This window comes from Delphinus delphis, chromosome 10 (assembly GCF_949987515.2).
Source record: "Delphinus delphis chromosome 10, mDelDel1.2, whole genome shotgun sequence".
In the NCBI taxonomy this organism is placed as follows: Eukaryota; Metazoa; Chordata; class Mammalia; order Artiodactyla; family Delphinidae; genus Delphinus; species Delphinus delphis.
In genome coordinates this window covers 85676108-85747570 of record NC_082692.2, presented here as the reverse complement: position 1 = coordinate 85747570, position 71463 = coordinate 85676108, and positions in this window count along the sequence as shown.

Below are 71463 nucleotides of genomic sequence, written 5' to 3'. Positions count from 1 at the left end.
AATTCACTATCAATTCATTGACAATTTATTGAGCACCTACTACGTTCCATAGGGTGATGCTCCAGTGTGGAGCAAGACAGAATTCCTGACCTCAGGGGTTTAGAATTTAGTGTGGGTGGCAGACAGGACGCTAAGCAAAGGTTCTTTGGGGTGACGAGTGCGATCCAATCCAGGGATGTAGAACCCACTGATACAGGGGGGTAACTGTATTTACCATTTTATATAAGGGACTTGAGCATCCGCGGATTTTGGTATCCATGGGGTCCTGGAACCAATCTTTCCGCTCATAGGGAGGGACGGCTGTAATTCCACCTTGCAGGAGTCTAGCAAGCGATGGCAGTGGGGAGGTAATTGGGTCAGATTACAAACGGTATGATACACTACTCCAAGGGGGTTGGACACTGTTCAAAGATCAGTGGGAAACCTTTGAAGAATTATAAGCCAGAGAGTGGCTATCTCACATTCGTCTCTTAGAAAGATTACGTTGGCTACATCCTGAATAACAGAGTGGGGAAACCTGGAGATGGAGCGATCGGTTAAGGGGCTGTTGCCAAAATCCAGGCGAGAACGTATAGTGGCTTAAAATAAGGAAATGGCAGTGGGGATGGAGGGAAATGCATGGAGGTCAAGGTCAGGATCAAGGCGAGTGGCCGTGGGGACTGCTTCTTCGGGGCAGGAGGGATCCAGGAGGACCCCAGCTTCACGGCTTGAGCAATCGCAGGGGCTGGTGGGGCTGGCAGGGAGCGCGACACTGGGTGGGGAACTCTTTGGGAAGAGGAAAGGTTGGATGATGAGTTTGGGATCCTTGCGAATCTCAGCAGTGGTGGTTTGCACGAGGCAGTTTCATGAATCGGAAGGTGAGGGGGAGGTTTGGGCTGCAAATCTAGACCTGGGAGGTAAAGGCAGACAAACAGGACTGGAAGCAAAGGAGCAGCTGCAGTAGCTCACAGAGCCTGTGTCATTCAAGGAAAGAAGGCAGCGAACATTTGACACTGGGTTGGGTGTTTGGATCAAGAGCCAGGAGATTCCTGGGTTCTTGTCCGGCACTCGCTGGCTGTGTGAGTCTGGATGGGTCACTTCTCTCTGGGCGTCAGACTTGCCGTCTATAAAGCACGGCACTTGGATAAGATCAGTGACCTTCCACTGTCCCTCCGAGCCCTCGGAGTTTCAGGAAGCCTTTCTGTGGCCACGGCAGTGGCTGAGGAGGTGTTGGTTGGCTGTGGCTTGGGACTGTCACCTTCTCTTCAGGCACAGGAGTTCCGCCGTGATTTCTTTTGTAATTTGGCCCTCTAAGTTTGGATTTGAAGAAAGGGCTCCATGACTCAAGAGAGGTTGATGGGGAGATGACCTCTCATGTTCCATCTGGCAGAGGGTAGAGTCACACCCAGTTGGGAGTTTCCCTGATGCTAGAAAGAGTGACGTCTCCATGAGTTGGAGGGAATTAACAACAACAAACCTCCCGACACCGTTCAGTACAGGCTACAGATCCAGGGGAAACGGATGATCCCTGAACCCAAGATGTCCCCGTGGACTCGTCTGGAGGGTTAGCAGCAGCAGCAAGCACTCCAGGGATAACAAATGAGATTCTGCTCTAGTGATACTTGCGGTTGATGAGAAGGTTGCCTGGACCTGCACTGAGAAGGCTTCTGAGGCTGCGTCTCAGTGAGGAGAAAGTGCTGTGATTGATTGGCAATGTCTGCCCCGGGCAGCAGATGAGTGTAGTGGTGTGTGTGTCATGTATCTGCTAGCTTTGATCTAATCTTTGCTCTTGACCAGGACATGAACTCTTTCATCCCTTTCCTAGTCCCTGGCTGTTCTATTGTGCTTTCCCTTCCTTCTCCTTCTCTTGCCATTGAGTATTTCAAAGGTTCATCCTGGCCCACTTCCCAGTGGACCAGTCACTTCAGGAAACGAATGGACTGCTCTTTGGAGGAAGCCAGATCACTCAATGAGTTCCCATTTCTGCAGAATTAGATGGTTAGTCATGCTGACCAGGGGCACAAGGTGGGCTCATGGCCAGAGAAGTACAATGCTTCTTTGCTGAGACCCAGGGCGTGGGCCTTCCTTCTGCAGATATTCAAGGCCATGTTCAGGAGGCTCTTGACACCACCCTTGATCCTGCTTGCTGTGTTGTGATGGGGACCTGCCAGCACTCATGGTGGGGGTGAAGGCAGGAGTGAAAAATGGGCCCTCTATTCCACCTCAGGAAATTGAAAACCTGCCGTTATCTTTAACGTTTTAAAAAAGTAATCTTGATTACATGAGGAAACCATGCTTATTGCAGAAAGGTTGAAAAACGTGAATCAGCAGAACTACCTGTCATCCTAATACCTAGAGAAAAGCACTATTTCAGCAAGTTGGTGTTTGTCTTTCCAGACATGGGCAGCATGGACACTAGTCCATCAGAGTAGATGATGGCTTTAGCCTTGGGGTGGGCGGGGTGGGACCCCTGCTGGGCCAGGCATTAACCCTCGAGCTGCTGGATTACAGGACGGTCTAGGGCCCTGGGTCTGGGGCCAGGACAGGTGGGGTGGCATGTGATGCGTGGAGTTAAGGCAGCAACTTTTATCAACCAGACTGGAAATAGTTTAATTTTTGAACAACTTGAGCTGGTCCTTTCCGGATAATGATCGGTGGTGCCCATCCTCGCTCCTCTGAGGGTGTGACTGGGCACACTGGCCTGGGCTTGGGAGGGTGATTGGTGGGCGGAGTCAGGAGGCCACTTCCCAGCCCGTGTTTCTATTTGCTTTTGGAGCGTTGTTGATCCTAGAGGTTGAGCTGGGCCACACATACCCCCTTATCTTTTTAAATTAATAATATTTCCCCCAACAGGAACCAAGCACTTCCCTAGAAGAGAAGAATCTAGGATTCCGGCCTTCACCTTGGGATTCAAAGGTAAAACCTCCTTACCTTCTGGGCTCGGCTGGCTTTCATCAAGGCTAGATAGTCAGAGAGGACCACAGGATTCTAGATTCTAGATTTCCTTATAAGGGAAGGGAGAGCCTGGATAGAGCCAAGACTTAGCACTCAGGCCCAGGGAGCTGGAGGCGAGGGTTCTTCCGAGCATGGTTTGAGGCGAGTACTAGAGCCCACCCTAGCTGAGTGGGGACCCCACGGGGCAGGGGAGTACGTGCCACTTAGAGGCTCTCACTCTCTGAAGCTCGGGCAGCACTGTTGTAGGGCCCATCTCAACTGCGGGAGCCATCACACCCTGATCTGAGGGGCCAATGAGGTCTCCCCAGATGTGAGATCCCAGCATGATCAGCTCAGGGAGGGGTAGACCAAGGCACGGAACCAGCAGCAGCTGCAGGGTGCAGTCCTAAAGACTGGATTCCCCACCTCCACCAGGTGGCAAAGATGCTCAGGACTCATTTGCCAAGTAGTTTAACTTAGTGGTTAGGAGTGCAGATTCTGGAGCGAGACTGCTTGGGTTTAAATCCCATCTCTACTACTTATTAGCTGTGTGACTTTGGGCAAGTGGCTTAACCTCTCTGTTCCTCAGTTTTTTCACCTGTGAAGTGGGAGATACATAGTACCTATCTTAATAGAGTTATTGTGGGGATCAAATTAATTAATATATGTAACTTTGTACATAACTGGTTGTTACAATTAATTGTTGACTCACACATACATCCCTGGGTGGTTTTGAAAATGCAACATTTGGGAAGGGAAACCCTGGGAAAAGCTGGAAATTCTTATTGATTTGGAAAGCAGGGCTTTGAGCTATTGTGTTTTAGGCAAGTGGTTCTGAAACTTGGAAGTGCGTCAGAATCATCTGGAAGGCTTGCTAAACCAGATTGCTGGACCCTATGGCCAGTAGATCTGGGCAGGGGCTGAGAATCTGCATTTCTCACAAGCTCATAGGTGATGCCCAGGCTGGAGGTCCACAGGCGGTACCTGGAGCAGCACTAGTTTTGCAGTTGTTATAAGTGCCCTGCATTTGTTTTCCCAGGTGTGAAACCCATCGCAAGCCAATTATATTATACCTCTCTTTCTACTAAAGTGAGATCTTACCTGACATTTGGTAACCAGACTGTAAACTTGACAGGGGCAGAGGCCATGACCTTACTCCCCAGTGTATACGTAACATCTGACATGTAGGAAGTGCCCAATAAATAGCTGTTGAAGGGAGGAAAGAAACACACTGTCTGCGCTCAACAATATTCTTGTGTACATTTTTCCTGTTAATAAATATTCTTCCCCAGCATTGTTTGGTTGGTTGCATAGTTTGCCCTTGTATGGATGTAAGTGGGAGAACAGCTTGACTTTGCTGGAACAAAAAGGGGAGATGGAGTTTAAGAGGCAGAGTGCCTCAGCGCCTAGAACCCGGGTCAGGACCCGGAGACCTACGTAAAGATCTTGCCCTTTGTCTCTTCTCTGTACCTCCCTGTGGTCATTTGGTTCCTTTCCTTTGTCTTTTGCTGCACCTTTGTCCACATGACATCCAAGATGGCTGCCTACACCTTCCAGTTCTCTTGTTACAGCTCCTGCCATGTGGCGAGTCAGTGTGTCTGTCTGCTGTTACTCCTCTCCTAGTAACCCCAGAGGGGACTCTGATCGGCTCTTCTGAGGTCAGGTCCTTATTCCTTATCCAATCAGGTAGAAGGGCCGCATGGTTCCAGTATGGCCGCCAGGTGCCACTGTGGTGAGGGGTACAGTGGAATGGGTCATGGTCATCCTCACGTGATCCATGCCAATTGCCTGCCGTTTGTCTCTCCATCTCTCCGCTTAAACCTGATTTCAGTTTCAATCTGGTGACCAGGATTTGGTTTCTGTGGACTTTTCTGGGCTCAGAGCAGGGATCTGACTGACTTAACCCCATCTCTCCTCCATTAGTGATGATGGCCCATGGCAGTGTCCTAGGTTTGTCTGATGTCTTTGAACATTTAATCCGTGCAACGTGTTTTTGAGGGAGGCAGGAGGTTTCACCCAATGAGGCCTGTTTAGCACCACCAAGTCTGTTCATGATCTGAAATGCAGCTGAAAAAATAAATATAATTTAAAAGATTGGGGCTTCCCTGGTGGCGCAGTGGTTGAGAATCTGCCTGCCAGTGCAGGGGACACGGGTTCAAGCCCTGGTCTCGGAGGATCCCACATGCTGCGGAGCACCTGGGCCCGTGAGCCACAACTACTGAGCCTGCGCGTCTGGAGCCTGTGCTCCGCAACAGGAGAGGCCTCGATAGCGAGAGGCCCGCGCACCGCGATGAAGAGTGGCCCCCGCTCGCCGCAACTAGAGAAAGCCCTCGCACAGAAACGAAGACCCAACACAGCCAAAAATAAAATAAATAAATTTATTAAAAGAAAAAAGATAGCTCAGGCCAGCTCTCCCCGAGACTGTTTTACATGGGCGCATAATGAATGCCAAGCTTAGCGCAGCAGTGCCAAAAAGCAAAATAAATTCTTGGAGTTGGTCTGTTTCCTGCCTGCAATACATTTGCTTGTTCCAAACAAATGTATTTGTCAATACAACACAATTAGGAAGGCTGAGCCAATCAGACCGTCAAATATCCAGAGAAGCAGATCGTGGCTTCCATAAGCCCTGCTAGACGGAGCCAAGGTCTGAGCGCATTATGACCAACTCAGTTGTGGCCCGGGCAAGCCTTGCATTCTTCGCCAGGACAAGCTTTCTCATCTGTCCTGGTTACTGAGAGAATTCAACCTCTTTTTTCTTCTTTCTCAATGTTACTCATAACCCTTGAGGCAGCACCCACCTCCCGCCGCCCCCCCACCCCCCGCCCCAATCTTTTAAGTTAATTTGCTTCCTTTTCTTTTTTTGCCAACAGCTAGAAACAACTGCTGACATATACAGTTTTTAGAAGGAAGGCCTGCCAGAATGGGACTAATAATGAGTTTTGATAATAATATCATTTATGTCATAGATGCCAGGCTTTGGGCATTCGTGGTTTCTCCTCGCAACAACCCTGGCATAGGCATTACTAGTGCCATTTTGTAGATGAGGAAACTGAGGCTCAGGGAGGCCAAATGGCTTGCCGGAGACCACACAGCTAGTGAGTAGCTGAGCTGAGAGATTCAAGCTCTAGTCTTGCTGATGCTAGAGCTTGTGTCAGGACTATTGATGTTAAGAGACATAGAACCCAACTCAACTTGTTTTGACACAATAAGAGGATTGAATGGCCTTTGTGAATTTAGAGCCCAGATGTGGGTTTCAGGCAAGGCTTAATCCAGCCGTTTTGCCCAAGGACCTGGTTTCTCTCTGCTCTGCCTGCCTTCATTCTTAGGCTCCATGCCACTGGGTTTACAGTCCACTGCTCTGGATTCTCCCCTCGTGGAAGGAAACAGCTGCAGCAGCTACGTCCTTTGAATCCTCAGCCTGGGGAAGAAAGAACTTCCCCTCTGGGAGCTCCCGTGGAAGATAGACGAACTTCTACTCTCAAACTCTTGGTGTCCCATTTGCTTGGAATGAGCCAGGTGCCCATCCCTGAACCATCTCGCCTGGCTGAGGGATGCGACGTGCTGATTGCCACAGGCTGGAGCGGGGGTGATGTCAATCTCACGCAGGCCACGTGGCTGAGCAGGGCAAGGGGTAACATCCAGGGTGCTGTCTTCAGACAGGGGAAATAGCCTAAGTAGTTAACCAACCAGCCTGGCACAGGCACTCACCAATCACAACCAGTGTGACCACAGAGACCTGTTAACCATTTGCTACTGAAAGCAAGCTACTGGTTTAGCAGCACTGGCATAATTTGGGAGGCTGTTGGAAATGTAGAATCTTGGGACCTTCCCCTGATGGATGGAATCGGAATATGCATTTTTACAACATCTTTAAACCTTTAACAAGGTTTGGCAAGTTGGGGAACCTGATTTAAGAGAATGGTATAGCAGGTAGGCTAGGGTTTCTGCTCCATCACTTAGCTGTCACTTTGCTGGGTCGCTTCAAGCATGGGGTAATGCCACCACCCTCAGAAAATTGTTGAGAGGAATAAAGGAAATAACTTCCGTAGCGTGTCTGGCATGTGGTGGGTGCTTCATGAGCATTGATCCCCTCTCCCCACCCATAATGTTTATAAGTGAGGAAACTGAGTCGGGTCCCCATATGCCCAGGACACAGAACTGGACCTCGGGAGCCCTCAGCGCTAGTCTGGGGGTTTGCTGTCCTCAGTGCACCAGAGATTCTAAGCCTTGGCTACCCGTTGGAATCATCCAGGGAGTTTAAAAAATCTCAGTGCCCAGGTATCACCCCAAATCAACTCAGAATCTCTTGGGGGAGACCCAGGCATCAGTACTTTTAGATTCCCATGGGCCATTCCTCTGGGCAGCCAAGGTAGAGAACCAGTGCCTTCCACTTTCTTGCCTCCTAAATTAATTTGACTGTAAGAAGGCTCTGCTTTGAATGCTTCTGAGTGGCTGGCTGCAAACCCACTGCTGGTGAGGATTCCTGCCGTCCAACACTGAACATGTGCTCTGCTGGGCTCTAGGAGGGGATGCGGGGGAATGTGTGCTGCCTGGTTCCAGCTCACGTGCCTCAGACATTCAGCAGACATTCAGCTTTTGCACCTGGGAGCCAATGGGCTCGGACCCTTGGCCTTGACTCCAAGGATTCCGTGGGGCTGGTCGGAAGCAAAGACCATCTCTCTGCACCTGAGTGAGAAGGGAATGGACCAGATATTCTATATCTTTTGTGTGTTGTTGATCCCTTGGCATCTACGGAAACCCCTGGACCCTTCTCAGAAACGTGTTTTCATTTTATGCGATAGGACTAAGGAAAGCAATTGTTTGGAAATACAATTTTCAAGGTATTAAGAAGAAAAAAAGTTATGATTAAAATATATGTGCTTTATTAACGTATTAAATAACAAAGATCTAGCAGTGAGTTTAGTAACTGTTGGAAGTTCAGAGTAGTGGTGAGCTACATAATATTTTAAGATGTCTGCAACAACTGTCCTGTGATATAAAAGTACCTGTGGGGCTTCCCTGGTGGCGCAGCGGTTGAGAGTCTGCCTGCTGATACAGGGGACACGGGTTCGTGCCCCGGTCCGGGAAGATCCCACATGCCGCGGAGCGGCTGGGCCCCTGAGCCATGGCCGCTGAGCCTGCGCGTCCAGAGCCTGTGCTCCGCAAGGGGAGGCCACAACCGTGAGAGGCCCGCGTACCGCAAAAATAAATAAATAAATAAAAGTACCTGTGATTCATAGTGGTGACAAAGTTGTAGGCACTGCTAATCCTACGGTGGGTTCTTGCCTATATGTTACAGTAGAGGCAAGGGCAGAATTTTGGTTAGAGGTCAATGAAAATAATGGTCTAATTTTTTTCCACCTGAATCTGCTGGCCCTGTGAATTCTATCCATGGACTTTTGGAGTTCCATGACCCTAGGTTAAGGACCCTCAGAAAAGAGGAGAAGGCTGAAGGCAGATCTCTGGTTGCAGGAGTGCTGTGGAGAGGGGTTACCCCGCCGGTAACAGCATGATGTGTTTCCATCACAACGTCCAACCCGCTTTTCCGCTGGGTCCTGGATGCTGAGGTTCCAGTGGAAAAGGTGTGTGTCCTAGAGCTGGGGGTGTGTAGGGAAGGGATTCCCAACTTCGGAGTGGAGTGTGCCAGGGTTCTCATGCCGTGTCCCCTTTCCAGCTCTGTAGCCCTGATGCTGTACTTCTTTGACCTTGTTTTCTTAATCTAAAAAACAGGGGTCCTGATACTTCAGGGGTTTCTGTGATAATGAATGAAAAATGCCTGGCATAGTAACAGCGAACCTAATAATTAAGAGTGTGCTGGCTGTGTGACCTTGGACAGGTTCCTAACCTCTCTGGTCCTCGGTTTCCATATCTGTAATAGAGGCTGCTACTACTGCCTGCCTTACTATGAGGATGCAGTGCCTGGCACCTAGGGAACATTTAGTCACCTTAACCTTTATGGCCGTTAGACCGGGGCAGCACACATACAGCCCGCCATACACAGTGGCTGTGGAGCTGAGTGCCTCACACATCCCGTGCGATCCAAACAGAGTGGCTTTGGAGCCTGCTTCTTTGGCCAGACTTCTTGGCCTGCTTCCTTGGCTGGACCGTGCAGGATGCCAGTTGCAGGTGGCAGCCCTGGAGGATGCTCGGTGACTTTAACTCCTCAGGCACACCAGCCTGTCCCTGCCTGGCCTGTGGGCCTGGGGGGCGGGGTTAGGAGGGGAGGAATTGGGTGGGAACCTCAGGGGAGGGGTGAGGAGCCTCGGGTAGAAACGGCCTCCTTCCACTTCTCCTGGCAGCCAGTCCCCTCCGAGCCTCTCCCAGTGGCATGGCCCTGACTCAGCTGGGCCTTAGGGGCACCTGGAGGGCTGGCCATGCCCGACCTCGGCCGAAGGGACCGGGTTTCTTAGGAATGACCCTCTGTTGCAGGCTTTATCCTCCCAGCCTCCGTCCCTCCCAGTCTGGAGTCTCTCATTCTCACTCTGTTTCTTTCTGTCTGTTTCCGTGATGATGCTGTGCCCTGCTCCTACTTCCTCCCTCTTGGTCTCTCTGCCTGTCTCTGCCTCTCTCTCTCTCCCCTTCTCAACCTCCTTCCTTCTCTTTCTGTTGCTCCCTGTCTGACTCTTGCCATCTTTCCATCTCTTTCTATTCTTATCTCCGTTTGTCTGTCTGTCCCTCTGTCTCAGTGTCTGTCTCTCCCTCTGTCCATTTCCCGCTCCATCTTGCCCCACTCCATGCATTTCCCCCATGCATTTCCCCCATGCATTTCCGTCGCCTCACAAAACCCACAACCATCTGGTGCATTAATGCTGAGCGCCGCCCCCTGCTCCTTTTGATATAGGGACCTGGGTGACTGTGGAGGGCAAGTGCTTCCCGAAGTTTCCATCCCCCCGACTCCACCCCCCGACTCTAGAGGCAGAGTCTTGAGAGGCGTGAATGGGCTAGAACCCATGGAGCGCCTGGGGCTCGTGAGTGAGTGTGCGGTTAACCATAGCTCTTGGAGTTCCTTGAGGGCAAGACTGCATCCGGACTACCTTCGAATCACCAGTATCTAGCCCAGGACCTGCTACACGCTTGGTGTTCAGGACACATTTATTTACACGAATGAACGGTGAGAGCGTGAAAGAAAGCACCAAGTACTTTATTGGGTAAAATACACTCATGACTCTTTGTGGCTACTCGTACGTCTTTATAAATTTAGAAGCTGAAAGCTCCGGTTAATTCTTTAAACCTTATTTGCTGCTTTAATTCTAACCCTTCCATTCCGCCCCGCCCCCACCCTGCCCCTTCAACTTCATGTTCCAGAATATTCCAGAATGTGCCAAGCTGTTTTTGTACTTTCGGTTCTCCCTGCGCACTCCTGTTCATCCTTCACTTTTCCTCTTGGATGTCCCTTTCTTCAGGGAGCTTCCGCGACTGCCGGACTGGGGTGGGACTGCTGCTTGAGTTCTCCCGTGGTAATCTGTGTGCACTGCTGCTCAATTCTCCTCCCCTGATGTCCCCTCTTCCTGGGACTGGCAGCTGCTTGAGGGAAGGGAGCAGGCTTTCCTCACCCAGTCCTGGGCTTCACACCGGGCCCGGAGCGGGGGGTGGGGGGGATACCACGGGCATCATCCTGAGCGCGGGTGGTGATGCTGGGCTGCGCCCAGCCACACAGCTGTGGTCCGCGCCCTCTCTCTGGTTTTTAACTGTTGCAAGACAATCCTGTCCAGAACTGAAAAGACCACACAGAATGCAGGCAGGGAAGGCCAGTCTTGGAAGTCACTCTCAGGAACTCTGAGCTGGCTGCCACCTACGCAACAGTACCTGGCCTTCACCTTCCACGTTTGAAATGTTGGTTCTCAGCCAGGCTGAGCCCCAGGCAGAGAAATAACTACCTGTTCAGACCGGCGGTTCGCCCTCATTCCTCCCTCCCTCTCCCCCGCCACATTGTTTCAATAGGAGGAGGGGAAATGCATGAGTTATGAGTCCAGGGTGTCTCGTGTCACCAGCTGCTGCCCTTGAAATGTGCAATCACAGTTGCAGATGAAACTGTCCGCCCGGCCCCCAGCCATGTGCTCTGAGGGTTTTCATCACAGCGCCTCTGTGGGCTGCCTGGAGTGGGTGCCCTGCCTGGGAGGCCCTGCGTTCCTCCAGAGGCCTCGCTGGGCTTGGGGCAAGTATGCTGGCGGCTGCCCCACTTCGCAGGGGCTGGGAGGGCTTGTCAGCAACGCCCATCTTCATCAGCCCACCTCCTCTCCAGCCCCCAGCGGCCTGGGAGGAGGGGCTGAGATAAAGCCGCCAGCACGGGCAGGAGATTAAGAGCTGCTGTGTTGATCTCACACGGTCTCCTGCGGCAGGGGCGTTCGACAGCAGGCGGGGCTCCGGGGGAGCGGCCGCAGGGGCCACCTGACCCTCCAGCCCGTCAGGTCCCTGCCTGGGCTCACTGGGAGCAGCTGTGAAAAGAAGCAAAAGGCAAAAGGGATCCTGGTTGTGGCCTGGAAATCGCGCTTCATATGGAGGCTCGAGCGTGGATGGTTAACGTTCAGGAGGATTACATGTTTCTGTGATGACGTAAGAGCGGCCAGCAGTCACTGTGCACTTGCTTCGTTCCTGGCCCTCAACTGAGTACTTTTCACCTGTTGCCCTAATTATTCCTCACGGTAGGACTTGTATAGTCTGAGTTGAGACTAGTGTCAGCGACAAGGGACACTGCTGTTGAGAGGCAAGCCCATGAGAGACCAGCCTGACGTGGAACTGAGGGCAGCTTCTAGCTCTGCAGTCTCCCGGCTGGGTGTCCTTGGGTGGCCCTTGTCACCCCTCAGAACCTCAATTTCCTCATCTGTGACACTGGGATAATCACACCTACCTTGCAGGCTGCTGCCGGGATGAGAGGATATTACACGTAGAAGGTGCCTGCCCTGGGCTGAGTTGTATGCCCCCCAAAGGATGCGTTGAAGTGCCTCGGAATGTGACTGAATTTGCAAACAGGGTCTTTGCAGATATAATTAGCTGAGGTCCTATGGAGTAGGTGGGCCCTTAATCCAGTATAACGTGTTTTTATCAGAGGGGGAAGTTTGGACACAGAGACAGACATACAGAGCAAAGACAGAGAGAAGACAACCATGGGAAGACAGAGGTAGGATTATGCCGCCAGGAGCCAAGGAACACCAAGAACTGCGGGAGCTTCCAGAAGCTGCGAGAAACAAGGAAAGATTCTTCCCTAGAGCCCTCAGAGGGAGGCTGGCTCAGCTGACACCTTGGTTTCAGACTTCTAGCTTCCAGAATTATGAGAGAATAAATTGCCATTAGTTCAAGCCACCTGGGTTTTGGGGGTGGTGACAGAAACACATAACAGTGACTCCTTGGGACTTTGCTGGTGGTCCAGTGGTCAAGGTTCTGCGCTTGTAGTGCAGGGGCCGTGGGTTTTACCTCTGGTCGGGGAACTAAGATCCCACATGCCGGTGTGGCCAAAAGTAAATAAATAAATAAAGACTGGGACTGTCTTTTAAAAAAAAAAAAAATACAGCGGCTTCTCATAGCAGATGCCACCGGTGCCTGCCCAGCTTCCCCACGCTACCCTGGTGGTCACCTGCAGTTTGGTCACCCAGCGAGGCTCTCATCTCCAGCACTGGCGGCTCTCTGCCTGCAGGCTTTCTCTGAGCGCAGAAGCCATCCAGCGCAGCTGGGCACAGAGCAGGCTGCAAGTGCCCAGGAATGAATGCCCCTGGGAGCAGCCCGTAGCCAGTGGGGGCTGGGAGTTGGCGGATAAACACCCCGGCTTCCTCAACCCTGGGTGGGACAGTTCTGAGGCAAGTGCTACACAGTGTCACAGAGGCGACCAGTGGGATGGAGCTCCCACTGCCCACGGGGGTAACCCAGTAACGCACCCTTTACTTATCTTCCCATCTTCTCTCCCTTGCCTACTTTCCTTTTGGTGCTTCCTGGCATCAGCTCCTCAACAGACCACTTGTGTCCAAAGCCTCATCTCAGGCCTGCTCTGGGGAGACCCAAGATAAAGACAGTCCCGGAATGACACTCCAGTAGCAGCTGCTTTCTCCTCCTGGTCACAGGTGGAAGGTCAGATGTTGGCACCTTTGAGCTAAATGGACCAGTAGCTAGTCCTCAACCACATGGGAAACTTTGAAGACCATGACGGCCCACAAAGACAGGTCCAGTATCTCAGGAAGAAGATGATGACGTTGATGACCATGAAGAGGGAGAGAATAGTATTCATCAGAATTGCTGGGCGCAGGCCTGGGGAAGTGAGACAGTCTGGTGGGACTGCTCTCACAAAATAATAGGGAAGATGGAGCTGTCACTCCCTGGCTATTCCACCTGAGGTAGGGGTCCTGGCTTGGGAGGCTGGGCTCTTGGAAGGAGGCAGAGGCGATGAATAAGATGACGGGGGCCTGAGGTGTGGGCACCATGATCCCCCCAGGGACTCTTCAAGTCCTCCTGAAAATTAGTAAACCGCAAAATCCACGCAGGTAACAGAACTTCTTGTGTAAAGAGTGATGGGGCCAGGGTGCGTGGGTGTTCAGACTCTGTGAGCTGACACAGTAGGCTCAGGAGGGGAGAGGTAAGCTGGGCAATCGGCTGAAATTGTTGGGAGGTGAACCACACAGGCTGGGCTACGGGGATCTATGCCACGTTTACCCACATCCCAAGGGACAGAGTAGCGTGGAACAGACGTGGTCATTTGTGGCTGCCCGTCACCCAGGACCCCTCTCCCTACATTTTGGATCCTTTTCCCCGTTTTCAATCCTGCCTTAAGGAAGAAGACACAAATTGCTAGAGTCCCTTGCTTTCTGGGGTGTTATTTGCAAGGTCCTGCAAATTCAGTGCATCTGTGGGAGCCAAGTATTCAGAACTGGGTGCCAAAGGAAGCAGCCCGACGAAGGGAACCTGACTTCCGGCCAGCATGGTGGCCTGGGAAGTCTGCCCTCCAGGAACAGTGGAGGCAGGATATTGAATATACTTCCCTGTGCTCTACAGTAGGACCTTGTCGTTTATCCATTCTACATATAGTAGTTTGCACCTGCTAATCCCAAACTCTCATTCCTTCCCTCCCCTTCCCACCTTCCCCCTTGGCAACCAGAAGTCTGTTCTCTACATCTGTGAGTCTGTTTCTGTTTTGTAGATATGTCCATTTGGGTCATATTTTAGATTCCACATATAAGTGATATATGGTATTTGTCTTTCTGTTTCTGCCTTACTTTGCTTAGTTTGATAATCTCTAGGGCAATCTATGTTGCTGCAAATGGCATTATTTCTTTCCTTTTTATGGCTGAGTAATATTTCATTGTATACATGTACCAGGTCTTCTTTATCCATTCATCTGTCAATGGACATTTAGGTTGTTTCCATGTCTTGGCTATTGTAAATAGTGCTGCTGTGAACATAGGGGTGCATGTGTCTTTCGAATCGTAGATTTCTCTGGACATATGCCCAGGAGAGGGATTGCTGGATCATATGGCAAGTCCATACTGTTCTCCATAGTGGCTGCACTAATTTATGTTCCCACCAACAGCAACACTTGTATTTTTCACCTTCCCTTGGAACCATCAGACCTATGACATCCTTCATGGGCCATGATGGGTGGAGACCTCCTATCTTACTTTGGTACAAAAGCCCAGATGGAGCTTACACTCCCTCTTTTTGCCCCCCTTTGCACTGTGCCACTGCTAAATAAAAAGGAAGCCTTGGTCCTGGGTTTAGTGCATCAAATGAGGGAAGGAGGAGGGTTGGAAGTTAGGAGGGGGTTGTTCTTAGAGATTCTTCATGGTTCCTACATTTGGCTAAATAGAAATGATGTTCAACAAAGTCCTGCTGTCAAATACGAATCTCCCCTACCTGATACACCAAACGTGGGACACAATCAATACTCCGGGGGTCGCCATAGAGTGAGCTCAAAAGTCATTGCTTTTGAACTCTTTCTGAAGGTGACAGCACAGCAAACACACTGAAGATGCTGTCAACTTTTAGACACATCGGCAATTTAACGACACCATGCAGAAGGTAAACAGAAAGAAATAATAGCTAACCTATGTTGAGAGCTTACTATCTGCCAGGTGCTACACTCAAGCTCTCTTTCATTTATTATCGAATAGCTTCAATTTCCAGATGAGGCAACAGAGGGGGTGTGATTTGCCTGGGGCCGGAGGGTTGGGAAACGGCAGAGCCTGGAGTGTGACTCCAGGGCCTTGCTCTGAACTGTCTCACTGGAACATCTCCTAAGAAATACTACCTTATATCCTCCCATCGATTTTAAGTCACCTTTTGATTTCTGAAATGTTACAAAATGAAGAAGCATGTGTCTTAGAGGTGAGGAAATATGGAAGCTCTCAGCATGTAGAGGAGCCCAGGGAAGGTTTCCATAACTCACTACTGACTCCCCCTCCTTCCTCCTGGGAGGAAGAAGACGAGGCTGGGACAGCTCAGGGGCTGATGGCTCCGCGGAGCCAAATCCATCTCTGTCTCCCTGAGGCTACCCTCTTGATGAATGCCAGTGTTAGGGGTCTTGATGGGACTGGACGCTGCTGTTCAATGTGGAACTTTTCCTGGGGTGATACTGTCCCAGGTTCTGTGCTGCATCTAAAACTCCAGAAAGCCTCTTCGAGGGGTTGAATCACCCTCCCCTTCTCTTTTAATTATTCAGGACCTGACACGCTGACTGGGAATACATCACTCAGAGTACATGGCTGGTAAGATTAAATATTAGCGGAAACTCTTTTAATTAATTTTTAATGCATTCTTTAGAACAATTCTTCATACCTAACCACATTCTGAAACAGAGTACCTAAAAGGAAAATTAATGTTCAGGATCTCAGGGGCTTGTAGGTCCAGACAACCCCTATTTTGCTTACCTCTGAGCTACATATCAGGATGTTCCAGACATGACATCCTTGGCATAGAAGTGGAGTGACCGTACGTCCTGGTTTTATTGGGGCAGTCCTAGTTTACACCTGTTGCCCCTGGTGTGCTCACGAACAGTGACCCCTTTTACTCCCCAAAGTGTTCCAGTTTCGTTGCTAAATTATGTACTACCCTACTTCAAGGCCATCACTCCATCACTCTCCCTTCCCTTGCCAGTGACAGACATCACTAGTTGATGGCAGCACCCAGTCCTTGCTGATCCTCCAAGGCATTCTCAGTAACTAACTCTCCAGCAGCCTCTCCGGTGATTAAAGTTGGCATCAAGATGGATCCTATTTTTCCCTGCTGAGAAAGCAGTTTATATTAAGTCCCTACATTTTTATTTCATCTTTATCTTTAAGCCACTTTTCTATTCAGGCCCTTACTGTTTTTCAGTGGGAGCACTGTTGTTATTTCATGTGGGGGCAGTTAGATGTGGGTGACTACCTCAGGCATTATTGGCTATTTAATACAGTTAATATCCCTGGGCCCATGGGCATTAGATGCCAATAGTAAGATCTCCTCCACCCCCAGTCATTGTGACAACAAAAATATGGCCCCCACCCCGCCAATTTCCAGAACACCCCTAAGGGAGCACTACTGCCCTGAGTTGGAAATAAATGTAAGTATTGAGAAATTAACTAGTCCAAAGATGTTGCTTTGGTTACTTATTGCTGGGTAATAACCCCCTTTTCTTCCTCCTTTCCAAGGATTCAGTGATATAAAACAACAGCAGTAGTTAAAAAAAATTCTTTTTAATTTTTATACAACTTTTAAAAGTTACTTTCCATTTATAGTTATTACAAAATATTGGCTCTATTCCCCGTGTTGTACAATACAACCATGAACCTATCTTACACCCCATAGTTTGTATCTCCCACTCCCCCACCCCTATATTGCCCCCGCCCCACTAATAACCACTAGTTTGTTCTCTATATCTGTGAGTTTGCTTCTTTTTTGTTATATTCACTAGTTTGTTGTATTTTTCAGATTCCACGTATAAGTGATATCTCACAGTTTTTATCTTTCTCTGTCTGACTTATTTCACTTAGCATAATGCCCTCCAAGTTCATCCATGTTGCTGCAAATGGCAAAATTTGTGATTGAGTAGGATTTCATTGTATACTTGTATACCACAGCTTCTTTATCCATTCATCTGTTGATGGACGTTTAGGTTGTTTCCATGTCTTGGATGTTGTAAATAGTGGTGCTATGAACATTGGGTGCATGTATCTTTCTGAATTATTTCTTTTGATTTTTTTGGATATGTACCCAGAAGTGGAATTGCTGGGTCATATGGTATCTATTTTTAGTTTTTTGAGAAACCTCTGTAATGTTTTCTACAGTGGCTGCACCAATTTACATTCCCACCAACAGTGCAGAGGGTTCCATTTTCTCCACATCCTGGCCAATGTTTATTATTTGTGTTCTTTTTCATGATGGCCATTCTGAGTGGTGTATGGTGATATCTCATTGTGGTTTTGATTTGCATTTTTCTGATGATTAGTGATGTTGAGTATCTTATCATGTGTCTGTTGGCCATCTGCATTTCTTCTTTGAAAAACGTCTATTCAGTTCTTCTGCCCTTTTTTAAATCGGGTGGTTTGGTTTTTTTAATGTTGAGTTGTATGAGCTATTTATAGATGTTGGATTATTAACCCCTTGTTGGTCGTATCATTTGCAAATATTTTCTCCCATTCAGTAGGTTGTCCTTTCATTTTGTCCATGGTTTCCTCTGCTGTGCAAAAAAGCTTTTAAGTTTAATTAGGTCCAATTTGTTTTTTTGTTTTTTAACTTTTGTTTCCTTTACTTTAGGAGACAGATCCAAAAAAATATGGCTTTGATTTATGTCATAGAGTGTTCTGCCTGTGTTTTCCTCTAGGAGTTTTATATCTTTAGTATCTGGTCTTACGTTTAGGTCTTTAATCCACTTTGAGTTTATTTTTGTGTATGGTGTTAGGGAGTGTTCTAATTTCATTTGTTTACATGTAGCCGTCCAGTTTTCCCAGCACCACTTATTGAAGACTTTTTCTCCATTGTATATTCTTGCCTCCTTTGTCATAGATTGACCATAGGTGCATGGGTTTATTTCTGGGCTTTCTGTCCTCTTCCAGTGATCTGTGTGTTTGTTTTTGTGCTGATACCATGCTGTTTTAATGACTGCAGCTTTGTAGTATAGTAACAGTAGTTTTTTAAAAATTTGCTCACAGTTTTGCAATTTTGGCAGGGCTTGATGGGGCAGCTCAACTGAGCAAAAGGCTCTTCCAAGAAAGTTCACTCACACAGCAGACAGACTGTTTCTGGCTATCAGCTGCAAGCCCAGCTGGGGCTCCAGCTAGTTTCAGTTCTCCTTCCTGTGGGCCTCTCCACGAAGCTGCTTGGGCTTCCTCATAGCATGGAGACTGGGTTTCAAAGGGGAGGAAGTGGAAGCTGCTGGTTCTCTTAAAGGTTAGACCTGGAACTGGCATATTGTCACTTCTTCCATATTGTATTGATGAAAGCAGGCACAGGCCCAGCCCAGACTCAGGGGATGAAGAAAACTGACCCCATTTCTCAAGGGGGCAGTGACAAAGGACTTTAATTCACCACACGTTCCTTCACATTATCTTGATCACATTGTCACGATAGTCTTAAAAAGTAGATTAGGCAGATCCCATTGAATTTTCTCACTTTGCATGTGGTGGAACTGAGGTTCAGAGGCTTGGTGTGGCTTGCCCATGGCAGATAGGTAGTTCATAAGCCGTGGACTTGGAACAAAGGAAAGGTCAAGGAAAGTTCTGAAGCGTTCCTATGACTTCCTTGGAACCAGTATTGTGAGAAGCAAACCAGATGGACTCAGAGGGTGTTACTTGGGTGAGGACCCATTTCTTGGAAGGTCCACACTGACATGGATTTTGCCATGTGAGTCATGCAACCGGTGCCTGGGATCTTGCACAGCCCCAGAGCCTCTGTCACTTACCCTTGACGTACTTATTGAGCATCACCAGAGGCCAGATGCCATGCTAGACCTGGGCGATGGTGAGGTGAATGAGCTAGAAATGGTGTTGGTGTGTCCACAGTCTGCAGGGGACATGACGTGATTTAATTGCACATTCTGAGGGACAGCTACAGCTGTGAGGGGTGCTATGAAGGGAAGGTGCAGGGTGCTATGGGCATGCATAGGAGAGGCGCTGACGTGTCAGGACATCAGACAAGTGTCCCCAAGGAAGTGACACTTCAGCTAAGACCTGAAAGATGGGAAACAAAGAGGCAAAGAGAGAGGAGTGGGGAACGATATTCCAGGCACCGCCACCCCATATGCCATAATGGGGGTCTGCAAAAAAGTAAAGAAAACCCCGAGGTACAACCACAGAGAGTGGCGTGAGAGAGGGCCGTGGAGGAAGGAAGGGCCGGGAGGTGGCAGGACTTTGTGGGCCAATGAGAGATGCTCTTCTGCTTGTTATTCTCGTGTGTTATTCTGAGAACACTGGGGAAACATCTTGTTTTGGAGAGATTGTTCCAGCTGTAGCTTAGAGAATGGATTTGGGGGTCGGGAGTGTGTTTGGGGAGAGCAGGGCCTCAGCTCCTTCTGAGAAGGTGGCTGGAGACCACGTCAGACATGCCCACCGAGGTAGCCCTTCTGGTTCCTCTCCACGAGGACCACCCCCTGACGTCCACCTCTGCCCCCCCATTAGGGGTATATTAATAGAGAAGCTGGCTCTGCTCTGTGATGTGAGCAAGGGTTTCTCATCCACAGGGTCCAAGACACAGGGCCAGGGCCAGGGTGAGGTAAGTGAGATGCCCAGGAAGCAGAACTGAGTGAGGCATTCCTTCCTGTCTGGGCTGTGCACCCCTAACAGTGGGTGCCTGCTTACATTTTGTGCCCTAGATGCCCGCCTCCTTGCTTCCTGGCCAGGATGGTTTATCTCCAGCCTCACGGTGTGCGGCAGGAAGCAGGGAAGGGGAAGGCAGCGTGCCCCTTCCTTGCAAGAGCCTGACCTGTTGCGGACCTATCACTCCCCCACACATCCCTATGGCCAGAACGGGGTCACTGCCGCCACGGCTGGCAGGGAAGCTGTGCGTGTCACCTTGATCCTGGGCAGCCCGGTGTCGAGCGGATGTTCTGAGTTCTGTGACCGTAGCAGGGGAATCAGATAGCTCTGCAGCACGCTGTCAGGTTAGAGAGGCTTTACGGCGCGGTGGTTCGGGAAACGAGGTGAGCTTCAAGGTTGTCCAGGCTGGGTTCACTGCCCAGTGCTGCCAGCTCCTGGCTGAGTGGCCTCGGGCAAGTTACTGAAGTCCTAAGCCTCCTCTCTTCATCTGTGAAATGAGGCTTGGGATAGAATTTATGGCACAGGGTGCTAGAGAAACTGGATTCTGATTCCAGAAGCACAGACCGAGAGAGAGCCAGCGGATCATTGAGTCAGCTCCCCGACCTTCCAAGTGAGGACCCTGCGGCTGAGAGAGGGGCGGCCTTGCCACGACTGATTACCCAGTGAGTGGAGGTTGGGGGCTGGAACCCCAGCTCCAGGGGAGCCCCAGTTTCCTGACTGCCCATTCTCTTGGCCACTCCTGCATGGAGTGGCTCTGACCGACCCATCCCAAGGGACAGGGTGCCCTGGTGGAGCCACTGCTGTGCGACATGAGTGGACTTTCGTCCCCCTTAGAGCTGGGAGGCGACAGGCCGGGGAGAAGCCAGGAGGGACCCGGGAAGACTCCTAGGCTTCTGCTGAATTCACAAGGACCTCTTCCTCCCCTGCTCTCTGCATCTTCTTTCCCCTTTCTTACCCCCCCACCCCTCCGTTTGACCTCTTCCCTTCCTCCCTTTTTCCTTCTTTGCTTTCATCCCCCCTTCCTCTTCTCCCTGTGGCCCCCCCCTTTCCCATCTTCAGCATTCTCTGCTTCCCGCGGCCCTCCCCCCTCCGCCCAGCTGCCCTTTTGTCTCCCTCTGGCACGGGTGACATCTGAGGAATGGCCCCAGGTTGGTGGCTTAGGGGCCAAGGGCCCTCTGCTGTGCCACGGTCCCTCCCTGCTGCGTGTCCCAGGCCTGGCCAGCCGGTGAAGCCCGCTGCCTCCAGGCCGGCCCTGCAGCCCAGAGGACGGGTCCTGCTGCCACAGCCCGGGCTCGGGCCTCGGGTTTCTGGTGGGCCCTTCTCTGGGCAGCACCCTGCTTCTTAGCCTCATCACCCCCTCCATTCCCTCCCATTCGTCCTTCTCTCTCCGTCCTCTATGTCGCTGCTCCCAGCACCTCTGCTGAGAATTCCATGCAGGGAGACCCAGGATGCTGCAGAGCTGGGGAAGTTCATCCAGGCTCTATCCTGGATCCCTGTCACGGTCCTTGAGTGAATACAAGGCTTTTGCTTGGTATAGCAGCTCCGGGGAGTGAACCATGGTTTTAAAGAAATGAGCCCCATCCTTCTTATGGACATGGGTCCCCTCCTTCCTTCCCGCCTTCCCTCCTTCCTTCTTTCCTTTCTCTCACTTCTAACTCCCCCCGCCCCCATTCTCCTCCTCAGATCTGTGACCTTAGATACACTGTGTAACCTTTGTCACGTGCCAGGTTTCTGAACTCAGGGAGGCAGCACGGGCTATATGGGTGAAAAGCGCGTAGCATGTGCTGGGTACAATGGATAGAACTAGAGTTTGGAGATCACGATGTGAGAATGGCCGGGTGCTGAAGCAACAGGTTCATCTCCTCACGTTCTTACTTATGCACCATTTCACAGCAGCCCCGTTTGTCCCTTTCCCCACTCACTCCTCTTTCCTCTTGGACCCTGAGTTACCTGCTTAAATGGCCTTGGCTGGGTGCTCACGGGACAGCATTCTATTAAAAATCTCTTTGCATCACTGTAGTGCAGTGAGAAACATTTGTGGTAGATTTGTGGGGGGGGGGGGGCACCGATTTTGGAAGGAAAAAGAAACAAAGTCCTTTTATTCCCTGTTGAATGAGAAAATACTTCCAAGACTCAATGTCAAATCATTTCCTCACTTTTTCCCTCAGCACTTTGCCAGAGACCCTGACAATGAACTGCTCTCTCAGGGTCATTGTTGTGGCAGAGATGTTTCCTGTTTGACTTGTGTTTAAAGGGTGGATCCTGTCCCGAGAAAGAACAGAGATCTGCAGAGGGTTCGTGCTTTTCTGTCTTAGAGCATCTGCTTTCGGTGAAGAGAGCAGAGTCTTCATTCCATCAAGGGTCCCCCTTGGAGACGCAGAGGCAGAGAATGGAATTCCCTCTGGCCTGGTCCTTTGGGGAAAGTGAGAGGAGCTGTTTGCCTGGAGACTTGGCTGTTTCCATCTTGACCCTGCCTGCCTTCCAGGTGGGAGAGATGGGTGTCGTTTCTGCTTCTAAAGAACCAGGAAATGGGAGACTTGTGACTTGAAACCAGCTTGGGCTGCGTCCCCCTTGGCCAAGTTGCTTTCCCTCTCTAATTTCCACATCTGTAAGAAAAAGTTAAGAAAAAGCATCCCAAACTTGGAAATGAGGCAAAAGGATGACGGTGCGTCCTGTGCATGCCACACCCGACCACCAGCTGAGACGCCCACCCAGAGGTTATCTAAGTCTTTAGGGCTCAGGCCAAATCTGACTGCCGCCTGCTTTTGTATATGACGGTCTACTGGAAGACAGCCACGCCCATTCGGTTAGGGATTGTGACTGCTTCCTTTACAACAGGCAGCGTCCAGTAGTTGCAACAGAGACCAGATGGCCCAGAAAGCTGAAAATTATTTACTGCCTGCCTCTTTATAGAGAAGGTTTGCTGACCTCTGCTCTAGGGGAACGTAGTGTTATTTGATTTACTGTTTACTACTGATTCGGGCTCAGGCTCTGGAAAGTGTGATGCTAATTTGTGGGAGATTGATAACTTGCAAATGATTTTGGTCCAGTGGTCATGAAAGTGATTTCTGTCCAGTATAAAAGATACCCCCAAAGAAAACGATTTTATTGACCTGTAGGACATCCATCATCTCCGTGTCTAGCTTGGCAATCTTTTTTCAGCATTCTCTCTGTCCTTTACTGACTTTGGTCCCTCCCATAAGCCTTTGAGCTGGCTTTCCCATTCGGCTGGTTCCCCCATTAATAGGTTAGAGGAATCTTTGCCATGTGCGCATTTTCTGTTTGTGTGAGAGTCGTGATCTTAACTTTTTGGAAATAGATCAGCGGTTAACAAACTGTGCTCTGGGGAACCCTGGGGTGTCTTCAGAGGTCCCTGAGGGTGGATGCTAACGAGATCAGGGAGGTCAGACACCGGGGTCCCCTGTCTCTTCCCCAACCAGAAAAGCTCCATTTGTCAGCCTGCCTTGTATTTTTTTTTTTTTTTGCGATACGCGGGCCTCTCACTGCTGCGTCCTCTCCCATTGCGGAGCACAGGCTCCGGACGCGCAGGCTCAGCTGCCACGGCCCACGGACCCAGCAAGCTCCGCGGCATGTGGGATCTTCCCGGACCGGGGCACGAACCCGTGTCCCCTGCATCGGCAGGCGGACTCTCAACCACTGCGCCACCAGGGAAGCCCAGTCTGCCTTGTATTTTGAGGCTTCAAACGTAAAATTCCTGGAGGAAAAAGAAAAAGCATGTTGCCACCAAAATAAATAAGTAAGTAAGTAAGTAAATAAGTAAGTAAGTAAGTAAGATTGCTGCAGCACAGGAGGTGATGGGGGAGTTTTCAAGTTCCTGAGAACTGTGTGTGGAGCAGACACGGCTGTGCTGGGCCCTCGTAGCTGCTGGGGGCTGTGCATTCCTCCCCGGGTCTGTAACAGGCTCCTGGTGGGTTTGTGGCCGGCAGCTGGAATGCGGGGTATTTATGCTCCTTCAGAGGAGAGCAAGGCCTCCAGAGACCCAGCTTGAATAGGAACAATTTCCCCAGGTCTTAACAAGGAAAAAAAAAAGTGTGCCTTTCCTTTCTAATTGTGTTTCTTAAACAAACCTAACCCGAGTCACACAAAGCGTGGTCTGTGGTGCCTGATTATCGACAGTTTCTCATGAGAACATTCCGGAAAGCAGCGGGTCTTCGTGCCCTGCAGAGACCTGCGGGGCTCACCAGGAGGGGGGGTGTGTGTGTGTGTGTGTCTGGGACCCCGTGGGCCTGCTGGGGGTGTGACGGGGGTGGGGGGGGGGTGGGGGGTGGGTAGTTGGGCGGAGAGGAAACTGATCAGAGCTGCGTTGTGTGTGTTTCCTCTTTTATTTCGGGGCTTACTTGTTAATTGCAGCTCTAGAGGAGGGGAGTGTCTCCGGGCTCAGTTCAGCCACCCCCTTCCTGGAAGCAAGCCTGCTGTCTCCCTGGCTTGTCTGGGGCTTCCTGAGAGTGGGGCCTGGTGGGATAACTTTGAACAGCTCTTGGAGTCTGAGCAATGCTTGTTGGGCTTAGCTTGGCTTAGATGAGCATGTTGATCGGGCCTTTCCGTTCTCGCCAGATTGATCTTTCTTCTTTTATCTAATTGAGGTGAAATGCACATAATAGACATTGGGATGAAATTCACATAATCGAAAATGAACTATTTTAAAGGATACAGTTCATTGGCATCGAGTGCATGCACAGTGTTGTGCAACCATCACCTGTCTCTAGTTCCAGAACATTCCCATCACCCTAAAGGTAAATAGCCATTAAGCAGTCATGCCCCATTTTCCCATCCCCCAAGCCCTGGTAACCACTCGTCTGCTTCCTAACAATATGGATTTTCCTGGATGTTGCGTATAAATGGAATCACACGGTGTGTGACCTTTTGGTTCTAGCTTCTCTCCCTCAGCACAATGTTTTGGGAGTTCTTCCGTGTTGTAGCGTGTGTCAGTCTTCATTCCTTTTTGTGACTGAATGATGGTGCATTGTATGGCTAGACCTCAGTGTATCGGTTCATCTGGGGATGGCATTTTGGTGGTTTCCATCCTCTGGCTTCTGTGACGAGGGCTGCCATGTAACCCCCTCAGTCCCTCAGTAGCACAAATGCTCACAGAGTGATAACTGCCACCGCAAGTCTCCCCCAGGTATTTCTGGGTGTCCCTGGGGGGTTTCACATGACTGAAGCTCTGTTCCAGGTACCTGGTTGCAGCCTCTGCAACCTTCTCTGGTTGCCTGGTGTGGGCGGACAGCTTAGCCACACCCAGGTGGCACCGCTGGAGCCCCTGAGCCTCCATCAGCGAGCTCGTCGTGTGATGTGCTGGATGCAAGGTCTGTGTCGGGACAGGACCTGGGGACCCCTGGTTTCGTGACAGGATGGGGGCCTTGCCATATCTTGAGGGCATTTCCTTCCTCCCTCTCAGCCCGCAGGTCTTTTATCCTGGGCTGGTCCCTTTTCCCAGAAGGGAATCTTTTGGTCTCAGAGGGGTCTAAGAAGGGTGACAGGTCATCCTGGGTGATCCAGGACTGGAAGTCCGTCATCCTGGGAAGCCCCTCAGTCTCAGGCAAACAGGGATGGTGGGTCCCGTAGGCTTCAGCCTGGCTGGGGAGAGCCTCGTTGTTCAACGTGTTGGGTTTCGCCTCATCCCCCTGTTTTGAATCTGGCATCCCGTGGTGCCCCAAAGCTCCAGTCCGGAGCCTATTCGCCCGCACTTGGCTAGAGGTTAAGCCTCTTTTCTTCCACTGAATTGGTTAGTCATCTCCATGTCTGAGGTTAGGAAGAAACCTGGAGATCTAAACTCTCTTTTTAAAGAATTTTTCCACCAGCCCCTTGCTTTCAGGGCTATGCCGTGCCTCCGTTCTTGATATTTTCTGGAGTCCTGGGGACACAGATCCCCTGGCTTCCTATCGTCTTCCCTTGGGCTTGGCTGGAGCTCTCTCAGCTCTGATACGTCACTTAGCTCTCATCCACCTGCTTTTCACCCCTACCCCGTTTATTTATTTATTTATTTCGACATCTCTTGCTTGTTCTTGTCTCCTGTTTTCTTTTTCCTGCCTGGCTTCTTTATGACTGAAAAAAAAATTCCTTTACTCTCCTGTTACGGATTCACAGGGAGGAGCAGAGAAAAGCACATGTTTTGTCCAACATTTTTAGCAGGAAGTCTCATTTCCTCCACGTGTGAGGCCAACTTGGGTCTCCACCGTGGCTCAGTCTCTCAGCTAAGTGGCCTTGGATGAGTACATGATCTCTCTGAGCCCCGTTTCCTTCAAAGCCTGGGTCCCCTTTAAAGTCTGAAGAGCGGAGTGGGGTAATAATAAACCAAAGAACACATGGGAAGCCCTGGGCGTGTGCCAGGCACGGGTGGCCCCATGTCTCCCAGGGTCTTAGATTTCCTCAGCCCCTTGTGTCCTCCCCACCCTCTTGTAGGAGCTCAGAGTCCACTCACGTCTAAAGGGAACACATCGCTCCCATCCTCCGCCCTTCACGTTCATTTTCTCTAGGGCTTCAGAGTGAAACCTTTCTCCCCCATCTGCCAAGGGTGCCACCAGCCCATCCTTTTCTCCTCACTCCTAGTGTAGGCTCAGCCTGGACACATGTCCTCAGCTTTCCAGCCTCACCTTTGCCCCACGTGGGTACTAGTCTTTGACCTCCGTGGTCAAACTCGAAGTCATCTTCCCCCTAACTTTGACAGCCTCCACGGAGACCCCAGCCCCACACTTACATTTGGGGGCAGGCGGTGGAGCACAGAGGCTAAGAATTTGGGCTCTCAAGGAGTTGCCCACCTGGGTTGGAGTCGCAGCTCTACCACTGACTGGCTGTGCTACCTCGGATGAGCGACCGTACTACTCTGAGTCTCAGTTTCCTCCTGAGTAAAATGGGGGTGAATAATAGCACCTAACAGTCCGCAGGGGACCCATCGTTCCAGAGATGAAGGAATATGATGGAAGTAAAGAAAATACAGTGGCCAGTGTGTATGAGTAAATACTCAGGAAAAGTTTATTATTATTTCTGCTTCTGCGATATTTTGATTTTTGGTTTGATTTAGCTGCCAGGCTATCTCTAGGGGTGGGGACTTGTCTTCTTCCTCTTTCTCTACTCCTCAGCCTGGCCTTAGTGGCCCAGGAGGCCGTAAGAGCACTGGAGCAGGAATCCCAAGTCCTGTTTGTCCTGCATCATTGGAGGGGTAACCTAGGGCAGGTCACATCACTTCTCTGAGTCATTGCTTTTGGAGGCAGCTGGGAGACAGAGTCCTGCTGAAGCATGCAGAAAAGCAGGTGAAAAAGAGACTGGAGCTTGTGATGTATGTTTCTTCCCTCTTCCAGCAAGTCCATCCCCCACTGGTTCAGCCAGAGTGTGGTTCACACAGAGCTGAATGGAACCCTCTGGGTCCCTGACTCTGTGGCTCTCAGTGTCTGCTTCACAGGAGAATAAACTGGGGAGATTGCAAAAGTATTAATGCCAAGACTTGACCTTGGATGAGGGATACTGGAATTTTGGAGGACGGGGTGTGATTAGAGAGGTTTTTAAAAGCTCCTAGATGATAGGCATGCTTCTGGACCAGGGGCCACATCTGAGTAGCGAGGCTCTACACACTCCTCCTGTTCTTCTGGGAGGCATGCATCAGGCCCCTTTGTGCCAGGCAGAAGGAACCATCTCCCTTTACAGAGCTCCAGCTTGAATTCCACAGAACCCCTCTTTTCTGTGACCCATTCCACTGTTGGACAGCAGCTCTGACGATCAGCAAGTTCTTTTCATTGAGCTGAAGATAGCATCTCCGGAAAGCGCATCTCTCCATCCCCACTGAGGGTGGCTCAGCCCGACCCGGGGAAGCAACTGTGCATCTGAGCTGCCCCTCATCTGAACGGCTCTTCGCTGGCAGAGGTCACTTCACGTCAGGATCACTTAGAGAGTGGGACTCCAAGGGCCACCTCGTGGATTTCAAAGGGCCGTGGATCCAGAAGAGATGCCATCCTCCTAACCCGGCGTTAGTCTAATGTTTTCCAAATGTGCCTTCACTGGAATTTTCTGGGCAACACGTTCCAAATGTAACCTACCGAATCGGAATCTCCAAGGGAAGGTCTAGGAATGCTGTCTATTTAATACTTGCCTCAGATGAGAGTTACGATCAAGCAGTATGGGGAACACCTTGTAAGTTGATTAGATTAGCTACTTCTGGCTACAGAAGGTTCCAGGCAACAGACTCCCAGGTGGGAAAGAGCCTGGGGCTTAGCAGGGGTGAGGCTGGGGGTGGGGTAGGGGTGCTGAACACGTGAAGGCAGAGGGAGTCTAGGCCTGGATGTGCTCGTCCCTGGGCCTGGGCCTTAGCCAGTTGGTCACCCTGGCACCATGTTGGTCTGTGGCTGTTGTACCAGAAGTCTTTGCTTCTTCTTTGCCCAAAGGGGTCCTTTGCTTTCATCCTCGGTTCTTGGGAAGATGGAGGAAACCATCAAGACCGTTTATGCCTCGGTCATGCCCACACAGTTCTGTTCTCTGGGTAAAGATTTACTTTTTCAGGGCTCAGTTCTGTGTTTTAGCTTTTCTGTTTTTTCTCTTGGAACAAGCAAGTCAATCTTTAATTAAATAATGCGGCCCTCTGTATTAGCTTGCTAGAGCTACAATAACAAAATACCCCAGACTGGGTGACTTAAACAGTGGAAATTTATTTCTCACAGTTCTGGAGCCTGGGAGTCCGAGACCAAGGTGTTGGCAGGTGTGGTTTCTCCTGAGACCTCTTCCTTTGCCTTGTAGATGGCCGCCATCTTGTGGTGTCCTCACACGGCCTTTCCTCTGGGCATGAGCATCCCTGGTGTCTCTGTGTGTGTTCCAATTTCCTCTTCTTATAAGGACACCAGTAATGTTAGATTAGGGCCCATCCTAAGGGCCTTATTTTAACTTAATTACTGATTCAAAGACCCTAACTCCAAATACAGTCACATCCTGAGGTTCTGGGGTTAGGGCTTCAACAATTGAATTTGAGGAGGACACAGTTCAGCCCATAGCATTCTCCTAGGGCTGTGTAAGTGGACTACTGGTGACAGTGTTAAAAGGAGGCCTGTGTGGAGCATTCGTTAAACTGGAGGAGAGAAGAAGCAAAGAAGCAAAGGCTAGAAATCATGACCACGTCAGCTATCTCACTTTGGTTACCGAACCCTTCTGCTATCCTGTTTTCAATTTCCAGATACTCTTTGTCATTTTCTATTAACTTTTGAGAGTATCCTGTTCTTGTTTAAAGGATACATTTTCTTTCTTAGGGTGTTTTCAAGAACCTTCTTCAATTCCTTGCATTCTCTAAGTCTGAATTTTTCCCTTTGCATCTTTTTGGTTTCTCTCTGTCAAAGTAGAAGTACTGTTGAAATGTCTACGGTGTGCAGCTGTCTGGAAAACCAGTGGGGTGGACATTTTTTTCTAAGGACCCCAAATATCAAATTCTCTTGGTCTTGCCTTTTGGCTCAGTCAACATCCTTGGATAAGAACCCTCTGACGATTGGTGTGTGCATGCACACGTGTGTTGGAGGTGGCAGTGGGATGCTGGACAGTAGGTATTCTGGGGCTGAGTTGGGTGAAAGGTTCTGAGCCTCACTCTTTAGTGGATGGACATTAATTCTACCTGTTTTTAGTATAGTTCCTCATTCCTACCATTGGCAGGGGCTGGTGGCCCCAAGCTAGAGTCCCTGGCGTAGCCTGTCCTGATAGTTAGTTTCCCATCCGCAGCTGCAGAGCTGCCACCTGCCTGGCACTGTGGCCTGGGGAAGGGAGCTGGGGGGCGTCGGAGCTTGCACTAACTTTCAACCCACCCTCCTGCTTCAGCGCCATCCCACTCACCTGTCTCCATAGGTACCTGGTGCCTCTTGAACTTCCAAGATTCTGCAGTGCGTCCTCTCTGCTTCTCATTGCAGGCATTTAGTAGAGAGAAGGAAGCTGAGACCCAGATCTCTTGTCATTCGTCTGTCTGTTCTCCATCTTCCTAAACTGTGCTGACATTTCCCTTTTGCAGTTGTTCCCTCTCCTGTTTGCTTTCTTCTTCTCTGTTTATAGCTTTGTTCTTCCTTCATCCTAACCCTAATGAGTTCTGGGGCCTGAGCAGAGATCAACATCTGCTTATTAGCTGGAAGTCGACCTCTCTGCACAGCCTTAGTCTCCTCGTCTATAAAATGTGCTCATAATAGTTTCTGCCTCAAAGTTGGTGAGAATTAAGTGAGATAGTGCCTGTGGCATGCTTCGTATCGGGTCTGGCAAGAATATCCAGTAAATACTAGGAAAACAACTAAGTAAAATTATTGACCTTATCCGAGGGCCCTTGGAAGTCCTTGGAACTACCCAGTGGCCTGTCTGGCTTCACATTTTGTTCGCTGGCCTCTGATACTTGCCTTTTTCTTCCCATTACTGAAAAAAGAAGCAACACTTGGCGTTTACCCACAAAGAAGTGTAGACTAAAGTGATGCTCCTCAGACGTCACCACGTATACCAGTCCCCCGGGCTCTTATTAAAACTCCAGTTCTGACTTGCGCTGGGGTGGCCGGAGACTCTGCACTGCTGTTGCCCCTGCTGGCCCGAGGACAACACTTTGAGTAGCAAGACAATAATGGTAGAAATGTCCCCAGTTGGCCAGTGAGGGGCGGGGAAGGGGGAGTCGTCCTCCTGGGGCTCCGTTGGGTGGTGGCCTTTCAATGGGGCTCTTCTCCTTCAGGATCGAAACCCAGCGGGAATAGTGTGGGTTCCTCAAAGTGGCCACAAGATGTCATAATGTCATTACATGACTTTTCCCAGAAAGGTTCAAGTCTGGGTATCAAATTACATCCTTTAAAGCAGGGAAGTGGCAGTTATCTAATCAGTGCTGCTTCAGGGACCGGCCCCAGTTAAAACTCTCCCCTGGGGTCCAGGACAGATGTCAGGCTGACAGCAGAATCTTCTTCTTACCCACCTTATTCCACTCACCTTATTCTTAGCGTCACATGAGAGTCACTGGGGCACTAGCAATGAAATCTGTTGTGAGGGGAGACTGGCCTTCTTAGAAACACAAAGTGAACTATTTCCACAGGGTGGTTCCCAGAACCACAATTTGGAGGGATGCTTTGCACAAACAGAAATCTTCCTGCACAAATCAGTTAGGGAGTGGCTTCATGCTCCATCCGGTTGCCTTAGTGCATGTTGGGCGCCAGGCAGCGTGAAGAGAGTTGCATTTGAGGTCACCTGGCTGGAATCATCAGCTCCCTCAGAGATGGTTTTGGAAGAACCGTTAAAGAAATGAAGTCAGCTCTGCCACGATGATGGCCTTTTATACTTTCTTCTTCATTTCACAGTCATCTGTGTTTATTTCATCTCTCCAACCATTACGTGGAACCACATGAAACTGCTGTTTGTGGAGGTCAGGATGGCCAAATGTCAACAATGTCACGTGGCTTCACCTAGACTGGGGGCCAAATCGGTCCCACCCCTGTTTTTGTGAATCCCGTTTTATTGGGCTACAGCCCCCCTCGCTCATTCACCTGTTGTCTGTGATTGTTCTCAGGCTGCAGTGGCACAGCTGTGGAATCGCCACACAGGCCTTCTGGCCTGAAAGGCACGCTATTTACTATCTGGCCTTTCGCAGATCGAGGTTGCTGGCCTCGGTATATAAGCGGCAGCTCCTGTGGAAGAGAATCCACAGACGAGCCATTTTTATACCTTCCCACTCCCTGCCCCCAACACCACAACCTGTAAATAGTAGGTGCTTAATAAATATTGGGTATGGAAAGCCGCCATGAGCCTCCTTCCCGGAGAAGGTTGCCACCTGGTCTTTCATCTGCTTCTCCAGACCTTTGGCTTCTGTGCTGTGAGTCACTCTCAGACACTGGCAGGCAAACTCTTGCTGTTGCCAGCGAAGACAGCTTCCTCTTTTTGAGGAAAAAAAATTCTTGCAAAAGTCTCTGAGGGCCTTTGGACATCAATCAGCTAGCTCTGAGAACCGGGTAGACGAGGATATAGAAATGAAGCCAACATATGGATTATATTTCCATCAAAATACACATAGGCTCCGAAATTAAGTGGGAAAGCGCTTTGCGGGGTTGCTCCATCGCTTGGCCGTCTCTGAAACTGTTTAAGGAAAGTTTGGTATGTTTGATAAACCTCACAAGCAGTGTGGAATTAACTTTTCTCTCCCCAGACTGTGCAGAAAGCTCACAGGGGCAGGTTGAGGTCCACCAGATTGAACGACTCATTTGAAAGGCTTTTGAGTCTGACGCAAAAAATGATTGGCAGCCGCGTATGCCCGTTTGGGGGTATTTTTCAGTATCCCTTGGAGGGGCAGAATGGAGGCAAAGGTATAATTTGCTAGGGTGGTATTTTCATTTCCTATCTGATGTTTATGCCTGGTGTGGTGGGAAAAAAAAAAACCTAACTGAAAAAAACGATTACATACCATCCATGTTCATTGTCAAGAAAACGAGAAGAGACAGATGAACACAAAGAAGAAAATAAGAACTGATCTGGTATCATTTTACTGTGATGGGATGGCCCCATGGTCCTATACATAGATATTCACGCAGAGTTGGAAGGGAAGGCAGAGGTGGGGGAAACATTTTGGAAGAAGAATGATGTTTCTTACAATACAAGATACATTTGGAGGCTGAAAAGACAGGAGAATTCTAGGGGAGGGAGTGGGGAGCTAGGAGGGTGGGATCCGAATTTGGATCCTGTTTTCAGTCTTTCAAACTGGCTTCTGCCCTTTAGGGGCTTTTACCCTTCGCCCCAAACTTCTGTGCCATACAGCTATGGGGCAAGCCTGGAATTTGGCTCTGAGCACTGGGAAAACATGAATTACTGTAACTTTTTTTTTTTTTTTTTTTTTTTGCGGTACGCGGGCCTCTCACTGCTGTGGCCTCTCCCGTTGCGGAGCACAGGCTCCGGACGCGCAGGCTCAGCGGCCATGGCTCACGGGCCCAGCCGCTCCGCGGCATGTGGGATCTTCCCGGACTGGGGCACGAACCCGCGTCCCCTGCATCGGCAGGCGGACTCTCAACCACTGCGCCACCAGGGAAGCCCACTGTAACTTTTTTGTAGGCCTCTTGGACTTTCAAAATACTAGGTTTTTGGCAGCATACGTGAAGGGACAGGGTTGATGCCTGAATAGGGTCATTTGTTCCCTTGACCTGCAAAAGTCTCACTTGCTCCAGTAAACACAGGAAGTAGGAGGTGGCAGTGGCTGGCTTGACCCTGAGCTCTGTTGTTCATTCCTCTCTGTGCCTGTGTGATTCTTTGGTGCACCTGGAAGACCCTGCTGAATAGTTACCCTCACTCAGTTTGCAACCTCCTTTCCCTCGCTGCCTTCCTGAGTGGAGGATAGAAACCTGGATAATTCCTTTCCCTGCTTCCCTCGCAGCTAGGGCAGTTAGCTACAGTTCTAGTCTCTGAGAATCTGCTGGACAGGGCCTCTGGGAAATCTTTCTCTTTCCTGTGTAGAAGTGAGTGATGCTATCTCTTTTTCCTATGGCCAGTTTATTTTTGACTTGAGCATGGATGAGATGTCTGGAGCTGAAGCAGCCATTTTGTGTTCACGAGAGAAAGGCCAAGAAGATAACAGAGGATGGCCCCAAACTCATTAAAATCTGTCGTCAACTACCCACCTCTAGACCTTCTGTTATGTGAGCAAGTAGTCCCCTCTCTGTTTATGCCAGTGTGAGTTTGGTTTTCTGTTGTTTGCAGCCAAATGGCATTTTAGCAGATGCACCATATAACCTGCTCAGCTCGGCATTGAGACTGATGCATAGCATACTAACAGCATATAAACTTAGTTCTGGCAACAGAAAACTTTACAGGATGCTTTGAATTTGGTGGCTGTGTCTGGGTCTCAGCAGGAAATTGACGATATATTCAAACAGGGTTCTGAGGAGATTTTAATAAAAGGACGATTTACAAAGGTCTCCAGAGGGTTTAGGGAAACCATAAGAGATTGGTCAGTGCCCCAGAGCTACTAGCCTGGAGCTCAAAACCTTTAGGCTAAAAGGGCAAGGGAGTAAGCCATGACCTGAAGCTGGGACAGAGGGGCCAGATGGAAGAAGCTTCCTGACAGGGGTGTGACCTGGGGCAGAGGGATGCTGCTAACCTGCAGTAACCCAGCACAGGTCTGTCTCTCCTTCCACCCTCCAGTGTCCTACCAGTGCTAACAGGAAGCCAGAGGGCAAAGGAGCCTGTGGATACACTCTGTCCAGGGCAGGCTCCCAGGACACAGAGCAGGGTGGACAAACATGGCCGGTGGATCTGGAGGTCTCCAGCCCGCTGGTCCATCAGTGAAGGTTCTGGGGCCTTCCAGGGAGCTGTGCTCCCCCAGTGGAGACCTTCTGCTCAGGGATCCTAAAGTTCCCCCTTAAACCTCAAGGGCTCTTTGATCTGTGTCTTCTCTCTAAGAAGTGGTCTCCAGGTTTTTGGCCAGTGGCCCACGGCTGTGCCTCCAGCTCTGACTGGCCTCCGGGCTTGGGAGGCACTTTGTAGAAGCTGCTCATCTCTGGAGACCCTCCTGGGCTGGCTCCCTGGCACAATTTACAATGTTAATTGAGCACTGGGAGCTGCATGGAGTGCTCTAGAATCAGAGTGGTTTTAAAAATTTCTAACTCTATTTAAATGTCCCTGGGGGCTCAGAGCAACCTAGTTAGAAACAAACCTTAAGAATGACAAGAAAGGAAGGAATCCGGGCCCCACCAAGTGCTTCCCCTTCAGGGTCTGATTTCACAGACCCAGACTTGACCCAGGTGGGAAGGGAGGCACAAGAGGCTAAACAGCTTGTCCCAGGGCTCGAGGCCGGCACACGGCAGGGTAACCCAGGTTCCCCTGGTTGGCCCTGCCCCTCCCACACCGCTGTCCTCTTTCTCACAGGAGTGCAGGGTCCAGGGCACCTACTGGGTGGCCACTGCTCTGAATTTTCACCTCACCTGGTAGTTGCTGTAGCTTCCATTTGCCGAGGAGGCTCAGAGAGATTAAGGGACTTGCTCAAGGCCACAGAGCTGAGTGGCATCTTCAGAAGGAAAACTCAGGTCTCCTGATGCCAAAGACTGCCTTCTTAATCGGGTAGGGAGAAATCCAGCTTCTTCAGGGCACCCCAGATCCACATGCTGCAAGCACCTCTCAGTGGGGGTGCATCCTCTGGGATTTGTCTGGCCTGAACTAAGGTATACTTGGCACCCAGAGAATTCAGAAAAGTCATAGTAATTGTAAGTAGAGAATAGTCATTGAGAGCACTCTGAGTCGGGCAGAAGAGGATGAGTTCTTAAACCCTTTGGACCTCGGTTTTCTCACCTGTAAATTGGTGCTGTAACTCTCTTAGGTTGGGTTCCCCAAGAAGCTGACCTTGGGACAAGCATTCTAGCACAAGTAGTTTATTGGGAAAATGACCCCAGGAGACACTAAGAGGCAGGAGGCAGGGGTGAGACAGGGAAGGAAGGCAGCCCATACCACATCCGTTATCAAGCAAACGACTATGCTGGGTGACCAGAGCTTCATCCTGTTGGGATGAAGCCCAACTGGGAACCGATGAAGACGACACAGTTCTCCCGCTCAAAGAGCAGAGAAGCTGGGGTATGGATCCACCAGCTCCATCCCTCATTGGCTGAGGTTGCTCTGGGGGTGGGGGGTTCTTTCTGTGGCACTTCTGGCGTGCTGGTGAGTGGGCACAGCCGGCTCGAGTAGGAGGAAGCCTTCAGCAGAATGACGCAGGGGTTGGCACATGATGTCAGCCAGAGCGTGCTGTACGTAAGGGTGGAGGTGGGGGCACTAGTCTCCGCTGCCGACCCCCTCGAGTTGTGAGGAGGCCATAAAATAACGCCTGGCGCTTAGTACGTGCTCATTTAATGGCAGCCATTATTATTCCCGTCATCTTCTTGGCCATGGCCATCACTGTGACTACTACCTGCTCGCAGCAGATGGAGCCGCCATTGAGAGCTTATCTGTCTCCCTCGGAGGATTTTTGCCATCAGAGTGTTTTGCTTCAGCCAAACGTTTTATTTTCCCCGGGGACCATCCACTGGGAAGGGCTTGAGAATTCTAGCCAGGTGTGTTTCCCAAGCACAGGGAAGAATTTGCCTTGCGGGAGGAAATTGGGCCTGGCTAGGTTTACGACTCTGTTTTCTCCAACTCTGCAGAGAAGAGAAAAAAGTACCCAACCCTCTGCCTTCTGTAGCTAGGCGAGCCCGTTTCCCCTCCAGCTGGCAGCCGGTGCCGTGCATGCAGCCAGGACCTGCGTGCAGCTGTCTCCTCCTTGGGCCCCCTGCCCTCCTGTTGTGTCCCTGAAGGCCCAGGGACAGAGAAAGGCCCTCTTTGAAGCTGTAAGAGGGTGGAGTTGCTTCCTCCAATTGCCCTCCTTCCTTCCTTCCTTTGTATTTTCTGTTGCTTCCTCTTCCGCCTCCACCCCGCTCCCCAACCCCAAACACACCGTCCTATTTCCTTGTCACCCTTTTTCCTCTGGGCTCCTTGGGGAGGGGTGGCGTTTCGGTCAGGATTACTCCCTCATCTACCCCTTTAGAAGCCCTGGCTGGGTTTGGAGTGTGTTGAGGGGGGCTTTTCTCTCCTCGCCCTCCCTTCTGGGTCTGTTCCCTCCTGTGTTTGCTTTGATCTCCAACTGATGCCGACAAGTGGACAGGCCCACCCGCTGATCCCATTCAGTATGGTTGAAAAGCAGTGTTTTCTCTCGTTCCTGGGGCTGCTGCCTTTGCTGCTTGCGGAAAGGAGGGATGCCGGCTGGCATGGGAGCCTCTCGAGCCCTGCAAATTGAATGAGCTGGCACTGCCGGCTGGCTTGCTGTTAGGGAACTGATGGTTGGTGCGTGGCCTTGCTGCACTGAAAGGTGGAAACAGGGCAGGGTGTGGGGTAGGGCAGCTGCAGATGAAATAGGGCAGGTCCTCAAGAAAATGCAGCGGTCGCTCTCGGGAGGGATCTCTAAGGGCTGCTATCTAGAAGCTTCTCAAGTATCTGCTACTCTGGAGGAAACGCAAATGAGAAAACAGGCCAGTGGGACACTTGGCTTCGGGTTCTGAATCTGTTAGTATCTGGCACTGGGGCCTGGGATGAAACACCCAGTCCCGTGCCAGCATTTTCTGACTCCTAAACTGGCTACAATGACACTTACCCTGCTCTGTTTGGGAGCTCATAGGATCAGCTCTTCCTGCATGAAAAGAACCTCCACAACTGAGTGGCTTGGAGCACCCAGTGGTTTGGGCGGGGTTCAGCTAGGCGGCTCTTCAGTTTTGCCTGGACTTACTCAGGCGCCTGAGGTTAGCTGCCAGGTCAGCTGGGGGCTGGCGGTTCTAGGCTGGCCCAGCTGAGATAGTTTGTCTCTCTCCACTGGTCTGCCATCTTCCAAGACCTGGCCCTGCTGATGTCTGGAGTCCAAGAGAGAAAGCCAAAGCGCACATGGCCTCTTGAGCCCTTGACGTAGACCAGCAACATAGTCACCGCTGCTCTATTCTTTTGGTCAAAGCAAGTCAGAGGCTAGCCCGGAGTCAGGGGGTGGAGAAACAGACTCTACCTCTCCGTGGGAGTGCTTGCAGAGTCACGTTGCAAAGAGGTGCGAGTACAGGGAGGGAAACAGTTTGGGTCATTTTTGCCAGCCAGTTGCTGTACCCATGAAATAACAGATTCAGAGTTGATTGGGAGACCATAAAGTGCCTCGTCATGTAAACAGATAGGCAATGGGCGGAAGCTCAGTTTAACCTTACCCCCCAGAAGGATGTATTAGTGATATCTGTCTGCGTCATCCAGTCATCTTCTAGGCTCATGCTGTGGTGTTCTGGCTGAGTAGGAACCAGAATTTGAATGACCAGGTGAGCAGAATTAGATGAGAACTCTTTTCCTGGCTGTCTCTTTGCAACCTCGGGGAAATGTAGTCCTCCTGACTCGTCCACCTTTGAGTTTGGACATACAGTACCAATAGGACTCATAAATTTAGACAGCTTGGATGGTGGTCCAGTTTCAGGGCCCCTTGTCATAGGGGATGGAGTCCAGCATGGTACCCCAGCTGTCTCACAGAGCGTAACATCAGAGGGAGGAGGGGTCCCGGATCCTGTATAATGGGTCTCAGCACCTACCCTAACTCGTGGTGGCATGTGTGTTTTCTGGGAGAAAGGAGCCGTAGATGTCACCTGAAGAGGAGCTGTCGCTAAGCTCTAACGCTTTGGAGATGTAAGCCACCTTGCCGTGTGACAGTAGCGCCAAGGGCATTCCATTCATTTCTCTCCCATGATGATGGGAATTGCTGGCCGCCAGGAGCTGGTGTCAGTAGAGATTTGAGGCTGTGGAAGGTGGTGGATTTTCAGGCTCACCAGCACCAGCGATCAGAACCCAGGTTCACTGCCAAGAGCACAGCTGAGGTTACAAAATCCCAGCCTCGCCAGCACCACGGTCCGTGTCTCGTTCACGGACACATACAAGCAGTTCTGGAGCCCAACCTGGCCTCCAGCATGTCAGCCCCTTGTCATCCTCCCAAGCAATCTGCTAGCGTGCCTATTTCTCTTCTGCTTTTGCCAGCCCTGAGCATGCTCGGTTAAAACAAAAAAATCCTGCCTGGTTTTAAGTGGACTCTCTTGATGCATACATGCTTAGAAGCGGAAGCGTCCAGAAGCCATTCAGACTGGGAAACCGTGTGGAAGACGGATGCTGGCAGCCCCGCTGTGGGACATTGCCAACCCCCTGCCATCCTGCTCAAGAGGGTCCTTCAGTCTGCACACGTTTTACTGCTCGGTGGGCAAGTCCTTTTCTCTTCCTGTCCGCTTACCCTGCCTGGGTACGTGGTTCTTTTCGCTCACCAGGGCCCGTGCAACCCTAGATCGGTTACTTACTCCACGCAGGGCCTTTACCAGCAGGAGGTATGCCTGTGGCCAGCCCAGATGGGTGGCACGTCCGCACCCTCACCGGCTGCCCTGCCGGGGTGTGCTTTGTTTTGTGTATGTTGGCTCTGTTTCAGTGGAGCCTACAGATGTGGTTGAGCCGGGGAGTGGGGGGAGAGGAGGTGCAAACTAAGGGGAGAATAAAGGAGCCAGTCATTTCTGATAGAATCCGATCTGACTGGAACTTTTGCAAGGGGGGCAGTGAGACAAGCCAGGCTCGGGCTGGGCCCCTCTTGGCCCGTCTTCTGGGTCTGTGTCTCCATCCCACCCAGAGAGTGGGACGCCCCGGGGTCTAGGTGCCCTGCACGGCTCAGTCACAGCAGCTGCAATTTCCAGGCCACGGCGGGAGCGCCTGGCTCATTTGCCTCCTTTTCTTTGGGGCTACTTGGGACTGGCTCAGCCCTAATGAGAGGAGACAGATCAGAGAGGGAGCCAGCTTGACAAGAGAGCTGACGTCCCCTCGCCCGCCCTGACTTTTCACCTGTCGGGTGAAAAGGATGCCAATTAAGCGCCTCAGCAAAGCAGAGCCCGCGGCCTCACAGCCCGTCCTCTCACTTGCCTTCCAGGGCGGTGGGGGGAGAACCAGGACCCTGGGGGCTGCAGGGCTGTGTGTGGGAGGGGTCAGTCCCTAGAAGAGGCTGCCCCTCTCTGGGGTTTCCTGGCCTGTGGTCAAACCACCCAGAAAGCACAAAGCCTTGGGACCCCTTCTAGATCACGCAGGCGGCTCCTGATCTCTGGCTCCCGCAGGCTTTGGGGGAGGGACTATAAAAGAGTTCAGAACTCCCCTGCCTCCCTCATATGCCAGCCTCCCTATTCCTGCCTCTGCTGGCTGGCTCCCCTTCTTTCTGGGGTTCCCCTGGCTTTTCCACAGGGAGGCACGCAGGGCCCTGCCCCCGGCTACATCTGCCAAACGCAGATAGTTGCTGAAGTTATTTATTGTGTCCTCCTGTCTCCTTGATGTCACTGGTGTTCCCTAGGCAACGGCTGCTGGCATGCAGTCAGCTTCTAGGGGCTCTGAGCGCAGGAACATGAAATGGCTCGTGCTCACTTCTCTTTTGGGGGCGTCTCAAGAGGGGTCCTCCCGCTGGGCATTTCTTATTGGAAGAGAGGGCAATGAGAGAAATCTGATTCAACTGCCCCCCGGAAGTCGAGGCAGTGGAAACTCCAGGTTCTTGACTGAATCTCCCTGGGTGGGCGTGAGAAGGCATACAGAGAACGACCACTTAATCTCTCTGGTGCCCTCCCACCAAAACCTTCCCGTAGGCGTGATCATGGCAACAGAGAAAGAGAGGATGCTCTCTTTTCTTTCTGAAGACTCTTTTCTTTGTTTTAAAGCTATGTTTTCTTTTATAAGCATGAAATTGCTTGCAAAACGTTAGGAAGCATAGGTACGTATAAAAAAGAGGGAAAAACTCTACCCCAATGACCCATCATCCCATCCTGCAGAAACGATGACTGTTAATATTTTGGATAGGCATATAACTGCGTACAAAACAAAAGCGCGACTTGTGCGGTATCTTACAACTGCGTGAAAAAGGCGCTATAGTATAAACCTCTTTCCTGGTCAGTCACATGCACCTACGCTGTGTCAGATACCTGCTGCTGTGTAACAGCTTAACCCCAAGCCCAGTGGTTTAACACAGTGGTTCTCAAAGTCTTTTGGTCTCAGGACCTTTTTACATGTTTGAAATCATTAAAGACCTCAAAGAGCTTTTGTTTATGTCAGCTATATCGATCAATACTTACTGTATTGGAAATTAAAACCGAGAACATTTTGAAATCAAGAATACATAAGCTTATATCCCACTTGCTGTCAAAGAGATGACATCGTCACACGTCATGGAGCCTCTGGAAAAGTCCTCTGTATACTCACAAGAGAACGAGAGTGAAAGGGCAGATATCTTCCTGGTATTGCAAAAAGAGTTTTGACCTTGTAGACCCTCTCATAGGACCTCAGAGACCCCCTTGAAGTACCCATGCCCTGGACCTCACTTTAAGGACGGCTGGATTTAAAGAATAAGTACTTACTGTTGCTTACAAGTCCTCAGGTCAACTGGATGGTTCTTCAGGGCTTGACTGGGCTTGCTGATGTGTCTGCCATCAGCTGTGGCTGGCAGGTGGTCTTCCTGATCTTGGTCAGACTCCTTCCTGTGTTTGAGGGTCACCTGCTTAGAGGCTGGTCTAGGATGGCTTCAGCTGAGACAGCTAGGCTCTCCCCCCACCACGTGGTCTCTCACGCTCCAACAGGCTAGCCTGGGCACGTGCGCATGGCAGTGGCAGGATTCTGAGAGCGAGAGATGGAAAGAGAGCATGAAGCGGGGAGATGCAGCTACCAGTCCCAGGTGAGGATTCCCACACTGTGGAGGACGGCAAAGATCGTAACAAGTCAACTGCCAGAAGTAGGAGCCTGCAGACATGGTTCCCTGCGTCTTCTAGAGTTTAGGAGTTGCCGAGGAGGACTCAACACACAAGGAACTGGTTGGAACAATGCTTTACTCACAGGCGGAAGAAACGCAGCAAGATCAGCGTCTCCAGTGTCCCAGTGCCATGGGTGCCTTGTGCTAGCCAAAGCAGGATGATGGGCTGCATGCACCCTTCTCATGCTGCAGGCAAAGGCCCTGTTCCCTTCCCACCAGGTGTACTGGTGGGCTGACCAGTTGCCAAAGGATGCACGTGCTTCCGTAGGTCCCATGATGGCTGCTTGCCCAACAGAGAGAGAGGGGAAGGGAGGGAGGCCGAGAATGAGAGAGAGAGGGAGAAAGAGAGAGAGGGGAGGAGAGCTGAAGGTCTCCTAAAACCTAAGCTCAGAACAGGTGCACTGTCACTTTGTATTCTGTCTACCAGAGTGAGTTGCATGGTGGCCAGGAGCGTACAAAACAGATCCCATCCCTTGATGAGAGTTGCTGGAGAGTCATGTTGCCAAGGGACGTATAAAGGAGAACAACTGTGGCTGTTTTTGCAATCAGTCTACACATACTTCCTACTTGTTTAAAGGCTGCATCATTTTCTATTGAGGGGACAATGCCTATAATTTACTCCAGCCTCAATTGCTGGACATTAAGGTTGATTTTAATTTTCTCCTAATATAAACGAGGCTGGAACAAGCATCCCTCTGTATCTGTCTGACTGTTTCCTTAGGACAAATTCCTAGAAAGGGAATTGCAGCAATAAAAGTTCTGAGCATTATTAAGGTTCTCATGCCTACCACCCAATTTCTCTCTTGAGAGTTCCCACCTGTTTACGCTTCCACCAGCAAGGAAGGTGGAGCCTACCTGTTGAGAGACGACTTCTGCTAGGCAGTCTGTGTGGGGAAGATTACTCATTAAACATGGTTCTCTATACCTCGCGTAGACCAGACAACCAATTACTGAGGTTGTCAGTAATTGAACTGGCTGAGCAGAGAGCTGCTCTCAGCCTTTCTCTACAGAAGTGACCACAGCTTGGAGATGATGCCGAGGGGGTTGTGGTACCCTGTTCACGGATTGCTGATTCTGACTTTACCTAAGGGCCCTGCTTTCCTTTCTAGCCCCTCATTTTCTAGTCTTAATGAGTTAGTCATTAGAGATTCAAGATGCGCCTCTTCCCAAGAAAAAAAGAACGAGTTCTTTTAGACGGTCAAGAACAGTGTAATGGGCTGTCCCTCAGGACTGGAGTCCTGAGCCCTTGGGGAAACAAGCCCACCCTGGCTGCCAGGTGGCGAGGCTCTGCATTTCAGCCAGGTGACTTCGGGCAGAGCCCGTAAACCTGAAGTTGTCTCGGGCAAGCGCCACCTCCTGTCTGCACTGTGCCCTCCATGCCCTCCTAGTGTTTCTCGGCCAGTAATCAAGCCACTTAGTCCACAGGCCCTGTGTGAGTTTTTGCTTTACTTCTCACCAATGCCCCATGTGCCTCCTTGATGCTATGTTTCTGCCAAACCATGTTTCCTACGGTTTCCAGAAGAAACCGTGATGAATGCCTCCAGCTTCTGGGTTTCTGCTTCTGCTATTTCCTCTGTCAGAAGTTCTGTCCCCACCCTCTGACCATCCCATTTTTCATCCAGCCAATTCATAAGTATTCTTCAAAACTCAGCCCAAGGGAATTTGAAAGGTCCACCTTTGGGTCTGGGTTGAGGCCCCAGGCCCTGAACTGATGCCTCCGGTGACAGCAGCTCAGGCTGAGATGGGGGAGCCCTGATGCTCAGTGTTTTCCTAACTGTGTGACATTTGGAAAGTTAGCTGACCTCTCTGAGCTCCAGTTTTTCTCTTCTCTAAAATGAGGTTGCTGTCTGGCTTGTATATCATTCTCAGCTGCTCTGAGGGTCAAGTGAATTCACAGAAGTCCATGCTATTTTAATTGCTACAAATGCAAAGCACTATTGTTATTAAAAAAAAAAAAGTCGTACTTTGGGTTCCCCTAAAAAAGCAGAGGATAAGAGCTTGTGTGAAGATGGTTTATTTTGACGAAGTGATTCTTGGGAAAGGGGGGTGGGGGGCTCGTGGGGAGTCCAGCAGGGAGTCCAGGTGGGCCGGAACGCGTGGAGAGGCCCCTGCTGTGGGGATGTGACCTCTGGGGGCAGTAGAGAGCACCTCAGCATGGTGCACTCAGGACACAACACAGGGGAGTGTTTGTTCCTGTGTTAGCTGAGGTTGCTCCTGGGGGTTGCATTTAAACGTGTGCCCGGGGCCCCGTGACAGACGCCGCAGTGAAGCCCCACAGAAAGCAGACCCCCCAGTGCAGCTAAAGCGAGGCCCTCTCGCTTCAGGTGTCCAGGTGTCTGGACAGGACAAAAAGGTGGATGGTGAGAATCTGAGACACCACGTAAAAGGTGTCCCACCCAGCCCCGAAGGCCGCCTCTGACATCTCCGAATCCCCACTTGTAAGCGTGGTACCTGGCACAGGGCAGACAGTAAACCAACGGTAAACGAGGAATGAGGAAGATGTTCCTGTTGAACTGGTTCGTGGCCGTCAGCCTCTGATCACAGGGCCCAGAGACTCTTATCCAGGGTGCTTTTGTTTTTATTTTCTTTATCTTTAGAGCTCCTTAGTGTCTTTTACAATTTTTTTGTTTATTTATTTTTTGGCCACACCACGTGGCATGTGGGACCCTAGTTCCCTGACCAGGGATCGAACCCTCACCCCCTGTATTTGAAGTGCGGAGTCTTAATCGCTGGACCACCAGGGAAGTCCCTCCGTGGTGCTCTTATACCTCTCTGGAGCCAGGAGGGAGAAGGTTCTCTGCTGAGTGAGTGAGGCTGGTCGAGCGAACCTGAGGGACTGGCTTAGACGGAGGCTTTTCCAGTTGCATCCTCCAGGGACCTTGTGGGGAAAGTTGCAGGGAGGGGTGGGATGGCCTGTTTGCAGCAGGACACACTCCCGCTTCCTCATTCCCGAGAACCTCCTGAAACAGCAGCCATCAGCATTTGCAAAGCACAGCATTTGCCAAAATGTATTCCATGGAATTCTAGTCCCTTCTCATCTCCTGTTTATCCAGGGCACTTCCACTCTCACCTCTTTGATATTTTGAGTTCGTATCTGTCTCAACTGGGATTTGAGTGCAAGCAACAGAAACCAATTTCTCTAACTAAAGAGCGAAGGAATTTCTTGGAAGTGCATGCAAACCCCAGATCTCTGGGCGAAGAAGTTTGGGAAAGAGAACTGAACAAAGTAAAATAGGGCTGCAGTACTGCAGAACTTTTCAAAATCCTTAGTGTGCCATTTGCAAGTCTCCGAGGGGGTGTACAGTTTGCAAAACTTTCTGAATGTATTTCTTGGATTCCAACATGTGCCGACTGTAAGATGGATCAGCAGTTTAATAACAGCTCTTTAGGATTCAGAACCAAAAAGGCTAACATCACATCGGTTGTACAAATGGATATGAGGAAGCAACCCGATTTCATAACCCTGTTTATTTGTTTTAAGGCAACACATACTGAGTTCTCACTATATGCCAGGTACTATTTTAAGAGCTTTCACGTAAACTGACACACTTAATCCTACCTTTTGAGGTTGGTATGGAGCCCAGAAGGGCCTGAGAATGTGCTTCTCTTACTGCAGGGGGTGGGATTGACCGAGGGCCCCTGCTGCTGGGCTCTGAATCCACTTCCATCTTGGGCAGAGACCTCCCTTCCCATGGGCTGTTACCAGCCAGTGACCCAGCATGTGGCGGATAAGAGGCAGGCCCCTTCCTGGGAGACGCACGATTCCTGATGGTTGACTTGGACTCAAGAACTCCTGAAAGCTTTGCCAAAACTTTTTTAGAATGGCACTGCAATCTAAGACTTTTTCTTCCTTTCCTCTCTTTTTTCTTTTTTGTGTAGGCGTTCAGTCTGCACGGAGGTTTCACAGCATTTCCAGCCGCCTCTGGCTTCTCCCCACACTCTCTCACAGCTGTTTCCCTCATACACATCTCATCTTGGCATCTGCTTCTTGCAGAACCTCACCTAACATCTCTTACTTCATTCCCAGTTCATGGATGGGAAAGCTGAGGCTCAAGTAACTTGGCCGAGGTCACACAGCTAGGAAGGGACAGAGCTGATAATCACACCCAGTTTGTCAGACTTCCAAGTGTATGCTCGTAACTACTTCATTACTCAACCTCTCATTTCATATTAATAAGTGAAAAAATAAGAACGTGCATCGGAGGCATCTAGGAAATGAGGTATTGGATCACAGGACTCATTTGTTGTCGAGGATCTTGTAGGACGAGGATTCAGGGAGCTGTGCCCTGGGAAAGGCTGGCACAGTGCTTTGCAATGCATGTCTGTCATTAGGGACCAGCTCTCATCAACATACAGGAAGAAGAGAGGTGAGGACCAAGCCTGCTGCCCTGAAGGAGCCTTCCACCACTGTCCTGCGTGGCTGTTGACTGTGACCTTGGAGAAGTGTAGGAAAGACCCTGTCATGCACTTGATCTTTACACGGGTCCTTAGCTTAACTCTGCTGTCCACTTGTCTCTCAGATTGTAGAGAGCCCACCACAATGCGGTGGTAGGAAGGCCGTTGCCCTGGGGGAAAGGGGGACTGAGTTTCCGACCATCCCTAAGCAGCACCAGGACCCTGGCAAGTCAGTGAACTTCTCTTCCCTCGCTTTCCTCATTTGTACCAAAAGGATGGGATGAGATGGAGGGTTTTGAAATAGAGCTCTTTCAGGCTCCGGTGGCCCTTTGGAGAAAACAAAGAAGTCACCGTGAGCACGTGTGGGAGGGAGGCGCCCTTGCCCACCCTCCTCCATTTCAACGGAGAATCTCCACTTTTATCCACTTTAAATATTGGAATTTGGTGAGTATCTGTAAGCATTATTGACTGCAAGCATCAGAAAACTGACTCTCCTAGCCAAAGAGAAAGAAAATGTACTAAAAGGAGGGACAGTTATTTAAAGATTCAATAAGAGGCCGGAGGACCAGGCTTGGGGTCAGGGGAAGGATACTGAGAGAGTTCTGAAAGGCTGCCTCGGTGGGTTTACCACCATCATGAAGCCCACCTCCCAGCCAGTGCCCCTGCCTTAGATTTCTTGTTCCAGATCAACTCCAGGAAGAAGGCATTCAGTTGACTGAGCTTGCCCCCGAGACAGGAAGGAAAGACGTCACCTCTTGGAATTCCAAAGTGGGCAGGGGTCACTTAAGAGTCTTTCCAACCAAGACCTCACAAATTGGCACAAGGCATTTTCCAAGAGGTAAGCCAAGTTCTTTAAGAAAAAGGACCAAAGGCCCACTATGTGCATGGGATTTTGTTTGCAGAAGAGCTCCACTGTTAACCCGTTTGAAAGGCATTGGCTAAGAGCCCTTCCTGCGTGACAGAGACGTTCATTCCATCCAGCTGTCTGGGTTCCGGCTGGGGGGAGGAGGGAGCAGAAACTGTCTTGTTTTTGGCCAAAGAACTGCCACACGTGCCACTGAAAGCCCCACCGCCCCTGACAGCTGGCGGGGAGAGGGCAGGAGAGCAGCTGTCTTGGCTTGGGTTCCGCCAAGAAAGAAGAGCTAGAGATTGAAGGTTTGCATGCAGGTAGTTTAATTTGGGGATTGATCCCAGGGAGTGGGTGACAGGGAATGAGGGAAAGCAAGGCAGCCACCACCGTGGACCATGGGCTGCTGAGGACCCCCTGAGGAGTCATTTCGAAATAGCCCCCAGAACTGTCTAGCTGAAGGGCAGAAGAGAGAAGTAGTCATTGCCCGGCTGCTGCCTGTCATTGGTCAGGGCTGCCCCCGGCGCGTTGGCGTGCTTGCGCTTCCAGGTCTGCTGAACAGCTGAACAGCTGAGCGGGTTTCCCGCACAAAGAGGCAGCTGGGAATCCCCGAGGTGGAAAGTGGAGGAGTGAGGTCAGGTGTGGTCGGGTCCACCTGGGCCCAGGTGATTGCTGCAGCAGCAGCTGGAGGCACGGGTGGCCGGGAAGGACTCAGGGAGGATGTGGCGCGGGGCACCAGAGGGCTCCCATACCAAACTCCTTGGCACTTGCCCAAGCCTCATCCCTCTGAGGCCGATGTGCGAACGAAGTACCTGATGTCACGGTAGCTCGGGGCCAACCCGGTGGGCTTTGCACGTTGCCAGGTAGGGGCTCCGGCCCATGAGAAAGGGGCCGCCTTTGACTAGCTGAGCAGAGCGTATCGCACTGTTTGGCGACAGATGTTTCACTGGGCACCTCACACTGCTTTCCCAGCATCTTTACGTTCTTCAAAAGGCAGCACTTTTGCAGAATGTACTCACATGACGAAATCTGCATCCCGCTCACCCTGCAAGCCGACTGTGCCCCGAGGGTGAGGGTGAATGCTCTCCAGCTGGGGCCCGCCGTCCTCGGGGGCAGTGAGGGGCTCCGCGCCGGCCGGCCAGGCCACCAAAGGCTCGCGCAGGCAGGCTTCCTGGCTTTGGCTCAGGCTGCAAAAGGGGAGAAGGCTGAGCTTGGAACCCGGTTTAGATCCCAGCCAAACGGCCCAAAGCTCTCAGGAGAGGAGGCTCCCCGGAGCTTTGTTGCTTGAACTCTGCGGTGTTTGGAGACGCCAAATGGCCTCGCTGGAGGCCTAAGATATTTTTATGGATTTTTATTTTTAAAGTCCGCTGGCCTCTGGCTCTCCTCCGAGTAGAGACAAGAGGTCAGCCTCTCTCTTCCTGCGCGACCGCTCTGGCCGAAGCCCGGCACTCTCACCCTGCATGGAAGAGATTGCTATTAGTACAATTCTATTTTCAGTGACCTTCATTAATAATCATTCCACTTAGCAATATTTAACAGGTCCCAGGCACTGTGCTAAGAGCTTAATGTCCCTTCTCTCACTTCCCCCCATTTAACTCCCCAGGCGTCCTTTAGATATTCACTGTCCCTTCCTTGGGGGCATCTGCCTCGACTCTCCTGTGCTCCGCACCCCTCCATCAGAGGCTCTAATTGCACCGCAAACCTTCTCCTTGAGGCACTTATCGCAGCTGACATTTTGCTTTTCTTTGTGTCACTTTTTGATAAATGTTGGTCACCCACACTGGAAAGACACCTCAACGCTACCTGCTCACCGCCATACCCCACCCCAAGCACAGTGCCTGGCACGTGGTGGGCGCTCAACAGGACGCTTACTGAATGAAGAATGATTGAGTAGCCTTGCCAGAGCCCTGCAATGTGGGTTTTACACTGAGGCTCAGAGAGGTTAAACGCTGGCTCTGGGTCACACAGCTAGTGAAGGTAGAGGAAGGATTCAAACATGGGTCCATCTGGCTTCAACACCAGACCTTCACCATCGTGCCCTGCTGCCTTCCAGTGTCCAAGTGCGTTTTCTCTCTTCCCCGGCCATGTCCCGCCTCTGGAGGGTGGGGGCTGGGGGCTCCTGTCCCCTCTCTCTGGCCTTCTTGTTTTACCTTCTGGTCCCTCTCACCTAGGGGCCTGGCAGTCAGCCCTGTGACCCCCCCAGCTGTGAATCCTGCCCTTTGCAAATGCCTTCCATTCCGCTCAGCGGTCTTTTGGCTGCAGCGCTGGTGCCCATCTGCTGAGATGGCATGGTGCCCGCTCACAAGATGGCATGCTATTTTTACCCCACTTAGGTGCCAAGCCAGCCAGATGTTTTTCAGCAGCACGGGGAAGCTGAGCATCGCTGGGGTGAGGAGGGAAGCTTTCAAATGTCAGCTGCTGGGGGTGCTCTGGGACATGGCAGAGCAAAGGCTCTGCCTTGGGGGTGGGCGCTCCCAAGAAGTTTCCAGTTCCTGGTACTTGTCCGGGGCCCCAGCAGCACGCGCTGCCGTGGTTGCTGGTTATGGACACGTGCTGGGGCTGTGATGGGTCTCCTCCAGGAAGGAAATGCCCTGGCTCAGCGTGCCCAGGAAGGCACGGTCTTCCTCCTCGGGCTGGGGCCCAGGTTAGTGATGCCTGGATGGCTTCCCTTCCATGGCTGAACTGGCTGCCTGGAAAATTCCAGGTTTGGCTGGCTGCCCAAGGAACTGGCCAGATCAGGCTGTGTCCAGGCGGTCAGCATCAGCTTTCCCTCAGAACAGATGGATCCAGCGGTGTGGCGATCTTAAGCCCTGCTCTTTCCTTCCTGTGAGCGGGCGGCCCTCCGTTGAGGCATAGCCCCCAAGCAACAGCCAATTAGAGACGGGTGTGTGTGTGTGTGAGAGTGAGTGACACCTGACCCCGCCGGCCCCGCTGCCTGTTCTCCGAGCTGATCCACTGCTCGCCCTCGTCCCCTTAAGCAAGTCCCAACCTCCCTGAGCCTCAGTTACCTCACCTGTGGCACCTACGAGGCCCCGCCCCCAGCTCTGGGAGCCAGAGGCGCCAACTGGCTGTAGTGAATCACAGTTTTCCCCACGCTTTGCTGACCTTTTCCCAGGACCAGCCATGCTTGGAGCTGGAGCCGAAGAGCAAACGGTTCTTCAGCCGAGAGGCGTGCAAGTCTCACCCTCAGGTGTGAATCCCATTTTCTCACCCTTGGGGGACATTTCCAAACCTTCAAAGCATCTACGAGAGGCTGACTCCCAGTCCAGGTTTCTGGACACGCAGACCCCATGCCCCACGAAGGGCTTAGTTGTGGCGACTGAGCTGCGAAAAGCGGGCTTCAGGAGGGGTCCTCTCGGCCTGATGGAACGCGCTCGCGTGGCGGTCCTGAGCCTGGCCTGAGAGAGGGCTGCCACGCTGGGCCGCAAGGCGGGGGCTGCTGGCGCTTGCATGTGCGCGTGCGCCGCCTGCGGAGCTTGTTAAAATACCGATTCTGATTGGTCAGTGCGTAGTAGCCCCAGAAGTCTGTGGGGTAGGCAGAGTAACGGTCGCTCAGAGACGTTCACGTCCGAATCCCAGGCGCCTGTGCGGGTGACGCGGCAGAGGAGAATTAAGGTTGTGGGCGGAATTAAGGCTGCTCATCGGCCGACCTGGCGACAGGAAGGGTACGCTGGTTGATCCAGGCGGGGCCCCGGTGAAATCACAGGGGCCTTTAAATGTGAAGGGGGCGGGGCAGAAGCGGAGGTGAGAGTGAGGCAACGTCAGAAGGAATCAATCTGCTGCTTCAGGCCTTGAAAACAGAGGCACGCAGCCACGACCCAAGGAATGTGGGTGGCTTCCAGAAGGTGCGGAGTGTAAGGGGATGGCTTCTTCCCAGGAGCCGCAGAAGGAGTACCACCGCCCAGCAGCTGGACTTTCACCCAGTGAGACCTGCCTCAGACTCCTGACCCCCAGAAGGTAATAGCTTTGTGTTGTTTTGAGCTACTTAGCTTGCGGTGATTTGTTACAGCAGCAAGAGGAAACCAACGCAGTTGGCATTTCTGACAAGCTCCCGGGTGATGTTGATATTTGAGGCTTCGAGCTGGGCTGGGTGAGGACTTGGAAGTGGGAGAGAGCTGTGCAGTGGCTGTTCCTGGAAGCTTCTCATAACCTGGTTTTGCCTCTGTGACTTTGTTCCTCCCTCGGCAGAGATTATTTGAGGTCCCTTGGGTGTCTCGGGATATGTCCCAAGTCGGGGTTTCCTGGTTTGTGGGCTACAGCCCCCTGAGAGCTGGGGGAGTTCCTGTAAAGCCCCCGGACTCTTGTGGCTGCTGTCTGGTACCCAGATATGTGATGTGACATGCAAATTACATTTCTCAAATATTATGCAGCTGCCATGAATAGGACAGTAGTGGAGGGCGGTGATTTCGAAAAGAGGCTAAAATCCCTCTGGCTAAAATCTGAACTCTATCAGGACCCAGGTGTCCTTACGTGATCTGGCCCCTCCCTCCTCCTCCAACCCCACCTTTGCTCATTTCTCCCCATCACACATTAAGTAAGTAAGCAACAGCCCTGTTGGCTTCTTTCTCGCCCTTGAACATGGGTCTTTGTTGCTTCCGTATCCGAAGGGCTTCCTGTTTAATTCTCCCTGCTTGTGTTGAAAGACACCTTCTTGGAGGGCCCTTCCCTCACGCCCCGAGCAAGCTCACCTCTTACTCTTTCTTATTGATTTGGTGCGTTTCCTTTTAGTGGGGATTACAGTTTGCAGCTACGTATTTATTGGAAGCGTTGGCTTGTTTATCACCTGCCTTTCCGTCTGCCTTGAGTTCAGCAAGGGCGGGGCCAGGGGAGTTTGGTTTTGCCTGTGCTCAGTGCTCTCACACGTTATGTGCTTAGTACAGATTTGACTAGGGAAGGAAAAAATAAATGAATGGATGTATCTCTAAGCCCCCATGAGGAGAATTCTGGAGTGTGTCCACTTCCTCAGTGCTCTGAAGCTACAACTCAGGGGTTGCCACAGTCTCCTGGAGCACTGTTCCCCGAGCCCCTCCTGTGAAGCAGGAGCCACATGGCCGGTAACACTGCTCCTTGTTTTCCATCACATTTCCTTTCTCTGTCGCCGTCTCCCCTCCACGTCCCCATGGTTTATCTCTGGCACGAGGAGAATGAGCTTTGCTGCTCTCCTCTGTATGATTGGTTGTCTCCTAATGGGAAAAATAAGCTGCAGCCTTGGTGCCTGGCATCCTTTCTTCCATTCTAATCTCAAGTCAGTAGGGCTTTTGTATGGCATGAAGCTGAATACTAGTATTTACTTTTGTTTTATCCCAGAACTAGCGTGGTTTGTGTGAGTCCTGGCAGCTGCTGGAAATATTCTGCTTCTGGTCTCGCATCTTATCCTGGCGGGGGGAGCATGGACTGAGAACACAGGAGCTGACTTCCATTGTAATGGGCGGGGCAGTAGGCTAGACTGCAAGGAACAGCTCCCCTTGCACAGAGTGCTATGAGGGGGACATGTGCCCCGAGCTGCCAGGGAGCAGTTGTCTCTGGAGAAGTTTGGGGCAGAGATGACCATGTGATCTGAGGCCGATGTGAGCACTGTAGGGTCTGGAGGCGGGTGATGGGCAAGATCCAGCCACAGGGACCCGGATGACGGCTGGCTTGCGAGTTGCTCTTTATCATCCACATTTCCCACCATGAGTGGGAATTGCTGAAAATCTCAAATCCTTGTAGATGAGGACACCAAAACTCAGGGAGGTTAAGTAACTCATTCAAGGTCATACATTCAGACCATGAATTCAAGTCTATTTGACTCTAGATCTTTTGTACTCCTACTGCCTACTGCTTTCTCCTGTGCACTTGAAAACTTCCTACTATGTTCTGCAGGTGTTAGCATGTATATGTCAGTTCCTTAAGAGGCATGCTTCGTTCTGGCTTGGGGATCTGGAAGCACTTCCTGGGGGAGGCGCAGTGTTTGGATGTATGTGCAGAAGGGTGAGTGGTACACATTTGAGCATTACCTTCTCAGCGTCCATTCATTCCTCCTGCTTCCAGCAATAATGCCTGATTTGGGGAGGAGTGGTGAGGCGGGGAGAATCTACTCATCACCAGTTCTCAATTTGTATTGTTTATAGAGTCTAAGCTTAGCTCCAGGAGTGGAATATAGGGCCTGAGCCTAAGCCAATCAGTGTATCCTGTCCTTCTGGCCACAGGTCAAGGATGGTCGCATGTCCTAAGCAGGTTGAATCAGAGTAGAGCTAAAAATTTTTGAGGGAGCTATCAGAAAAGGTTTTGGCTCTATCTAGCTGGATTTGAACCTGAGTGGAGTTGAGGTTGATACCATGGTAACCATATTGTCACCATGAGGGGAGAGTCTGGAGTGGAAGGCTCAACTGGAAGATGGCTAGAAATTGAGTCCCAAAGTATGGTTTGATCCTTGATCCAGCTCTACCTGAAGCTAAACCTACCTTTAAACTTTCCAGCTCTATGAACCAATAATTTCCCTTTCTGTTTCTTTAAGCCTGAGTCACTTTTCCCTGTCATTTGTAATGGTGACAGCCCTAGCTGATACAGGTAAGGGGGGTGGTGGGTAGCCAAGTGGTGCTGGCTGGAGAGAGAAGTACAGAGAGAAACATGTTGTTCAAACCAGCATGTTTCAGACATGCTTGAAAGTGTGGGAATGAGGACGTCTCTGTATCTCAGTAAGTTCATGATATGTATCCTGTTGGAAAAATGCATAGAATATACTGTGTTAGAGCTCCCCTACACTGCCCCACAAGAGGATGAAAAAATTGAAACTGCTTGCCCAGAACATTAGTGTCCTGGAGTGTTAATAGGGGTTTCACGAGGGAAGGGATTGAGTGGGCCAACGAATTTGAGAAACATGAGAGCTAGTAAAGAGATAAAGAATTCACTACCAGACCTCTTGAAGCCTTTAAAATGCTAACATGCATTGTGAGCTCCAAGGAGAAGAGAGAGGGTGTGTGTGTTTCCAGATCTTATTTTTCTTGAAGCATCGCATGGGACCAGTGTTGCAAAGAATGTTTTGGGAAACATTGGCTTAGAGAGCAGTTTCTGTGCAGGCTTTAGGGGAGCCTCTTTCCAGAATGAAAAAGCTCTGTGAAGCCGTGAGTGCTCATCTAGATGTGCTTAGGGCTGGGGCTATATATAGGCAGGAAAGGGAGGTAGCTCTTGATTCAAGGGCCCCAGAAATGCTTTCTATATTTAAGTTGCCCATGACCAGCCAGCAGCAGGATTGAAATTCCTATGAGTAGGGGCAAAATTTGAGCTTGGAGGAAATCTGCAAGAAATTCCTCTTGAACTATAAATGCAGAACTGCTTGGGCGCCATCTCTAGTTTGCATTCATTCATTTATTTATTCAACACTTATTTACTGAAAACCTACCACGTGCCAGGTACTGTTCAAGGTGCTAGGGATCAATCAGTCAATCAGACAGAAATTCCTGCCTCTGTGGAGCTTAAATTCTAGCAGATGGAGACAGACAGTCAGGTAAATATATACATAGATAGTATGTTATGAGCTTAAAGGGGAACAGCAAGGAGTTTAACACAGCTGGATGGGGTGAGCCAGGGAGAGGAGTGTGATGCTGGGGGAGGTGACTGTAGAGTCCTGGAGTACCTTGGCTTTCACCTTGACTGGAATGAGCATCTACTAGCAGGTAGGAGCAGAGGTGGCACGTGATCTGTCTTTCATTTGTAAAGGACGACTCTGGCCGCTTTGTTGAAACTCAAGTGCAGGGGTCAAGGGTGAAAGCTGGGCGGCCGGGGTGAGGCTTTGCATTTCGCCTGGGAGGGATGCTGGTGGAGTGGTCCAGCGCTGTAAACAAGTGGAGGCGGGGAGGAGTAGCTGGATGCCTTTTGAAGATGAAGCCAACAGACGGTCCTGGAAGATAGGAGGTGGGGAGTGAGAAAGAGAGTTGAATCAAGGCTAACTTTTGGTCCATGGAACTGGAAGGATGAAGTTGTTATTAATGGAGATGGCTAGGCCTGCACTGTGTCTAGAAAAAAATGAAGCCAATGTTTAAAAATAGGGAGGTTTTTTTTTTTTTAATCCACATTTCCAGCCACTCTTGAAAAATGAAAAGATCTGGCAAAATCGGGCCCACCTTCTACCTGGCTTCCATGGTTCAAGCTGGCTGGCCGCTCTTCCCTTAGGTGGGCAGACACACTCTAGTTTCCTCATTTAGATCACCTGCCTGGCCCCTTAGGGATTTCAGTAGGAGGCTCTAGGGATGGATAGTCAGTAGCACAGTGGTCCTTAAACTTGGGTGCTTGTAAGAATCACGCAGAGGGCTTGTTAAGGTAGCTCTCTGGACCCACCTGCAGAGCGTGGGATATGGGAGGTCTGGAGTGGGGCCTGAGAACCCGCAATCCTTCTAATGACCCAGGTGATGCTGACGTTGCTGGTCCAGGGACCACTCTTTGAGAAGCACGTTCTCCCCATAACATCCTTTCTCACATGCTTGTGGACAAGGTTGTCAAATGTTCTGGAAGTGGCCTGTAAGACGGATGCATTTTGACAGGGCTGGGAGGGTGGTGGCAGCTCTGGTGGGGGCAGTCTGATCAGCCAGGAGGTCCTTTGAGGACTGGGAACCCCTCAGGGTTTGACAGGACTGCAGACGGCGCGTTTGGCTTGCTCTTTGTTTTTGGCAAAAGCTGACTCTCCTGGGTCGAGGTCACCAGCAGTTGGGACAGGGTGTCTGAGGCCCAGAGGAGAACCAGTGAGGCCCCAGCAGGAGACGGTGTCTTCTGGAGAATCCAAAGGAAAGATGAATTCCCTGCAGCCTGCCCATATTGCTTGCACAAGCTTTCTCCTTATTTAGTTCAATTAAGGTCCGAGTTCATTATGCAGCCCCCGTGCCCGCTCTTCTACGGGGACAAGCAGAAATCACATTTGCATCTGCTCCTCCAGCTTTGAGAGCTCAAGGAAGAGGACAGGGGCCACTACAGTACTGGCCTCCCATTTACCCCCAAGCACATGAGGCTGGAGAAGGTTCTGGAGTCTCTTCAAGCTGTTCAAGGTAAAGGCTGGGAATCTGGCCTGCATTGGAGGGGCAGCAGTGTCAGAGCAGGATAAGCAACGTTTTCTTTTTTCCCTGACAAAGAAAATATCTCTTTGTACATCTGGTTTGCGTTTTTCTTTAGGCTTCTGCCAGAAACAATTGTGAAAACAGAATGCAGTCCAGGACCAGAAGAATCTGTCCATTCCTCTGGAATTCTCCAACCGTCTGGTTGGGCCTCATAATAAGACTTGAGGAATTCCTTAATGTGAAGTCATCAAGCTTTAAAAATACTGCAGGCAGTCTTTGGTTTGCCAGTGGTTTCTCACCTTCAGATGTTGACCTCAGGCCCTCTGTCCCCCTAGAATGGTCTCCCCACTCCCCCCATCATAATCCAACCCATTCACTTATATGTCCAGTATTTATCACACTTCTTTTCTGTGTTGGGCAGTGATAGGTCTTGGTCAGAGTGAGCAGAACGCATAGTTGTCACCATCTTGAAATTGAGAATCTGTGGAAGGACAGGTTGATTGAAGTAGAATGATTAGCGGTGGTGTCTATAAAGCTGTCCTTCTCTAGTATCTGTAAAGGACCTGTCATTTTCCGTTTGTTGTTCATCACTGACCAATACATGGTCCTCCTGTGTGTGCATGATTGGTGTGTAGTTTGTACCGTGTGACTTGGGCAATGCTTGAGCCCATCCAAAGCCTGTTTAATGAGTTGAGTCTACTGGTTGCTTGCTTCACTGTCACAGCCGTGTCAAACTGCAGAAGAAGTTTTCAAACACTCACATTCTATAGGTTGATATGGACACGTAACAGTCTGCTCATGGCCCAGTGCTGGACTCTGTTAAGGACAAGACAGGGTGTTAAGAGAGAGAATAACAGGGGCCTTATTCATTCGGGGAAACCAGCAAAGGAAGTGAGACCTGAAAGTTGAGTAGAGACAGCCAAGGGGGGGAGTGGAGGGATCATTGTTTCTGGGAAAGGAACAGCATGTGTCGAAGCCCAGAGGAGGGAAAGAGTTTAGCTTGTTGAGGAATGGAAAGACTGTGTGTGTGTGTGTGTGTGTGTGTGTGGTGTCTTAAGAACTGTGTGTTGTTCAGAAATGGAACGTGGAGTGACAGAAGGGGCAAGGCTGGGGCAGTGATCTGCTCCCATGTTCATTTTAAGAAAGTCCCTCTGGTTGTGACTGGAGCATTCTTCATAGGTCAGGGTTTCGGGGTGAGGGATGGCACGAGTGGAAGAGGGAAGAGGTGCTGACTGCTGTTAGGATTTGGGCGTTTATTAATTTGCTAAGCCTGCTGTACCACAGAATGGATAAAAATTTATTCTATTGTTCTGGGGGCTAAAAATCCAAAATCAAGGTGTCTACAGGGCTGATTCCTTCTGAGGGCTGTGAGGAAGAGTCTTTGCCGTGCCTCTCACCTGGCGTCTGGTGGTTTGCTGGTGATCTCTGATGGCTGTTGGCTGCACCACCCTGATCTCTGTCTTTATCTTTACACAGTGTTCCTCCTGTGAGCATCTGTCTCTATGTCCAGACATCCCCTATGTAAGGATATGTTATAAATGGCATGGGTCGTACTGGATTAGGACCCACCCTAGTGATCTCATCCTAACTTGATCATCTGCAAAGACCCTACTTGCAAATAAGGTCTCATTCACAGATATTGGGGTTTAGGCCTTCAACATCTTTGTGGGGATACAATTTAACCCAGAACCCAGAGAGAGTGGCTGTTTATATCAGGGAGATGGTAGGAGCCATGGAGCAAGTGGAATGGATCTAGGTGATATTTTAAAGTTGAACTCAAAGGACTGGGTGACTGATTGGGAGTATGGAGTGAGGGAGACACAAGGGCTTAGAGCTGCGCTTCTCATCTTCTAACATGAAATCACTTGCGGAACTTGCTCAGATGTAGATTCTGATTCAGGAAGTCCAGGCAGGACTGGAGATTCTGCATGTTTTATGAGCTCCCAGGTGCTGCAAGCGCCGCTGGTCCATGAATCTGAGGGGTGAGGACTTACAGCTTCACCCCCTAACACCGCAGTCCCTAACCACCTGCGACCATTGGGCGCTTCAATAAGCACTGAGGTGTGCTGGAGGTGTAAAGACGTAGTGTGAAGAAAAGATGGTAAAACATCAAATTAGTAAATTTTTATCATTATTATTGTTATTTTAAAATTTTTTATTGGAGTATAGTTGATTTACAGTGTTGTATCTGTTTCTACTATACAGCAAAGTGAATCAGCTACACATATACATCCATTGTTTTTTAGATTCCCCATGTAGGTTATTACAGAGTATTGAGTAGCGTTCCTCGTGCTATGCAGTAGGTCCTTATTAGTTACCTGTTTTATGTATAGTAGTGTGTATGTCATTCCCAATCTATCCCTCCCCACCCTGCCTCTCCCCTGGTAACAAGTTTGTTCTCCACATCTGTGACTCCATTTCTGTGCTGCAAATAAGTTCATTTGTACCATTCCACAAATAAGTGATATCATATGATACTTGTCTTTCTCTGTCTGACTTACTTCATTCAGTATGACAATCTCTAGATCCATCCATGTCACTGCAAATGGCATTATTTTGTTCTTTTTTATGGCTGAGTAATATTCCATTGTATATATGTACCACATCTTCTTTATCCATTCCTCCGTTGATGGACATTTAGGTTGCTTCCATGTCCACTATTGCAGATAGTGCTGCAGTGAACACTGGGGTACATGTATCTTTTCGAATTATGGTTTTCTCTATTTATATGCCCAGGAGTGGGACTGCTGCATCATGTGATAGCTCTATTTTTAGTTTTTTAAGGAACCTTCATACTGTTCTCCATAGTGGCTATACCACTATACATTCCTGCCAACAGTGTAGGAAGGTTCCCTTTTCTCCACACCCTCTCCAGCATTTACTGTTTGTAGATTTTTTGATGATGGCCATTCTGACCAGTGTGAGGTGATATGTCATTGTAGTTTTGATTTGCATTTCTCTAATAATCAGTGATGTTGAGCATCTTTTCATGTGCTTTTTGGCCATCTTTTCATGTACTTTTTGGCCATCCATAATTCAGTACTTTGAATTATGTAGAAGTCAAATAAGATATATGATTAAAATTAATTTAGTTTGTTCTTTTTTACCCTTTTCTGTGTGGCTGGTAAAAATATTTTAAGTTTAAAAAAGTTAGAGGGCTTCCCTGGTGGCGCAGTGGTTGAGAGTCTGCCTGCCGATGCAGGGGATGCGAGTTCGTGCCCTGGTCCGGGAAGGTCCCAAATGCCGCGGAGCGGCTGGGCCCGTGAGCCATGGCTGCTGAGCCTGCGCGTCCAGAGCCTGTGCTCCGCAACAGGAGAGGCCGCAACAGTGAGAGGCCTGCATACAGCAAAAAAAAAAAAAAAAAAAAAAAAAAGTTAGAGAAGTGGCTCACATTACACGCGTCCCTTGGAGATACTGCAGGTTTGGTGCCAGACCACCACAATACAGTGAATATCACAGTACAGTGAGTCTCATGAATATGTTGGTTTCCCAGTGCATTTAACAGTTATGTTTACACTATACTATAGTCTATTAGTGTGCAAAAGCATTATGTCTAAGAAGCCAATGTATATATCTTAATTAAAAAATACTTCATTGCTAAAATATGCTAATCATCCTCTGACAATGCAGGGTTGTCATAAACCTTCCATTAGTAAAAAAACACCGTATTTCTGAAGCGCGATAGAGCAAAACACCATAAAACAAGGTGTGCCTGTGTATTTCACAATACGTGTCTTTTGGCCAGCGCTGGTTTACAGCGTTGGTCCTTGTTGTCATGGCTCAAATAATTCCTCCTTCCCGAAGCTTCCTGACTACTTCAGCTGAAGGAGATGTTTCCAGTAGGCACTCTTTAAAAGGAGGGGAACTAAGGGAAAGTGAAATAAAGCCCTCCCTGTAAATGTTCCCTGTTTATGGGATCATTACCACACTTGCCTTCTATGGAGCTGTGTCAGGCCCTCAGAGGCCCAAGGTTCTCAGCCAAATCCCAGGAAGGGGACCAAGATGGAGCAATGAAGAGCTCTTTCCCTCCTCGGGTTTCTGTGCAGAGGAAGGGACAAGAAGTCCCTGGGGAGAGAAGGGCCACCAGGGGTCAGAGCTAGCTTGGGAGCAGGAGATCCTCCTGGGTTTCACTGTTCTTTGAGCACAGCTGCCAGGTCTGGCCAGTGCTCAAGACCCTGCTCTGGGCCAATGGGCAGGGACCCAGGAAAATGGGTAGAGGACAAGGAAGCAAATGTGGTGTTTATTGAGCATTTACTATGGCCGGACCTTTCCCACCCATATCTCATTAAGTCCTCCAATAGTTCAGTGAAGTATTAGCAGCGGTGGTGGTGGTAGTAGTAGTAGATGAAGTAATGGTAGTAATAAAATTAGTAGCTCTCGAACTTTCAAACTTTTGTAGTAATGATGAAGCTGTCTTAAGTACTTCCCATGTTGCCAGCACTGTGCTCTTGCCCTTCACTTGCATTATTCTGTTGAACCTTCACAAGGACCCTATCAGAAGGATGCTCAGCTTTCTGAATAAGCCCAGAACAACTAATCAACATGAGTGTAGCCTAGTTTCCTGTGATAGCTCCAATGTCAAAACACTTTCAAAAGGTAGAAACTGAGGCACTGAGAGGCTAAGGCACTTGCCCAGCACTCCATGTTGGAACCAGGATTTAAACCCAGGAAGTGTAAGTGCTTGCAGAGTCCTGGTCATAATCACTCTTTTGACTGTCCTGCATTGGCACCATGTGACAGGCAGCAGGGTGACACCCGCTGGTGTGAACAGCCACGACCCATGCAGGCCGTGTGTTCCCTCACAACTACTCTGCCCTGCCTCGAACAGCAAACAGACAGGCAAGGCTGTGTCCGATAAAACTTCGTTTACGAAAGCATGTGGCCAGCAGGTAGGGTTGCCAGATAAAATATTTTATTTCCTAATTTGGCAACCTCAGGTGAGCCAGATGTGACTGTGGGCCATAGTTCCCCAACTTCTAATCTCGTGAGTGCCTGATTTCAGCACTTGACAAGCGTTCCCTTAATTCCTAGAAAACACCAGTGAGGAAGGAGTTGTGATTCCCATTTGACGGATAGGGAAACTGAGGCCAGAGGGATTAAGTAACTTGACTAATGTTACACAGGTGTCAAGTACAGATCTGGGTTTGAAATCCAGGTCTGTTTGTCTCCGTAGCCTCCTTGTACCCAAAAGACTTGAGGCTCTGGAGCAAAGAGGCAGTGCTCCTGGCAGCCTGGTGACATTTAGGCAAAATGGAAAGCTATTCCTGCTTCCCCTCCCGCTCTTCTGTCTCTGGGACCAGGCTGCTCTTTCGCTTGCACCTCATTTCACCTGGATTGATGGGGGAAGGGAAACAGTGGATGAAGAGCGTGTGGCAGGGAGACTTGCCGGGGCGCCATGTTTCCTCGTGACGGCTCTGAGCGCTTGGCCTAGCTGTGGCTTCTTTTTTTAGAGCCGGTGGCAGTAACTACTTATTCCTCATCTAGGCTGACTTCTCTGGCTTCACCCAAGCTAATGCACCAGAAAAATGGCTTTGGGGCCCACGAACTCTGCCACAGGGTGAAGGTCAATTTCTGAACTGCGGGCAGAGTAGATCATTTGCCAGTGGGCAACGTCTGGAGGCCTTTTGGCGTGTCACAACTCGGGGGAGGGGGCGTCGTTACTGGCCTCTGGTGGGAACAGAGCAGGGATGCTGCTCAGCAACCTGTAATGCACGGGAGATCCCGCATAATAAAGAATTAGCCAACCACAGATACCAGTAGAGCTGAAATTGAGAAAGCGTGGCCTGTGGTAAAGGGGCCAGTGGAATGGGTCCGCTCTGAACCGACTTGCTTGTTTCCTTTGGTTCCAGCCCCCTTGTTATCACACCCCTTCCCCACTTTTTTTTTTTTTCTTTTGCAGGTGGGAGGCAGGGGGTTGACCAGTGAAGGTTCTTCAGTGTGAAGGTCTCTGCTTGTCCCCTCCTCTTCCTTGGTCTTTGCAAAGTATACCTTCCCCTCCCCACTGTAACCCTCACCCATATTTGCCAGACCTGTTGTGTTAATCAGGGTCTAAGCAGAAAGACAGAAACCCCCTCAACTATTTGCAGTGAAGGGCATTGAATGCAGGGAATTGGAGGAGCTAAGAAGACAAGGGGTGGGGGTGAGCCTCCACCACCCTTAGGCTGTGGAGACAAAGGGAGGAGCTGGGGTTACAGGATCCCAGTGGCTAGGGTCATCCCTGGTGGGTCTGTCCAACGGGAGCTGGAGCGTGCAGATGTTGCTGCTGGAAGGATAGGCTGGAGATGGGGAAATAACGCCAGTATTTCCAATTGGGTAAAACAGCTCAGTTAGAAGTCAGATGACCAAGGAACTTGGGAAGTGCAGCTGCGAGAGTCAGCTCGTTTAATATGTGAAGCAGAGCTGGGGGACAGTGGGAGGTGGATTTGAAAACAGGCTCAGGAATGGTCTGCTTACTTCTTTCGCTAGAAGGAAGATGTGCAGGAATTCTGGTTGTGCACAGGGATCCTGGGCTGCCGTCAGACTTTCCTGAGAGAGGGGGCTTGAATTAAGAACTGAAGCTACGTAAGAGTTCCTACAGGCATCTCAGGGCGGACCCAGTGTACGAGTCTTTTGTATATTTGGAGTCAGAAAAATCCTGGAAGGTACTATAGATGCTTGAGTCAGCTTCCAATGGAGGGTTGATTCTCAAAGTAGCAAGATCACTTGAATCAGAATCCCTTGGGGACTGTTAATAATGTGAGTTCCAGAGTCTCACCCAGAGATCTAGAATCAGAATTTCCAAAGAAAGAAGGTGAGGAGACCAGGAATCAGCATTTTCAATGAAGTTCCCCACAGTTGGAGAACCACTGCTGAAAGGTCCCAGTTATGTTAGCACTGGTTTGGAGGCCCTTTCCACTCCAAATTTCCCACTCTGTTGATAAGCTATGAATATAACTCAAACGTTGTCATTTTCTGCTTTGCAAGTTTCCCTGGAGTATTGGAGGGTTTCCCCATGAACGTGTGATATTGATGAACTAGATTCTTAAAGAGAAAAATTGGTCAGCTGTTGTTTTTCTCTTTCTGCTTGAATGAATTGTACATTCTGTGTGTGTGTGTGTGTGAGAGAGAGAGAGAGAGAGAGGGAGAGAGAAAGTGAGGCGTAGGAGAATAGGGGATCCCAACATCCCAAGAGAGGGTTGATTTGTGATCAGAGAACATCTGCGTGTTGAAGCCACTCTTAGGTATTCCAGACCCTGAGATCCATCTCTTCTATGGGCCCGTTGCCTCTCTGGGCCCACTCCCATGATAATAAAAACCAGTTCACTTTCCTACAAACCTATTTTGTGTGCAGCACTTTGGATAGGTTATTTCAGTTTCTCACAGCAGCTCTGTCATGTAGCGATCGGCTTTTCTCATCACAACAGATGAGAAACAAAGACACAAAGAGGTAGAATCATTTGCCTGAAATTGCTGAGTCAGTGGAAACAGGATATGCAATGTACTTTCAGGTAAGTCTCAGAATACATCCCCTTGTCGCTCTTCCAGGAAGATTATGAGTCAAATTAATATTTAAATTCTCAGCTGGATGTGACTTCTGGTATAACAGTGTGAGAGCCTCTGCTGACCCATCACCAGTGAAACTTGTAAAAACCATAAAAGTAAAAAAAAAAATTCATCTCTGGAAACGATCCTAAGGGCACAGAGCAAATGAAGAAAATCTAATATCCAGTAAGAACTTGAATTCGGTGAGCGTCTGTAGTGTCTGAATCATGACCTGCTCCCTCTCATCTCAGACCTGCTTCCACACTGATAAAGCCAAGAACACAGCTTCCTCGTGTCAGCATCTTGCAGCCTGCCTCTCGCTGTCTGTTGCTGGGCAAAATTTTGGGCAAGTGAGGCCAAGAGGTGGTGTAAGCAGATAGAGGAGGGGGTCCCCTGAGAAAGAGAACCAGGTATTACTTTCTGGACAGAAGAGAAGCCATTTCTGGCCTAAGCCATTCTGTGACCTAAGCCTGGCCACAGTGCTTGTCCTTGAACCGTTCTCAGTAATTAATGATCTTAAGGGAACAAAAGAATGCAACAGGCAAGAGAAGTAACAATTGCAAAGATAATATATCGGTTGTAAAGACCCCCTGTTCTGTTTCAGTGGTAAAGATGAGCCTGAAGTGCCCAATGACCAGATCAACTGGAACCTAAGGGAGGATGATGTTGACCTTTTCTGACCCTCGTGACTTCAGTCAACTAAAGCTTGAACTCTGTGGACACACCCCCTCCACACACCCCTTTGTCAGTATGCGTGTACCCTTAGCTTAAAGTTTCCCCCAGTTTTACTGTTTGGGCAGACACCTCTTTGGGAAGGATCCCCAGTGTTCTGCTTACTTGCTGCAAGTAATAATTAATCCTTCATTTTCCTGATCCTTGGCTGGTTGTGTCTTTTGACTTGACACTCACCAAGAGGCAGACCCAGTTTTCCACGTAACAGTGGGAGCTCACTTCTTCTGCCCAAACACTGCTCAAAGAATGGAGGCTCTACACTGGACATAGCACCACTGAGACTCCTGGGGCCCTAGCCCTTAATCTGGCTCATGAGGTTGGGGTTCCATACAGACAGAGACAAGACAGGGTGACTTAGGATTGCTGGCCCTCCTTCCACTGAATTCTGGCTCAAAGAGAAGCGTTGTCATCGCCCCACGCACCAGATCCTCGGCTTAGGGATTGTTCCTGGCGGGACAATGTGTGACATAGAATAAAGAGCTCCAAATATCTTTTTAAAGGAACTGATTTCATTTGCAGCAAAGTGGAAAAGTTTAAGTCGAAGGGCCCTCTCAAAAATAGTGAGAGACGGTGGTGAAAGACAATTTGATAGATTGATAGATTCATTAGAGGCACAGGTGAAACCGCAGGCAGCTAGTGTGTTGGCAGAGAAACGGAAAGAGCTGGTAAGAGACCTCATGGGGTCCGAAAAAAATCTCAAACAGTGACCCCGCAATTATTCCTTCAAAGGAAATGGAATGTGATTGGATCAATCCATGAAGTAATTTATGCCCCAGGGCATTGTTGAAAACAACAGAGCAATCAGTCAGCAATATTAATTGTTAAGTGCCACTAGGCCCTTACCATCGGGGTGTGGTCAGGGAAAGAGACACTTAAAGAGAGTCTGCCAAAACTCTTGGCATCCCAGGGTGACCGTGGGCGTACCCCAAGCTGTAATCCCTGAGGAGAAACATTAGAGATTTTACAGTACAGGGTGAAATAGACTTAGCTAAGATAATCCAGCCAGTCACTAAACAAGTAAATGAACAGATAACAGTAACAAACCCCAGAGGAGAGTGGACTAAGAGCCAGAGCTGCTGCAGCATATAATCTAAAGTGTCCAGTTTCCAACAAAAAATACAAGACATGCAGAGAAACAGGAAAGTATGGCTCATATACCAGGGGAAGAAACGGCAAAAACACTGCCTGTGAGTGACTGGATGTTAGATTTAACAAAACTTTAAAGTAGCTATTAAAATCTATTCAGAGAACTGAAGGAAATCACGATTAAAGAAGTAAAGAAAGGTATGATGACATGTCACATCAAATAGACTATCAGTTAAGAGATAGAAATTATAAAGAAGGACAAAATGGAAATTCTGGATTTGAGAAGTACAATAATTGAAATAAAAATTTTACTAGAAAGGCTCATCTGTAGGTTTGAAGTGACAGAAGAATTAGTGAATTTGAAGATGGATTAATAGAGATTATGCAAAGCAAAGAACGGAAGGGAAAAAAAAGGTTGTGATAAAGATGAACAGAGCCTCAAGAAATTTGAGACACTATTAAATGCACAAACATATGTGTAATGGGAATACCAAAATGAGAGAAATGAAAGGAACAAAAAAAGGTTTTTTTCAAAGAAATAATGTTTGAGACTTCCCAAATGTGAAGAAAACTTTATACATTCAGGAAACTCAATAAACTCATAGTAGGATAAATTCAAAGAGATCCACAGACACATGACAGTAAAAATGATGAAAGCCAAAAATAAGGAGAAAATCTTGAAAGTAGCAAGAGAAAAATGACTCATCACTGATTAGGGAACCCCAACAAGATAAACAGCTAACTTTTCGTCAGAAGCAATGGATGCCAGAGGCAGTGGGGTAACATTCAAAGTGCTCAAAGCAAAAACAGTCAACCTAGAATTCTTTATCCAGCAAAGCTGTCTTCCAAAAATAAAGGCAAAATAAAGACATTGCCAGACAAACAAAAATTGAGAAATTAGTTGCTAACAGACCCACTTTACAAACACTAAAGGAAGTTCTTCAGATGAAAGCAGGTAACTCAAGATAATAATTTGAATGCACACACACACACAAAATGAAACTACTAATAAAGTTAGCTAATTATAAGAGACAGTATAAATGCAAGTTTCTTCTCCTTTTTTCTCTTAGTTTAAAAAGTAATTGTATAAAACAATATGTATATTATATATTGTTGGGCCTGTAAGATGTAGAAATGTGATATATTTTCCAATAATAGCTCAAAAGAGGCAGGTTAGAGCAAAGCTGTATTGGACTAAGGAAATGATTCCAGATGGTGATCCAAGTCCACAGGAACAAATGAAGGGAACCAGAAATGATAAAAAAGGAAGACTAATATAACAAAAACTATAAATGTCTATTTGCTCTCCATTCTTCTTTTAGCTTCTTTAAAAGACATAAAAAGGAATAAAATTATAAAATTATAGAAATTATAAAAATAATTATAACAATGCATAGTTATGCATTTCTAACATATATGGATGTAATATATACACAATAACCCAAAAAAGGAAAAAGGAGAATGGAGCTATATGTGAATAACCTTTCTGTATCTCACTGGAATTAAGTTAGTATCAAGCTGAAGTTGAATTTGATAAATTAAAAACTATGTAGTAACTTCAAGAGCAACCACTAAGGAAATAACTCCGAAAATTGAAAAAACTCATTAAAGAAATTAAAATTCTTCCTATATATTTTAAGAGATTTATTGACAGGAACTGGCTTATTTGATTGTGGTTGCTGGCTAGGACTGTGGTGTATTCACAGTCCTTAAGCCAGGTCATCAGGAGGGATAGGCTGTAAACTCTTGGGCAGAAGTTGGCACTGTAGTTACTGGTAGTATTTTTTCTTCCTCAGGGAAATCTCAGTTCTGCTCTTTAGGCCTTTCAGTTGATTAGGTGGAGCCCACCAGATGATGGAGGACAATTTCCTTTATTTAAATCAACGGATTGTAGATGTTAATCACTTCTACAAAATACCGTCACAGCAACAGCTAGGTTAGTGTTTCATCGAATAAGCAGGGACTGTAGCGTAGTCATGTTGGCACATAAAACTGACCATCACGCATCCCAGATAAACTCCATGTGCCTAAATGTTTGCTTTAGGGTCAGCTTTTGGAGGAACCCAAAGTAAGATACCCCCCTACCACTCTCCTGTTTGACTCAGCATGGCCCGAGGTTCCCCTCCCTAAGGGAGTAAAGCTCGTTTTGAACACAAGCAATTCCCGTGACAGCCCATGCTCTCAAAACCCCATGGCTCCTCGTCCAGAATGTTATGTGTTGGGAGATTGTGTCAGCTCTCTCTTGGATGTTGTTTGCTCATGCAAGGCCAAGTTTGACACATTATCTTGGCTGTCACAGCCCCCTGTATCCGTAAGCCAGTGTTTTCTGTCATCACCTTTGCTAAGTGTCCCAGGATTCAAATAAATACCGCATGCCCCCCGAGTAGTATTTACAGCTGTCTGAAGAAGGTATTCATGGGAAGACTTCTGATTTAAAAAATTTTTTCCCCATTTCCCCTGAGCCCAGCATTGAATATTTTCACTACAGAGCTAGACTCAGGACAGAAAAACAGCAGATAAACATTGCCATATGTTTTTAAAACCATGTAGGATTTTTTTTTTTTGAGTGAACTGATACTACTCTCAAAAGTTTATATGAAGATCTCTTATCATTTATAATGATTCAAAACAGAAGGAAGCAATTGGGTTAAGGGAGGTCCCATTTTTTTCTTTCAAGTCTTTTATAATTTGTTCTGGAAGAATGCAGCAGGCATCTAAAACCTTTGAGGGGTACGTGCAGGGTGGGGATTAGCAGTCAGCAAGATATTCGTTATCTCTATTTTTAATAACAAGAGCTAAGAGTTATTATCAGCTTCTCCATGCTAGGTACCATGCTAAGTGCTTTGCATGCTGAATCTCATTTGATTTTCAAAATGACCCTATGAGATAGGTGCTATTTTAACTCCAGTTTCAAGATGAGAAAACAGACGCCCAGACAAGCCAGAGAAGCTGTGAACAGTCTCATAGGTGTAAGTGGTAAAACTGGCCTTGAACCCTGTCCCTGTCTGATTGCAGAGTGTGTGCATGTAACCGCTGTGCCTCAGGCGGCTTCTGATCGGATGCTAATGCCACCTGCAAAACAGATGTGGGCCGTGTTCCTAACTCCCAGGATTCACGGAAATGCTCTCGTTGGGATGTTTGTGTCTCAGGGCTGGCATCGAAAGTTCTCGTTGCCTGTGGCTAGGCTCATGTAGAAGGGAGTAAGATTTCGAGGGAATGGTAAAAATGAGAATCTTCATTCCCACAAGAAAAAAAAAGTCTCATTCCCTGTCACTTGCAGCATGTCATCAAAGGGAAATAACCTTTGTGACACGGAAACAGTGTCGCTTAAGACGTGGACTTGTCTTCCTCCATTCAGTTATATGATTAATTTTCTTCGTATTAACTTGAAATGAGCCCATTTAAAAGAGTACCTTTTTACTTGAAAGCATGGCTCATTATGCTATCATTTCAAGTAATTAAATCAGAATAAATGGCTCTGTGAAGCTATTTTAATGTAACATCTAATTATATCTGACCTAGACTGTGAACTATAATCATTAAGTACATGAACTGTGTAATGTTCTGCACGTTCTTTAATAATTTATATGGCAGAATTCAGCTGCGTGGAGTCGTAAGCAGGAACGGCATCTTCCGTGACACCTGTTATCTGCGCGGGATTGCAGAGGTGGCCTGTCTGGCAGCTGCTGGTACACCTCAGCATCCTTTCCTCTCTGGATGCTCAACTCCAGTGGAGGGAAACTGTCTTTGTGCTTTGGATGCCCATGAATTATTTTGACAAGGAACTCAGAACAAATCAATGACATGGGTAGCATTTATATACTTTTGGCAATTGAAACGTTTTCTGGGCCTGATTAAACGTGGCCTCACGAGGGAGGGCACCTTGCCGGATGAGCTGATTCTGTTGCCCAGAAGGTGTCTGGACCACCAGAGTCATGCTCTGGCGGTTACTGGAACCGCTGCTCTGTGTTTGCATTTGCATTCACGATTTTGAGTCTTGAATTTGGCCATGGGAATGTGTTCTTGGCCACAGCTCAAGAGAAGACCTCTCTAAAACCCGGAGGGATGTTTCAACCAAATTTGGGAAGACATGTCACTGTGACAGCTTTTGTTTTTGAATTTGTAAGCGAGGAATTTTTTTCTTTTAATCCATTGCTGTTACTAAAATTAGTTTCAATTTTGGACCTTTTTTTCCCTCCTTCTTTTGCATTTATCATTCTCATTGGCATACTGTCATAATTTTTCTTCTCTTTTTTAAATAGTTAAGCCTATCACGCTTTGGGAAATAAGGACGTTTGTTTCCATTGCCTCTTTTGGTGGGGGGAGAGTGAGAAACAAAAGATTTCGGTCTCTGAAGTATAAATTCACTATCCCTTCTTTGCAAGTCTGAAAAGTTCTGAAAACTGAAAGTTTTTTCACTGCTCATTTCATGTTGAAACCTGCACTGATCTCTGATCATTTGGCTAAACCTGACCTTTATTGACCGATGCTGTTGGTTAATCCATGCGGTTGATCGCACTTCTGTAAATTTTCACACGTCCCACGGCAGAAGTATTGGTGTGTTTGATTATCAGCTCCTGCCCTGGACCCACTAGGAATATCATAGAGTACACTGTATATGCCCCTTTCTAAAATCTGAAAAGTTCTGATTCCCTGAACAGTTCTGGGCCCCAAGGTCTAAGAGATGAAGACGTGAAACTTGGAATAAAGATGAAATCAATAACTATCATTTATTAAACCCCACAGTGTCCCAGGCACTTTACCTGTGTTGTTGCTTTTATGGTCACTCATTGTATAGATTGTTTTCATTTAACGGATAAGAAAACTAAAGTTCAGAGAAGTGATTTGCCCAAGGACACAGAGATAACATATTTATCAATCTTTATAAATATTCTTTTGAACAGATAAGGTATTGACATAACATTTAGTTTTCCTGGCCAGATAGCCAGAATGTAGTGACTCTTCAGAATGTCTCGCAGAGAGGAGATCTTGTGTCCCATCCTGGGTGCTACAAACCTTGCCTCATTCAGTGCTCACAGCTAATGGCCAAGGAGCACTTCATACATGTCAAGCATGAACGATGTGCTTTTGTTCGTTGCACCATCACAACGATACCATAAGATGGGAACTGTTATCTCCTCTCCCCCACCCCATTTTACAGATGGGAACACTGAGGCTTAGGGAGGGGACTTAAGTTGCTTTGAGATCATGCTGTTGTCGAACCCAAATTTGTGTGCCCAGTGAAGCTGGCCAAACTGAAACCTTGGAGTTTGGAGCAGGGAAAGGTTTGTTGCAAAGGCCAAGCAAGGAGTATGGGCAGCCCCTGCTCAAAAGACCTGAACTAACCGATGGGCTTCTGGGAAGAGTTTTTAAAGGCAAATTTTAGGGTAAGGGCTACAGGATGTATGACTTTCTTCTGATTGGTTGGTGGGGAGATAACAGAGTGGTGTTCCAAGAATCTCAGTCATCAGCCTTCTGGTTCCAACCAGTCTGGGGTCCACATGCTTGTGCTCAGCCTGAAGTTACCATCCTCCACCTAGGTGGCGGCCTTGGTTCCTGTAGAAGAACTCAGATCTGTATCAGATGGTTATGTCCACCCTGTGAGGAGGAACTAGGACTCTGCGTTATTGCTGCACTGTTGTTCCTTGCCTGCTTTTCCTTTGTTTCCGCTTTCCCTCTCTTCCCTAATAAGTAACTGCTTGAATCTGCTCTTTGGAACTCAAGGAAGGCCTGCAAACAAGAACTGGGGGCCACAGAAAGGCTTTTGTGCCTGTGAGGACCCCACAAGGCCCTGCTTGGTTTTAAAAGCACCCTAAAATGGCCAGGCTGCGAGCAGAGCCTGTGCTTTCTCACATCTAAGCCAAGCAGCCATCATCTCATCAACTCACCCTAAAGTTTAGAAGTGTTAAAATTCACCAAGACACAAGAAAGGAATTCAGTCACAGCCCGTGTAACTCACAGCAAAAGAAAACTTCAACTGCAGGCCCATAAGTCTTAAAGCCTCCTAACCCAGTTTGTGGAGCCAGCACCCTAAGAGGAGACTCATTTCTTTCTGGGTTGGAGACTGAAGGCCAGCCGCAGAGGATCCCTCTGTGTTGTCAACACAAGGTTCACGTTGCGTGTAATAAACCCATTATGTACTGGGTTTCTCGTCTTCTTTCTTGACTCAAAATCTCAAGTAAGTTTCTGGTTCCTATATTAAATCAAATTAAATATTGACTTGAGTTACTGCCAATTATCAGGCCCTTTCTTAGGGGATGGAGAAAGACCAGTGGACAAATCAAAGTCTCTGCTTTGAAGAAGCTTATGTTGTAGTGGCAAGGGGGGTAGTAATTGAGAAAATAAAAATGTAGTGTGTCAGTAACTGCTAATGGGCACAGGCTTCTTTCTGGTGTGATGGAAATGACCTGGAATTAGATAGTGGTGATGGTTGCACAGCCTTGTGAATATATTAAAACCTCCTGAATTGCACACTTTAAATGGGTGAATTTTATGGTATGTGATTTATATCTATATAAGAATAATACATCAGGATGTAATAAGAGATAAGAAAAAAAGCAAGGTGGAGAGCCAGAAAGTGACGAGAGGTGCTGGATTAGATGCGATGGTCAGGGAAGATGCAGGAGATGCTGTTAATGTTCTCCTGTCTGCCCTCTGTCCACCATGATTGGTGAATCATGGTGGGCAGAATTCTCCACTGGGAGAATTTTGGTCCTGCCTGTAACTCCCCACCTCCAGCACCTGCATTGCTCTGCTTCTATGCCCAAGTGCCTTCTTCCCCATCGTGGAATTCGCCCTGTATGAGCACGTACAATCATGACAACTGAGCAAGGTGGTGGGGAGCTTTATGGGCTGAATTGTGTCTCCCCCCAGATTCGTGTGTTGAAGCCCTAATCGCCAGTACCTTAGAATGTGCCTATATTTGGAGATAGGGCCTTTTGAGAGGCTATTAAGTTAAAATGAGCCAATCCA